The 72089-nt window shown below is 44.2% G+C and overlaps 3 protein-coding genes, 1 long non-coding RNA gene, 2 other non-coding genes and 1 pseudogene across 6 annotated transcripts; 2 read left to right on the top strand and 5 right to left on the bottom strand.

The window, feature by feature from the left end:
• Positions 1-13298: 13298 nt before the first annotated feature.
• LOC123419262 lies at positions 13299-14197 on the top strand. Its single transcript, XR_006618308.1, has 2 exons — positions 13299-13429; positions 13502-14197. It is a non-coding gene; the product is annotated as an uncharacterized LOC123419262 (long non-coding RNA).
• A 541-nt stretch (positions 14198-14738) lies between these two features.
• Positions 14739-18658, bottom strand: LOC123419246 (extensin-like). The gene has a single exon (XM_045107143.1). The coding sequence runs from the start codon at positions 18454-18456 to the stop codon at positions 15322-15324; it is 3135 nt and encodes a 1044-aa protein (XP_044963078.1). The 5' UTR covers positions 18457-18658; the 3' UTR covers positions 14739-15321.
• Positions 18659-20473: 1815 nt separating this feature from the next.
• On the top strand, positions 20474-21441 carry LOC123402080 (annotated as a pseudogene).
• Positions 21442-22748: 1307 nt separating this feature from the next.
• TRNAS-CGA lies at positions 22749-22830 on the bottom strand. Its single transcript has one exon. It is a non-coding gene; the product is annotated as a tRNA-Ser (tRNA).
• Positions 22831-28767: 5937 nt separating this feature from the next.
• Positions 28768-28849, bottom strand: TRNAS-CGA. The gene has a single exon. It is a non-coding gene; the product is annotated as a tRNA-Ser (tRNA).
• A 474-nt stretch (positions 28850-29323) lies between these two features.
• Positions 29324-33466, bottom strand: LOC123450036 (probable beta-1,4-xylosyltransferase GT43E). The gene is made up of 4 exons (XM_045127436.1): positions 33095-33466; positions 31608-32599; positions 30257-30506; positions 29324-29908 (listed from the first exon to the last, which is right to left on the bottom strand). The coding sequence occupies exons 2-4, from the start codon at positions 32495-32497 to the stop codon at positions 29741-29743; spliced, it is 1308 nt and encodes a 435-aa protein (XP_044983371.1). The 5' UTR covers positions 32498-32599; positions 33095-33466; the 3' UTR covers positions 29324-29740.
• A 14756-nt stretch (positions 33467-48222) lies between these two features.
• Positions 48223-50978, bottom strand: LOC123419230 (auxin response factor 4-like). The gene is made up of 8 exons (XM_045107142.1): positions 50936-50978; positions 50732-50838; positions 50505-50600; positions 50274-50376; positions 49652-49734; positions 49149-49230; positions 48785-48872; positions 48223-48484 (listed from the first exon to the last, which is right to left on the bottom strand). Exons 1-7 carry the CDS (start codon positions 50976-50978, stop codon positions 48829-48831), a joined length of 558 nt encoding a protein of 185 aa, XP_044963077.1. The 3' UTR covers positions 48223-48484; positions 48785-48828.
• Positions 50979-72089: the final 21111 nt, after the last annotated feature.

The following is a 72089-nucleotide window of genomic DNA, read 5'->3' as shown; positions in this document are numbered from 1 at the left end:
GCTTTTCTCGAGAAGGAGTTCCTCTCGAGAGAATTGAGTGGGAGGAAGATAGAACTTGATGAGGTTGTCGAACCTCTCATCCCTCTGGATGGTGGCGCGGGGCAAGGGGAAACCTCTGTCGTTGCGACGCCGGTTGAGGAGGAAGTTAATGATGATGATCATGAAACTCCGGTTCAAGTTTCTTTCGAACCACGCAGGTCGATGAGACCACGTGCTGCTCCAGAGTGGTACGGTAATCCCGTCTTGTCAATCATGTTGTTAGACAACAATGAACCTGCAAATTATGAAGAAGCAATGGTGGGCCCAGATTCCAACAAATGGCTAGAAGCCATGAAGTCCGAGATAGGATCCATGTATGAGAACAAAGTGTGGACTTTGGAAGTACTGCCTGAGGGCCGTAAGGCTATTCAGAACAAATGGATCTTTAAGAGGAAGACGGACGCTGACGGCAATGTGACCGTTTATAAAGCTCGACTTGTGGCAAAGGGTTTTTCACAAGTTCAAGGAGTTGACTACGATGAGACATTCTCACCCGTAGCGATGCTTAAGTCCGTCAGAATCATGTTAGCAATAGCTGCATTTATTGATTATGAAATCTGGCAGATGGATGTCAAAACGGCGTTCCTTAACGGTTTCCTTAAGGAAGAGTTGTATATGATGCAACCCGAAGGTTTTGTCGATCCTAAGAATGCTAACAAGGTGTGCAAGCTCCAGCGATCCATTTATGGACTGGTGCAAGCATCTCGGAGTTGGAACAAACGCTTTGATGAGGTGATCAAAGCATTTGGGTTTATACAAGTGGTTGGAGAATCTTGTATTTACAAGAAAGTGAGTGGGAGCTCTGTGGCGTTTCTAATATTATATGTGGATGACATATTTCTGATTGGAAACAACGTAGAGTTTTTGGAGAGCATAAAGGATTACTTGAATAAAAGTTTCTCTATGAAGGACCTAGGAGAAGCTTCTTACATTCTAGGCATTAAGATCTACAGGGATAGATCAAAACGCCTGATAGGACTTTCACAAAGCACATACCTTGATAAAGTTTTGAAGAGGTTCAAAATGGAACAGTCCAAGAAAGGGTTCTTGCCAGTTTTACAAGGTACGAGATTGAGTAAGACTCAGTGCCCAGCAACTGATGAGGATAGAGAGCATATGAGCACCGTCCCCTATGCCTCAGCCATAGGTTCTATCATGTATGCAATGATGTGCACTAGACCGTACATTAGTCTGGCCATAAGTATGGCAGGTAGGTTCCAGAGTAATCCAGGAGTGGATCACTGGACGGCGGTCAAGAATATCCTGAAGTACCTGAAAAGGACTAAGGAGATGTTTCTCGTGTATGGAGGTGACGAAGAGTTCGCCGTAAAGGGTTACGTCGATGCAAGTTTCAACACAGATCCGGACGACTCTAAGTCGCAGACCGGATACGTATTTATTCTTAATGGGGGTGCGGTAAGCTGGTGCAGTTCCAAGCAAAGCGTCATAGCAGATTCTACATGTGAAGCGGAGTACATGGCTGCCTCGGAGGCGGCTAAGGAGGGTGTCTGGATGAAGCAGTTCATGACGGATCTTGGAGTGGTGCCAAGCGCACTGAATCCAATAACCTTGTTCTGTGACAACACGGGTGCCATTGCCCTAGCAAAGGAACCACGGTTTCACAAGAAGTCCAGACACATCAAACGACGCTTCAACCTCATCCGCGACTACGTCGAAGGGGAGGACGTGATTATATGCAAAGTGCACACGGATCTGAATGTAGCAGACCCGCTGACTAAACCTCTTCCACGGGCAAAGCATGATCAACACCAGAACTGTATGGGTGTTAGATTTATTACAATGTAATTCGCATGATGATGTGAGGGCTAGATTATTGACTCTAGTGCAAGTGGGAGACTGTTGGAATTATGCCCTAGAGGCAATAATAAACATAGTTATTATTATAATTCCTGTATCAAGATAATCGTTTATTATCCATGCTATAATTGTATTGAATGAAGACTTAAATACATGTGTGGATACATAGACAAAACACTGTCCCTAGCAAGCCTCTAGTTGGCTAGCCAGTTGATCAAAGATAGTCAGTGTCTTCTAATTATGAACAAGGTGTTGTTGCTTGATAACTGGATCACGTCATTAGGAGAATCACATGATGGACTAGACCCAAACTAATAGACGTAGCATGTTAATCGTGTCATTTTGTTGCTACTGTTTTATGCGTGTCAAGTATTTATTCCTATGACCATGAGATCATATAACTCACTGACACTGGAGGAATACTTTATGTGTATCAAACGTCGCAACGTAACTGGGTGACTATAAAGATGCTCTACAGGTATCTCCGAAGGTGTTCGCTGAGTTAGTATGGATCGAGACTGGGATTTGTCACTCCGTGTGAAGGAGAGGTATCTCGGGGCCCACTCGGTAATACAACATCACACACAAGCCTTGCAAGCAATGTGACTTAGTGTAAGTTGCGGGATCTTGTATTACGGAATGAGTAAAGAGACTTGCCGGTAAACGAGATTGAAATAGGTATACGGATACTGACGATCGAATCTCGGGCAAGTAACATACCGAAGGACAATGGGAATGACATACGGGATTATATGAATCCTTGGCACTGAGGTTCAAACGATAAGATCTTCGTAGAATATGTAGGATCCAATATGGGCATCCAGGTCCCGCTATTGGATATTGACCGAGGAGTCTCTCAGGTCATGTCTACATAGTTCTCGAACCCGCAGGGTCTGCACACTTAAGGTTCGACGTTGTTTTATGCGTATTTGAGTTATATGGTTGGTTACCGAATGTTGTTCGGAGTCCCGAGTGAGATCACGGATGTCACGAGGGTTTTCGGAATGGTCCGGAAACGAAGATTGATATATAGGATGACCTCATTTGATTACCGGAAGGTTTTCGGAGTTACCGGGAATGTACCGGGAATGACGAATGGGTTCCGGGAGTTCACCGGGGGGGGGGGGGCAACCCACCCCGGGGAAGCCCATAGGCCTTGGGGGTGGCACACCAGCCCTTAGTGGGCTGGTGGGCCAGCCAAAGAAGGCCCTATGCGCCATAGGAAGAAAATCAAAGAGAAAAGAAAAAAAAAAGAGGAGGTGGGAAAAGGGGGAAGGACTCCTCCTTCCAAACCTAGTTGGACTCGGTTTGGAAGGGGAGGGCTGCCCCCCTTGGCTCGGCCGAAACCCTTAGGGGTCCTTGGACCCCAAGGCAAGGCTACCCCTCTTCCCCCTATATATACGGAGGTTTTAGGGCTGATTTGAGACGACTTTTCCACGACTGCCCGACCACATACCTCCACGGTTTTTCCTCTAGATCGCGTTTCTGCGGAGCTCGGGCGGAGCCCCGCTGAGATAAGATCACCACCAACCTCTGGAGCACCGTCACGCTGTCGGAGAACTCTTCTACCTCTCCGTCTCTCTTGCTGGATCAAAAAGGTCGAGATCATCGTCGAGTTGTACGTGTGCTGAACGCGGAGGTGCCATCCGTTCGGCACTAGATCGTGGGACTGATCGCGGGACGGTTCGCGGGGCGGATCGAGGGACGTGAGGACGTTCCACTACATCAACCGCGTTCACTAACGCTTCTTCTGTACGGTCTACAAGGGTACGTAGATCACACATCCCCTCTCGTAGATGGACATCACCATGATAGGTCTTCGTGCGCGTAAGAAATTTTTTGTTTCCCATGCGACGTTCCCCAACAATTTCAACCATAGAGTTGCATCTCCTTATCATCCTCAGTCTAGTGGTCAAGTGGAGTTGAGTAATAGGGAGATCAAATTGATCTTACAAAAGACTGTCAATAGATCTCGAAAGAATTGGTCTAGCAAACTTGACGATGCACTATGGGCTTATAGGACTGCTTATAAGAATCCCATGGGCATGTCGCCGTATAAAATGGTTTACGGTAAGGCCTGTCATTTACCTCTTGAGCTAGAACACAAAGCTTATTGGGCAATCAAAGAGCTCAACTTCGATTTCAAACTTGCCGATGAGAAGCGGTTGTTTGATATCAGCTCATTAGATGAATGGAGGGCCCAGGCATATGAGAATGCCAGGTTGTTCAAGGAAAAGGTTAAGAGATGGCACGATAAAAGAATACAAAAACGTGAGTTCAATGTAGGTGATTATGTCCTGCTATACAATTCTCGCTTAAGATTCTTCGCAGGCAAGCTTCTCTCTAAATGGGAAGGTCCCTACGTTGTCTAGGAAGTATATCGTTCCGGTGCCATCAAAATCAATAACACGGAAGGTAATTTTCCGAGAGTGGTAAATGGGCAAAGAATCAAGCATTATATCTCTGGTACTCCCATAAATGTTGAGACCAATATCATCAATATCATAACTCTAGAGGAGTACATAAGCGATGTTTATCAGCCTGTTTCAGACCCTGAAAACGAAGAGGTATGTGTTTCGGTAAGTAATTGTACTCCAAAACTTTTCCACTAGGAAATTTTCTCCGTTTTAGAATTTATGGAAAAATAGAAAAATAAAAAGCAATCCGGAGAGCGCATGAGGCGGCCACAAGCTTGGTAGCCGCGGCCTCCCCCCTGGCCACGGCTACAGGGCTTGTGGGCACCTCGTGTGCCTCCCGAACTCTGTTTTCTTGCGGAGCACTCCTTCTGGTCCAGAAAAAATCATTATATATACGTCCAAGGGTTTTGATTTCCGTATCGCGCAGTTTTCCTCTATTTTCGTTTCGAGCCTGTTTTCTGCTGCAGATCTAGGTCAAGATGTCTTCTCACGATTCATAGAGGGAGAGCTATGTGGTTGATTACCTTGCTAACCCCAAGGTCTATGGGGACTTGGAACCATATGGCTGGACCACTAACGAGGAAGAGGACTATGATCCCAAGGGGAAGGAACAAACGAGTTCCGATGAAGAGGAGGCTCCTCTACCTCAACCTGGACGCACTCATGTGGAGTGCAAGAAGTCGAGCCTCCCTGACTCAAGGAAGAAGCCTAAGAACTTGTTTATCCCTTCTCGTTTCTTGCAGGAGAGTAAGCAGGAACTTTGTCAAAGGGTGTTGAAGCTTGAGGAGGAAAATGATGATCTGAGAGAGCAGAATTTCATGCTCAAGTGGAAATTAGACAAGCTCAAGACCTCTGCAACAACTCCTCCATCACCACCAAAGGAAGACAACTAAGCATTGGTATGGGCAATCCCCTTGGCGTATGCCAAGCTTGGGGGAGTTGCCCTGGTATCGTATCACCTTTATATCTTTTGCTTTTACCTTTGTTTTAGTTCTTTCTTTTTCATTTTTTACTTTCTTCTCTTATTGGGATAAGTATTTAGTGTTTAGTTTGAGTCTTTTGCCTTGTGTACCCCCCGATGTATTCGAGCTTGCGAGCTATATAATAAAGAGTATCTTAGTCAAGGGCTTTTGTTTTGTGCCGTGATAAAAAAGTATGAAAAGAACGATAGCATGAAAGATCATAAGATGATCTTATGGAAAGTGATAGCTTCACATATAACAAGTATGATGATTGAAACTTGTTGAGAATAGACCAACATAGACCCCATTCATTGTTGCAATTAATAAGAAGTAATAAGGAAAGAGAGGTTCACATATAAATATATCATCTTAGACACTTTTTACAATTGTGAGCACTCACCAAACTATTACATGCTTAGAAGTAGATGTTGGACAAGAAAGACAACATAATGAATTGTGTTTGCTTGATTCCAAACAATGTTATATGTCTAGAGATCCCTTAGCATGTGACGATTGCTTCCACCTCATATTAGCCAAAACTCTCGCACCAAGTAGAGATACTACTTGTGCATCCATAAACCTTCAAATCAGTCTTGCCATGGGGGTCCACCATACCTACCTATGGATTGAATAAGATCCCTCAAGTAAGTTGTCATCGGTGCAAGCAATAAAAATTGCTCTCTAATATGTATGATCTATTAGTGTGTGGAAAATAAGCTTTATACGAACCTGTGATGAGGAAGACATAAAAGCGACAGACTGCATAATAAAGTTCTTTATCACAAGAGGCAATATAAAGTGACGTTCCTCCGCACTAAGAGGACACGCATCCAAACCTCAAAAGCACATGACAACCTCTGCTTCCCTCTGCGAAGGGCCTATCTTGTACCTTTACTTTTGTCCTTGTGAAAGTCATGGTGATCAACACCAATTCCCTATTCCGTCTTCATCTTGGTGAACGTCATATGCTTGGGAAAGATCTATATTCATATATCAACTTGGAGATGGGTACTTATGCTTTATTATTGTTGACTTTACCCTTGAGGTAAATGGTTGGGAGGCAAAATTATAAGCCCCTATCTTTCTCTGTGTTCAACTGAAACTTTGATGCCATGAGTACCACGTGAGTTGTAACAATTGTGGAAAACAAAAGAGATGATTGAGTATGTGGATTTGCTTTACAAGCTCTTATTTGACTCTTTCTAATATTATGATAAATTGCAATTGCTTCAATGACTATGGACTGTTATTGGCTACTTCTCGATAAGGTTTTAGTTTCATACTTTGCTTTGTAGAGGAATTGTTACTTTCCCATAAGAATCTTTATGATGTATTGTTGTTCTATGTGTGATCATGATGCCCTCATGTCCGTATTATGTTTTATTGAAACCTTCATCCCTAAACATGTGGACATGTTTATGGATCTTGGTTTTCGCTTGAGGACAAGCGAGGTTTAAGCTTGGGGGAGTTGATACGTCCATTTTGCATCATGCTTCCATGTTGATTTTTATCACTTTATGGACTGTTATTATACTTTGTGGTACCATACTTATGCCTTTTCTCTCTTATTTTGCAAGGTTTATTTGAAGAGGGAGAATACCGACAGCTGGAATTCTGGACTGAAAAAGGAGCAAGTATGAGTCCTCTATTCTGCGCAACTCCAAATGCCCTGAAAATCAACGTGGAATTTTTTGGGAATATATAAAAAATACTGGGCGAAAGAAGTGCCAGAGGGGAGCTGCTAGGGGCCCAAAAGCCTGGTGGCCGTGGCCTACCCCCTGGCCGCGGCTACAGGGCTTGTGGGCACCCTGGTGGCCCACTGCCCCCCCCCCCCTCTTCTTCTATATGAAGGGTTTCGTCCGAAAAAAATCAGGGCGGAGCTTTTTCGAGGAGGCGCCGCCACCACGAGGCGGAACTTGAGCAGAACCAATCTAGAGCTCCGGCAGGACGATCCTGACGGGGAAACTTCCCTCCCGGAGGGGGAAATCGTCGCCATCGTCATCACCAACACTCCTCTCATCGGAGGGGACTCGTCTCCATCAACATCTTCATCAGCACCATCTCATCTCCAAACCTAGTTCATCACTTGTAACCAATCTCCGTCTCGCGACTCCGATTGGTACTTGTAAGGTTGCTAGTAGTGTTGATTACTCTTTGTAGTTGATGCTAGTTGGATTACTTGGTGGAAGAGTTTATGTTCACATCCTTGATGCTACTCATTACACCTCTGATCATGATTATGATTATGCTTTGTGAGTAGTTACTTTGTTCCTGAGGACATGGGATAAGTCATGCTAATAATAGTTATGTGAATTTGGTATTCGTTCGGTATTTTGATATGTTGTATGTTGTTTTTCCTCTAGTGGTGTTATGTGAACGTCGACTACATAACACTTCACCATATTTGGGCCTAGAGGAAGGCATTGGGGAGTAGTAAGTAGATGATGGGTTGCTAGAGTGACATAAGATTAAACCCCAGTCTATGTGTTGCTTCGTAAGGGGCTGATTTGGATCCATCAGTTTAATGCTATGGTTAGATGTTATCTTAATTCTTCTTTCGTAGTTGCGGATGCTTGCGAGAGGGGTAATCATAAGTGGGATGCTTGTCCAAGTAAGGGCAGTACCCAAGCGCCGGTTCACCCACATATCAAACTATCAAAGTAACGAACGTGAATCATATGAACATGATGAAACTAGCATGACAGAAATTCCCGTGTGTCCTCGGGAGCGTTTTTCCTCCTATAAGACTTTGTTCAGGCTTGTCCCTTGCTACAAAAGGGATTGGGCCACTTTGCTGCACCGTTGCTATTACTTGCTACTTGTTACTTTTCACCTGCTACATTTCACCTCACTACACCATCACTTGTTACCGCTACTTTCAGTGCTTGCACTTATTACCTTGCTAAAAACCGTTTATCAGAGCCTTCTGCACCTCGTTGGGTTCGACACTCTTACTTATCTAAAGGACTATGATTGATCCCCTATACTTATGGGTCATCTGGGGTCAACGAATTTATCTTAGTTGCAAATTCACCCTCAATATGCAATTGGGGTCGATCCATTTTTATCCTAGTTGCAAGTTCCTCTTTGACCCGCAACTAGGGGACTAAAGATTTTTGTCCCGGTTGCAACTCCTACCCTTGACATGTAATTGGGGTGTCTGTCTTTTTTTCTTGTCCCAATTGCAAGTCTATCCTCGACACACAACTACTGACTAAACCATTCTTTCGTAGTTGCAAGTCTGACTACGCCCCTGACATGAGAGCTCTGCCTTTTTATTTGCCTCAGCTACAAGTCCACTCTCATTGCACAACTGAGGCCCGGCCTATTTTTTATCTCAATTGAAAGTTCTACAACGCAACTAGGCCCGACCCATTTTTGTTCCCATTACACGTTCATCATTGACACCCAACTGCATGTTCATAGTGAGGCTGCAATTAGGGGCGGGAGGTGGGTTGCTGGCCAATTGCACCTCCACATTTTTAAAAGCATTCATGATTTTATTTTTATTTTTCATCTCTTTTATAAGAAACCGTGAACATTTTCCGTGAATTATGATCTTTGCTAAAAAAACAAGTTTTACCAAATTCGTTTTAATTATTTGTAAAATCATGATCTTTTTAAAATCTGCGGACGTTTGCTAATTTGACGAACCTTTTTATATATATTCGTTAACTTTTTTGAATTCACGAACATTTTTCAAATTAGCTAATTCCTATATGTAATTCTCAAACTTTTCCAAATTTTGCAAACAATTTTTTATTCCACCAAAATAAATCAAAATTAACAGAGAAACATTTTAAGGCGGCTCAAGTTGTGGTGACTGCACGTACAGGGATGGATTGATTCGTACGTAGTGCTCAAATTAATCAAACACTAGATAGAAGCTAGGTAATGCAGCATCCGTCGAGGATATGTACGTACGTACAGTACAAGTCTGCGCTTAAACACGTGCACGTTTTTGCATGTAATAAATGGAATTGCATGTCCGGCTGGTCTCAGGTCTGGTCACGTCTCCATCCGATCGAGAAGCATACGTAGGGTACGAACGATGACACCCGTGGGGAACTTGGTGATGGATTTTGCATGTCGTGGCAGACCGCCGCCTACATCGCCAACAGCCGACGGTTTGCTCGTTGGTGTAGCGAGGGCGCTGCATGTCCAGCCGGCGGCCATGGCCCACCGCGTAACTTCCAAACTTCCTCCCGATCCGTGTTAGGCCCCGCTCGGTTCGTCGTTTTGAGGAATACTCCCTCCGTTCCTAAATATAAGTCTTTTAAGATATTTTATTAGAAGTTTACATACGGAACAAAATGAGTGAATCTACATTCTAAAGTATGTCTATATACATCCGTATGTAATCCACTAGTGAAACCTCTTTAAAGACTTATATTTAGGAACGGAGGGAGTACATCCCTGTAAAATAAAAATGGATGGGCATCACGTTGCCAGGGACGAGTCTAGAAGGGATGAGGGGGGGTTAGACCCCCTAACACATTGATTTTTCTACTATGTTAGTGGTTGTTGCAGTTAATTTTTTTTATTTCATATAAACTTTGCTCCTTCAATGAACAAATTTGCCCCCCTATGCATGCATGCTGGCTCCGTCCCTGCGCGTTGCTGCTTGGCATGTCATTTTTTAACTCGAAATTTTACACCGGTCTTCTCGTTTACATCCGGATTAGACCGGTATTCGATACAAACAATTTTCTATCGTTTTCTTCGTCTCCTTCCGCTCAATCCAGATCTCGCTCCATCCGTCACCCCTCCCCCCCTCCGCCCCTCCTGTCTCGACGCCGTCAAAGGCTTCGACCGACGAAAGCTCGCCCCGATCCGGGGACGGTGGCGATGGGGGCAACTCTCCGTATGGCGGCGGTGCGGTGGTGCGCGACGACGAGGGCCGCAGGCGAGCACGGTGGGCGGCGGCGGACTCGGGTTGGTGGGCCGCAGGCGAGCGCGGTGGGCGGCGACGGACTCGAAGGAGTTCTCAGGTGGTCAGGCCTCCGGCGGCTGATGTCCACGGGACGTCCAGATCCGGCGGCTTCTATCGGCGGAGGTTGGTGGCGGAGGCTGCAGGCCGACAAAGAGATGGCGAGCAACAGGTGTGGCAGGGTTGGTGGTCAGTGCGGCGTGGTGGCTCGGCGGCGAGATCTCCCCGATGAGCTCGCGGCGAGAGGAGCGGCGAGCTAATGCTAGGCTCTAGATGTTGATTTCGGCTAGAAACGAATCCGATTTGGGCTGGAAACAAGTACTTGCAGCAGTGTTTACATTCGGAAAAGAAATACAATTAGATTTTACTAAATGCTGGTAAGATACAAGTGTAAATATTTACAGTCGGAAAAGAAATCCAAATTCCAATCGCAGCCTTAGCATATTGACAAGCCGTTGAGCCTTGACCGCTGCTAACAGATCATAGCGTATGGATGGATAGATTAATATTGCGTTGATTTGTACACGAGCTGCAGTGAACACAATCACACAACACTAGGCTCAGCGCATGACGTTAGTTATAAACTGCCGTGAGCGCTACATAGATTTCAAAAATATAAATACAAACAAACAAAAGTTGAAGAGTAAGGTGACCAACGATAGTTTGTCAACAGCTAGGATCACAATATAGGATGACATCATATTAGATGTGAGATATTATTTCGCATCTAGATGAGATATAGTCAAATTCTATTTTAAAATTATTCATGATTTTCAATAATCAATAATTATTTTAAAAAAGTTTTCAAACCCGACCTTGCAGTGAGTCCTTAGACATTAGCGTTGAGTACTTCTTCCGTCCAAGTTTATAAATATCCCAAGTAATTACTCGAATCAAATTTTATCATAAATCTAAATAATAAAACATTGCCATTGAAAACTTCTTTTGAATATGAATCAGAATATGGTACTCCATCCGATCCGAAATGATTTTGAATCAGAGGGAGTATATGTTTGGGATGGGTCGTACTCCTTCCGTCCGGAATTATTTATCACATAAATGGATGGATAAAAATAAATGTATTTAGAATTAAAATATATCTAGATACATTTATTCGTATGATAAGTATTTCCGGACAGAGGAAGGGAGTATAATATTTGTTAGACAAATTTATGGTCAGTCAAAGTTTTGACCTGAAATACCAAGGAGATTCTGAACCAGGACAGAGGAAATTCGCTGAAAGTCTCGCCTCTCCTCCAGGCTCCACCACGCCAATGTCCCGCCTCCTCCTCCGGCGCCGCCGTCGCCGCTCCTCCGCCTCCTCCCGCTCGTCCACCATCTCACAGCCCTCACCACGCCACCTGCGCCGCCGCCACGGAGCACGCACGCTCCGCTCCGGGACGCTTACCCCGCACGACGCGCACCACCTGTTCGACGAATCGCCGCGGCATGACACTCACACTCCGGTCCAGCTGGAGGCTGGAGCGCCCACGAAACGACCTTCTCCCTGCACTCTCCCGCGCGCCGGCGTCCTGGGCATGCGGCGACGGGCCCATCGCGCACACCCTCGTCAGCTGCTTGTCCCAATGCGCCCGCCTGCCGTCCCGTCGCGCTGCTCCCGGCGGGCTGCAGGTAGAGTCCATCCCAAGAAGAACCCCCTCCTTGGCGGCGCACGTTCTTGCCGGAATTTTGTCTCGGCTGCCTGGGCCGCCATGCCGCCGCCGCACCGCCATCGCAAGTCCTCTCCATGTACTGACCGACAGACTGCACCTTCTAATCTTCTTGGCCATGCTAATTGATGGCATTGTGGTTCAGCGAGAGAAACCGCATATGGAAGGTGAAATTTTGACTTCACGCAATTTGGCCATGCTTTTACATGGGTTCGCTGGATTTGTCACAATCGTCAAGCAGCTGAGTTTGATGAGTGTCGAAAATTGGCATGTCAAGGCCCCGGCAAATAACATACCCCCTCCGATCCATGTTAATTGTCACTGATTTAGTACAAAGTGTATATGGTACGCTCATTTTACCTTGATTTTATTCTTTGTCGACTATTTTGCAATTATCATGTCACTTTTTTTGTTAGATTTATTTCATTCTTGTGTTGGGAAGAATGTGAGTTGAACTTCACCAATAAATTGGTCCCATTGTGCTTTTGAAATGGTCCATCCACGGAAAGTACGCAAACACAGGATGGTCAAAACCTGCTACAATATCTGTATATACAATTAAGGTTGTGTTACAAGCTGCTGGTTGTCCAGTTGTTTGTTGGGGAAAAGTAAGATGTTGAAGTGGGATCTCTAGTTTACTTTTACGGAATACTTGTTCAGTAAGGATTTTAATGAATAGTTAATTTCAGGTCTAAGTGAATATACACTTCTATATGTGCAGGACTTTTATTTTATGTACTCCCTCCGATCCATATTACTCCCTCCGTTCCAAAAAATAAGACCTTTTAGAGATTTTATTAGAAAGCTACATACGGAGCAAAATGAGTGAATCTACACTCTAGAATATGTCTATGTACATCTGTATGTAGTTTATAATGCAATCTCTAAAAGGTCTTATATTTAGGAACGGAGGGAGTACTTGTTACTGGTTTAGTAATATGGATCGGAGGGAGTATCTTTTGTTAGGGTTTAAGTGAATAAGTCTGAAGTTCTTGACCATTTTATTCTGGACATCTGTTTTAAATATCTAGGCTATTGCCCCTTTATATACTTAGCCATTATTTATCATGCCTGTTTAAACATGTTCTCTGCATGATGCAACAATACAGTCATTTAATTCATTTTCTTCCTTTTTGGGGATATAACCTTTTGTTAATAAGTTTTGCAAGCTGGTACTCCCATTGATTTGTTCAGCATTGTTACTTGTTAAGCCTTACTATATTACTGATTGTGGTTGCAGCACCCCACCTATTATTGGCAAGAGATCATCTAGAATATCACTCTACTAAAACCTTCATCAGATCTCACTAAGCAAAAATATGAGGCAATTCTTCATGGGTGAAACCATGCATCTTTCGGTGGTAATGCATCACATCTTCTGCAAGCAAGACATGTACGTTTTCTTGAGACCATCATGGATCCAGTTTTTGATTTGTTATATGATGTCTCATTACAGGTCGGCTCATCTCTCTTGATCTTCTTGGAGTCGTCATGACCAAGTGAAGTATTTAATTTGTACTGGTGTGCCTGGGCCTAGATATGGCTACATGGCCAAATAGAAAATGTTCTCTACAGCTATACTGATAATTCCAGGTATAGTATAAGCATATGTTGTTGCCAATGCTCTTATTCTATCATCTAAAAAAATACGCTTGTTTTATACAGGGTGACATGAGGTGATGCCAGTTCAGAGGTTGTGCATGAATAAGCGTTTCCCCTTGCCTGGAAGGTAGTGTATTTACCATGAGGAGGAATAATATTTTGCATTTGCATCTGCTTACCGATCATCGGAAAACACGATCCTCCTAGCAAGGCCTTGCTCATGCTCAACTTGTTCTCTTGTTTTTAACCCTGTGGAAGTGGCAGAATTTTATTTTGGTGATTTCAGAATTGCTACTTGAAGTGTTCTTTGTAACACCTGCCCTTCGCCATGTTTACTTACAATTGCAAATACAATATATGTCCCTACACCGTAGATCAGCATTGCAGGCCAAAATGGTAGAACTTTGCCATTTAATATGTTTGACAAGAAGGCGGCATGCATAAGGAGCTGCTGCAGATTCTTACTTTTAGAAAGTATCAAATATCCATCGCAAGAGGCAGCTAGGCCATGAGATGGTGTTAGAATCCGCATGTGGTTCATTCTTTTCTTTTGTCAAATGAAAGACGGCTGAGGACTGGAATTGTTTTCTTCTAATACAACCACGCGCGGCAAGACAAAACTGATGATATCATGTTATGTTCTGTTCCCCTAGATCATTTTGTTTGTTCAGGTTGTGTCAAGTTTATGAACACAAAAACTACTCGCGAATATTTTCTAAGATTACTGTTCCAGGATTAAATGTTTGGGTGTGGCACGTATGTGTTCTTTTGGCCAAACATGGTGGGTGCTTACTTCTTCTTTTCGATTGTGTGTCAGGTGTTGTTGCTGAGGTTTTGCCCCGTAGTTCAACTTGACTAAGTTATTTGCGATAGTTTTGTTTTGCCTGATGATAAGGTGTACCTCTATGAGTTCAATTTTGAAGTTGCAATACTCCTTTTTTTGGTCTAATTTTCCTACCGGATGTTTTTATTACATACTATCAAGATTGGCTGCAACCGCCTTTTTTTTACACTGAAAATAATCGCTTCTTAACTATGTAGTCATTCTCCGTGTGCTGCTGGTGATTTACTTATTCAGCTCTCTTTTTTGGTTCTACACTTATGTCTAGGATGGCTAGGCTGATGTAACCGAGTACAAGTTTCAACGCGGCCGAGTTAGGTACTTGCACTTACATTTCTAAAACAAGTCATGGAAATGCAACTTCTTGGCACTTAATTTTGTGCATACACTTGGTCCTGCTTGTGTCAACCTGCCAATAATTATGTTTGTTTTATTGCTGTTATTGAATTCATGTTCTATTACTTAGTGACTAGCCAAATTGACTTTCGCATCTAGCTTACATGCAGCTCATTGTTTGTACAACTAATCACTTACTGATCAGCAAAGACTACTGTCAAATTCTTTTTGACCTGTTACTACCGTCATGTTACTAGCATCTTTCACCTTCTTCTTTGATCTAGATAGCTGCACACACGCAGCTTTACTGCCTAGGATATTTCTTGCCAGCATGCAGGCACTATTAATGTTAAAAACTACTACCTGTAACAAAGATTAGAACTAACAAAATAGTGAACTACAAATAAGCAGGAAAAATCAGCAGGAATTACAGGGCAACCATCAAACAAACGGGGCAGTGAATCATGCTTATGCTTCTAGTTATATGATTACATGTCCAAACATATTTTATAAATTTCAGGCAATTTTGAATAAGAGCACAAGAAAAATTTATCATTGAAATCAGAATCATATATTGGTATATCAAGCCCCTAAATGCTACAAAGATTAACTAATCTACAAACATGCAGGCGCATGTTGACTGCAAAAATTCTTTATGCTTTTTCCCTAAAAATACCACACATGGCCGCTAGCTAGATTCTTATGCTTAGTATCCTACAAATTGAAACGACAATACTTTCCATGGTTGAGCTGTTGACCCAGGCACACCCCATACGAGCACTTGATACCTGCCGACCTTATTATTTTCATCCGCAGCTTTTATCTCAAGAAAGTAGTTGTTGCCAATTCCTGAAGGTTGCATGCTCACATACAACACATCGACAAGGGTCATCTCCTTCTTGTATACCAACTTGTGCATTAACACCGCAAAGCGCGCGATTTGCCAGTACAAGGTGTCACGGAAGTTATGAACTTGCACCCATCCATTAGTACCGGTAGGGGGGCCAGGTGGTGACATTGTTGTTGTGGGACTAGGTGGTGGTGGTGCCGATGGTGGTGGTTGGTTAGATTGGTACGTTGGAGGTGTGACAGGTGGACTTAATGGTGATGATGGCGATGGTGGAGGAGGCTGCTCATTAGTCGGGGACATTGGAGGTGTTGTAGGTGGGCTGGATGGAGGTGGTGGTGAAAGAGATGGAGGATTCAATGGAGGCGGTGGTGGTTGCTCACTAGGTTCATATGTTGGAGGTGTAACAGGGGGACTAGATGGAGGTGTTTGTGGGGTGGCTGGAGCTAATGGTGGCGGGCTAGATGATGATGGCGGTGGAGGGGGTTGATCGCTAGGTTGGTAGGGTGGAGGTGTAGTTGGAGCTATTGGTGGAGGGCTAAATGACGGTGATGATGGAGGAGGTTGTTCATTAGTTGGGGGCATTGAAGGTGTTGCAGGTGGGCTAGATGGAGGTGGTGGGGGAATGGATGGAGGACTCAATGGTGGCGGTGGCGGTTGATCGTTAGGTTCATAGGTTGGAGGTGTAACAGGGGGACTAGATGGAGGTGTTTGTGGGGCAGTTGGAGCTAGAGGTGGGGGGCTAGAGGATGACGGCGGTGGAGGAGATTGATCGCTAGTTTGGTATGGCGGTGGTGTAGTAGGAGGACTAGAATCTAATGGAGGTGGAGCCATGGGTGGAGAATAAGACTGGGGTGGCGGTGGTGATGGCGAACCATTACCTTGGTTTGGGGATGGATCAGGTGGCGGCGGTGATGTCTCTGCTTCATTGCAATCCTTTTCTGGCGGTCCTCGACCATTATTGCTATGACCATCACCGCCATGGGGATTTGGACCACGTCCTGGCTTAGGGCAATGTGGCGGTGGTGGTTGATTGCTAGGCTCGTAGGTTGGAGATGTAGCAGGGGGACTAGATGGAGGAGTTTGTGGGGTGACTGGAGCTAGTGGTGGAGGACTAGATGTTGATGACGGTGGAGGGGATTGATTGCTAGGTTGGTAGGGTGGAGGCGTAGTAGGAGGTATTGGTGGGGGGCTAAATGACGGTGATGGTGGAGGAGGCTCCTCATTATTTGGGGCCATAGGAGGTGTTGTGGATGGGCTAGATGGAGGCGGCGAGGGAATGGATGGAGGACTCGGTGGTGATGGTGGCGGTTGATCATTAGGTTGGTCAGTTGGAGGTGCAACATCGGGACCAGATGGAGGTGTTTGTGGGGTGGTTGGAGCCAGTGGTGGGGGGCTAGATGATAATGGTGGAGGGGGTTGGCTGCTAGGTTGGTCTGGTGGAGGTGTACTAGGATCTGTTGGTGGGGGGCTAGATGACAACAAGGGTGGAGGAGGCACCTCATTAGTCGGGTCTAGTGGAGGTGCCGCGGGTGGGCTAGTTGGAGGTGGTGGGGGAGGGCATGGAGAATTCGGTGGAGATGGTGGCGGTTGATTGTTAGGTTCGTAGGTTGGAGGTGTAACAGGGGGGCTAGATGAAGGTGTTTGTGGGGTGGTTGGAGCTAGCGGTGGAGAGCTAGATGAGGATGGCGGTGGTGGGGACTGATCACTAGGTTCGTAGGGTGGAGGTGTGGTAGGATCTATTGGTGGGGGGCTAAATGATGGTGATGGTGGAGGAGGTTGCTCATTAGTCGGGGGCATTGAAGGTGTTACGGGTGTGGTAACTAGTGGCGGTGGGGGAATGGATGGAGTATTCAATGGTGGCGGTGACGGTTGATCGTTAGGTTCATACCTTGGAGGTGCAATTGGGGGACTATATGGAGGTGTTTGTGGGGTAACTGGAGCTAGCGGTGGGGAGCTAGATGATGATGGTGGCGGAGAGGATTGGTTGCTAGGTTGGTATGGTGGAGATGTACTAGGATTTGTTGGTGGGGGGCTAAATGACGGTGGCGGTGGAGGCTGCTCATTAGTTGGGTCTACCGGAGGTAGTGCTGCGGGTGGGCTAGATGGAGGTGGTTGGTTAATGGATGGAGGATTCAATGGAGGCGGTGGCGATTGATCGTTAGGTTCGTAGGTTGGAGGTGTAACAGGGGGGCTAGATGGAGGTGTTTGTGGAGCTTGTGGTGGGGGGCTAGATGACAATGGCGGTGGAGGGGATTGAGGGCTAGGTTGGTAGGCAGGTGGTGTAGCAGGAGCTACTGGTGGGGGGCTAGATGATGGCAATGGTGGAGGCTGCTCATTAGTCGGGTCCACCGAAGGTGCTGTGGGTGGGCTAGATGATGGCAATGGTGGAGGCTGCTCATTAGTCGGGTCCACCGGAGGTGCTGTGGGTGGGCTAGATGATGGCAATGGTGGAGGCTGCTCATTAGTCGGGTCCACGGGAGGTGCTATGGGTGGGCTAGATGGAGGTGGTGGTGGCGATGGAGGTATTTGTGGGGTGGCGGGAGCTTGTGGTGGGGGGCTAGATGATGATGACGGTGAAGGGGATTGAGTGCTAGGTTGGTAGGGAGGTGGAGGTGACTGAGTATTACTTTGGTCAGATGGAGCCGGTGGAGAATAAGACGGGGTTGACGGTGGCGATGGGGTACCGTTACCTTGGTCTGGGGAAGGACCAGCTCCATCAGGCGATGACGGTGATGTCTCTGCATCATCGCAGTCCTTGTTTGGCGGTCCTCGACCCCTATTGCTTGGACCATCCTTGTCGTGGGGATTCGGACCACGTCCTGGTTTAGGGCAATGTGGATTTTTCACCGGCCCTACACCATTTGATTTGTGATCACCACCACCATAGGAGCCCTTCCCGTTTCCACCCGCAGAACTCTTATCTGCCTGGGATACATGGGCGGCAAGCACAAGAATCAGGATGGGAAGAACTACAGGGAGCAGCGATCTCATCGTAGGATGAGAACGCTGAACCTGAATACCGACCAGAGAGAGCTGTTTGTGTTAGCTTACGGGTTTATGCAGAATGAGCAGCGATGCTAGCCATTTATAGTGGGTGTAACCTCGACCTTGGTAATGGCTACGTTTTGCTGGATCCGAGTCGAAGAAGCTTCTGACACTGCCAGGCACTGCACCGGCCTGCATTTGTTAATTCTCAGGTCAGCTCCTCACCAGCTGTGTTCTGACAGATGAAAGAGGGAGAACGAATCACATAAGTGAAAAAAAAGGCAGTACAATCCACTGTGTTTCTCTGCTAATTTCATTGACATTTTGCAGGTTCCATTGTTCTCCGTGCACAGCATCTTTGCCTAGATCACAGGGCCATGCATGATATTGACAGTTAATGCCACACGGGTGGTAACAGGTTGGCCGGGAGGAGCAGACCTTGGGTGGCGTCGGCAGATTCCAAATGAGCAGTCAAAAATGCCAGGTGTGCCCCAGTTGAGTTGATTAACATGACAGCGCAGCACTGCTGCACACGATCAAGTTGACCTCAGAGATAGTTAGCTAGTGTGTCAGATCTTTAGCAGCACACATCAGATGGATGGAAGATCTATCCAGCTGTGAGCTTCCATGGGCAGCTCAGAAACCCAGGAAGGCCGGCCGATCAAGCCGCATCTCTCCGTGTGGAGCTTCCATCTGTTCATATCTGTAGGTAGAATTAGGATCTAGTTGATCTGACGTTTCCAGCTATGGTAAGTAGATTCGCAGTTGTATCTCAAGTTAAAAAAATTGGAACTGCTCCTGCACCAGATCAGCTCGGTTGCTGTGTCAGCATCCCAAGCAAAACAACTCTCCTTGATTCTCATTCCAATGTCAATCCTTGTGTCTTCTCGTCGGTGCAAAAGCTAGACCTTCTTCCAAAGTCACATTAATTGTTGCCCCAGTGCTAATTGGACAGTGGAACCGCGTAATGTTCAAGAAATCAAGATGCCTTTCTCCAAAAAATATTCGAACATGCCAAACTGAAAGTTACAACAATGCTGGAGCACAACTCTTGTAGGGGGCGTTCATATTCATAGGAGAAGTGGGCAGCGGTATTATTGTTATTGCCTTGTTTATTTTTTTGCATGCATCGTTTGACTCTGAGTAGATGAATTTCCGAACTACAAAATGTAGCCTAGGAACACACACAAAAAAGGATCTTTGACTATTTATAGCCATAGGAGAAGCGGGCAGGACACGTAAGAAGATGTGTTCAAGGCTGGGTATGATTGTCATTGGCTTCTTGTTTGTTGTTTTGCATGCATTGTTTGACTCTGAGTAGATGAATTTCCTAACTGCAAAACGTAGTCTTGGAAGACACAAAGAAGGATCTTTAACTATTTACGGTCAGTGGACAATTAATCATCCATAAAAATCTACTGACAATATTCTAATAAGGGAGTGCCGAAGATCTTAACAAGCTGTTTCTCGACCTATGTTAATTTTTATTCTTACTGGTTATGAAATCTTTTCAGACTCGTCAGATCTGGAGATGGAATTCTTTCATTTGATCAGTTGTCTTCTGAGTCATTGCATGAATAAATGGCGATACCAAACGATCAGGTAATGTGTAGGCTATTGCATTTACAAGCATGTTTTTGTTCTCACTAGTTACGGTGATATATGTATGGTTATTTACGGATATCCATCCATGGAGGGCCCTATCTTTGGTGATTTTTGGCTGAAGTAGATTGTTTCACTCAAGTGTTGTAGTAGTTACATTCAGGTTTCAAGTTTCTCTCCTGTATAAATCACTTATTCCTTGGCTAATGGTGGCACTTGACATCTGGAGTTCATTATTATCTGCAGTCTGTACTGATTAGGTTGTGATCTCTTTGTCACTGGCGGCTAAGAATAATAAACCTGATGCGTGGAAAATAAAATGGATACGGATTTACGTACTCTTTCAAGTCATTTCTAGCCAGAACACTTTGCATTGTATCAACCGATATGTGCATGAAGGAAATTTCTTGCACTGGTAGTCTGGTACAGTGATAGTTCTATTCGATGGTCAGCTATGATATTTTTTGTTTTGTAAAAGAACATTACAATGACTCCTTTTCTTTTCTATTCTGGTTAGCCAATGAAAGGGACCTGTACTAAAGGCGTACCACAGGGACACAAGGAGACAAAATTTAGGCATACATTTTCAGATAACTCTATTACTCCGTACCTAAATAATTGTAGTTGGGAAGAACTAGTCTAGTTTTTCCCAACTATAATTATTTAGGTACAGAGGGAGTAGTTGCAAGTGTGTGTGTTCCTCTTTTTCAGGTCGGTTTACTGTTTTCTAGAATCTATACTGCTTCTTGGCTGCTTTTCTTTGTTCCCTGCCGGGAATCAAGCAGTTCTTCGATGGGGTAAGAGCCTCACAATGCAAGGTAAACCATTGTTTTACGTGGCCATGTGTTTTCTTAATCCCCGGAGATTGTTGGTCAATTCTGACAAGTTAAGAAACAGGTGCGCGACCTGCCCTTTGTGTGTCTTCAGCAACCCTGAGTTGATGCCCATCTTGGCTGCTGCTCTTACCACCGTTTGTTATGGCTGTGATCACAACTGAAGTGTGATAGTTGAAGAAATAAGCTCAGATATGCTCTGTTCTTTTATTGGATCCTGCATAGTGTCTCGACTGGCTACTTGAGATTCCATTGCTGCGGATAGTTCTGGAGCCAATAATTCCAGTGACCGCACACAGGTCTGGCCGGATATCAGAAGCTCACTGTCTGGCATCGCAATATTGTCAATCCGCAACGGCGTGTGGCAAGTTTCAGGAAAAGGCATTTCAGGGGCCATCCGATTAAACAGAAAGGATGATAGAGGAACATGAACTGGTGATGGCTGGGCATCTGAAGCAAAGGGCCGGGGAAGCTTCATCTGTTTCTATGTTGCACTGAAAAATCCCGGCTTTTTTGCTCTGACAAAGCAGAAGAATTCTTGTGCAGCGGCGCATAACAAAAAATTCGAATAGCACAAGCTGACCAGACCTTCAGAAGAAGCTACCGAATTAGGGTGTTTGAGGCGATGGTGCGTCTGACTTAATGTACCATGAGGCAATGACATATTATAGTGGCTATATATTACGGTATATGACCGTAGAGTCCCAGGTTACCCGACCTGTTATTTTCGGTGGGCTAAAGATGTCAGGTCGGTGAGCAGTCATGTAGAGAATATGTTTACGATGCTGTGTTATGGATGCCTCAAATTTGGCTGTTCATACCCCAAAAGAACTGTATATAAGATCCAAACACTAGCGCAAACACAACCACAGATGCATACCACCACACCTATTTGGGGGAGAACTTTCCAGTTCATAGTTTGCTACAAATCACACAAAACTGTCAAAATGCGCGCATATCAAATTTCTCGTGATTGACCGAAGGAAAGGTTAGCGACTGCTCTCCCTACGGAATCTCAAGTAGAGCCATTGCATAGCTGGCAGACACGATGGGCTCAGGGTTTCGACTGCTGTTCATTCCGATCTTAGGTCTCGCTCAGCGAATTCAGAAGGGTTGGGTCCTTTGTCAATGACTTACTTTCCTAGTAGCAGAGATGCAAGAATAACTACTTTCTTCTGCTAGGCTATTCTTTGTTTTTGAATCCAAGATAAGTCATTCCCCAGGGAAAATCTATAATGAGCATGAGGTAACAATTCCATGTTGATCTGAATCAATCCGTATGCTCCCATCTTTCAGAGGATTCCCGCTACCATTCGCCAAAAGTCGATCGATCCATTCAGGTAGCTTCAGAAATCAGAATAAATATGTATTTACAGAGACCAAGAAATTTGGGATACTGCAACTTGGTACATACTCCCTCCGTCCGGAAATACTTGTCCTAGAAATGGATATAATGAATGTATCTATAAATAAAATACTCCCTCCGTCGCGTACATCCAAATTCTCTAGGACCTAGGTGGTTATTGATTGGCTGTGAAATGAGTTAAAAAATAGCATTCACACTAGGCATGCATATAGAAGTAGTACAACAGAGTATTAATTAGCTGCTAGGAGTAAATGCGACGTGCCTTAATCTTTGTCTATTTTGGAAACGCAAGCAAGTCTAACCGTGCCTTAATCTTTGTCTATTTTGGAAACGCACGCAAGTCTAACCGTGCCTTCTAAACCGTGACGGAGGGAGTAAGTCTAGATACATTCATCTGTGGGACAAGTATTTCCGAACGGAGGGAGTAGTAGTTAAGGGACAATGGTAGTCGACATTCAGGAAGCTGATGAGAAAAAAAAAGGAAAAAGGGAATGATCCGTCGACAGCAGGATTCGAACCTGCGCAGGCAAAGCCCAACAGATTTCGAGTCTGTCTCCTTAACCACTCGGACATATCGACTTTGATGACAAGATCTTAAAGCATAGCTACACATTAGTGCAGTTGTACCCTGTCATTCCGTCATGCGGTGGTAAGGCCTTTTCATTCCCGTCCCAGAGCAAAAATTGGTCCTTGCTCTCTTCAATGAAAAGCTCTATTTTTTCCATGAGCAAGGCAAAGAAAAGCTTCAACTATGCATTGCATAAGATGAATTTCGCCTTTTAATTTACGTCGACTGCCGAAAGTCCATGTTGTCGCTCGGATAGGTTTTTTTTAAAATTAATTGCTCCCATCTAATCATCTTTATATTGCCATACTCCTAGACATTGTTCCTCGTCCTATTATTGTCACTCGCCATGTTATGTCATCTGCGTACCATGAGGCATTGGCGGATGCAGTGTATAGGCACGGTGGTCCATCCAGAATTTGAGGAAAAAAATAGCAATACTCCCTCCATTCCTGAATATAAGGTGTATTTTTTTAAAGTTAAACTTCTCTAACTTCAATCAAGTTTATTGATAAAAATATCTATACTTAGAATACCAAATCATTATCACTAGATTGACCGTGAAATATATTTTTATATTTGTTATTTTTAGTATTTTACATGTTTATATATTTTGCTACAAACTTGGTCAAACATAGACATCCTTTGACTTTTTTAAAAACTAACACACCTTATATTAAGGAACGGAGGGAGTAGTACTAGGAGTAGTACTAATTTAGCCCAAAAACTGCTTAAGCCCAGCCGGCTCTCCCCATCTAGGGTTCTCGTCTCTCGCCTCTGCCTCCCGCCTCACGCGGTCCCACCCCATGCCCCCAGCCGCCATGGCTCTGGGCTCCGGCGACTCTCACTGCTCCTCTCCCCTCTCCCCTCTACGTCTCTCCCCTCTACGTCTCTCCCCTCTACGTCTCTCCCCTCTACCGATCTCCACTCTCCTCCTCGCGCTGCTCCCGCTGCTCCCCTCCTCTCACTGCAACATCTCGCTGGTCTGCTGGTCGGTGCTTCCCTTGTCTCGTCGCTCGCCGCTCGCCCCGCTCAGTCGCCGTCACTCCCGCCAGGTGCCAGTGGTCGCCTCCCCTGCTACGGACCTACGGTTTCTAGTTCTCGTTGCCGGATGGCCTCCGGTTGAACAAATCACAAGGTGAAATTCCAAACCCCCCAAAAAATTGATGCTTTCCTGCTTAGTAAATTGATGCCCGGTCTAGGTGTAGAAGTGATTTGGTATGCTGATGCTGGATTGGCAATGATGTTTTAATTTTGATATAATTGCATAGCAGAACATGAAGAGGAATAGTGCCATTCTGGACCTTTTTTGTAAACATGAAGAGAAGCGAGGAAGATTGCTATTGAACATCACATGAAAGATATTGGAAATGCAGGGTGTCCTAATTCCCCACCTCCAATCCATTCAGATACTGACATTGATACTGAGATCGATATTGAAATCGAAGAGACAACGCCAAGTCTTCCACCACCCCAACAGCCAGGTGCACATGTCTTTTCAGGCAATCCAGCAAAAAGAACTCCTATTTCAGAGTATGATTTTAATGATCAAGATAGTGTTCGAAGAAGATATATTGCAAAAACAGCATTTCATCCATATGCACATGCTTTTGAAGTCAGGAAAATCTATGGTAAAAATCGACACTTTAGTTTTGTTTGGTTTGAAAAGTACAGTTGGCTAGAATACAATGTCTCAAAGGAAGCAGCGTATTGCTTTGTGTGTACCCCTCTAATTCATTTGCTTCTTATGATGCACTCAAGGTAATGAAACTTGTTGAATTCTACCCCGAGGACATATCAAGCATAGATTTGCTAAGGCTTGAATTCCAACTTGCTACTTTTATTGATGATATGAGACAAGATGATAGGTTCAGAGCAGTGTGTAATATTGGTGAACTCTCTGTTATGCTTGTTGGTACAAACAAACATGTTCTCTATGATTTGGTCTACATGCTTATCAAATTGGTAGTGATCTTACCGGTGGCCATGACGAGTGTTGAAAGAGAATTTTCAGCAATGAATCTAGTGAAAAATAAGTTAAGAAATAGTATGAGTGATGATCTCATCAACAATTGTTTAGTCACATTCATTGAGCGAGATGTGTTCTTGAAAGTAAGCGAGAAAGACATAGTTGAAGCTTTCATGGCAAACGAACGTCGTAGAGTTACTTAGTGTTGTAGTTTTTACATGTCTACGTATGAGTATCTTTCATATAAGACTATTTGTATTTGCAATGTTGCAAATTTGGAATATTTGAAAACTATAATGTTGTCTGACTTGATTGTGCTATATGTATCATTTTTTTTTGCCAACTATTGTGTGACACTTGGATTAGATAGGAAAAAAGTTAGGTGTGCAAACCCTCCATATTTTGTCTGGCTCCGCCACTCCCATGAGGCAATGCCATATTAGAGCGGCAATTGCGGGATTCGATTGTATAGTTATAGAAAGGAAATGGTTGTCTTCCACCGGTTGATTCCAAGTTACCTAACATGTTACTTTTGGTTAAATTGCTTGGTCTAAAGATGTGATGTCACTAAGTTGTCATGTAGAGAATAAGTTTGTGATGAGGTGTTAAGACATTGCTAGTCTAACCCTCGAAAGTACTTAACTCCTTAAAATATTCCCTTTTGAGGAATTAAGCCACATCTAGCCGAACCCTTGCACGGTTAAAAAATTTGGCGGTATATCGTCGGCGCCTCAAATTCGAGTGACCGAAGCAACTTCTTAGCAAAAAGTCCCTCATCTGTGGCACATCCATAGCGCTCCACGACCTCCACGTCGTTATCGTTTCCATCAATTTTATTTCCCTCGTCGACCACCAGGCACACTCACCGACCTTGTCGACCTCTTGGGCCAAGTTAGATTAGCTCGGCGACGACGGTGTTTTCGAAATTGCTCATATCTTCACGGTCTCGCTCTCGTGGAACAAAAAAAGCCACCGCCGAGCTTGGTTTCATCCAAATCGGAACCAACAAATGACCTAGATATCGTACAACACTAGTATATGAGCTAGGCGGTGGCAGAATCGCGACCACGCCGGCAAAATTCAGAAAATAAAAGTTGGGACGTGGAAAACTTGGTCAGCGATGGACGAGCATGGCTTGGAGGAGAATCATGTTCCTCTGAGCTTGGAGGCCATCCCCCAACATCCATCGTCCACTCATAGTCTCGTCGTCGCCTCAACGCCACCGGTGGTGGCTGTCACCTCCTCTGCCTGCAAAGTGTTCGATGAATTGCCTAGGTACGTTTTTTTTTAGCTTTTCATTGTACCCTACTACTTTTGCAATCAAATTTTACATGAATGTTCCATAGTGTAGATGAAGAGTTTAAGGGATATATTCTTTGATGAATCTTCATCGGAGAAGTAAAGGATGGTGGTGGTTTTGAAATGGTAATCGACGTGATTGTTTACAAAGACTTTCGACAACCAAGACTAGGATCACAGTTCGTCCACTTGTACATTAAGTGCTTGCGTGCTCGGCCGACGCCATTCATGAGCGTGTCCACATTAGGGAAGAATCAATCCTAAAGGCCGTTCGAAGATACACATAAGTCGTCATTGAGATATATGAACTGGAGCGGGGGCGGACCCACGTTCATGGGAGTGGGGGCCTAGGACCCCACTCAAAATATGGAACTCCAGTTATATTTTTTTGAAATTTCAGAATTTTTTGCCAAAACTATGTAAATTCGTACAAAGTGTGCCCCACTCCTATTGTTTGCCCCCACTTAAATTAGTTTCTAGGTCCGCCCCTGAACTGGAGTACTTGAGGGCACCCATATACAACTAGAGACTTTTGGGTTTGTGGAAAGAACGAGGATTGCCAGGGATATTTGGATGAACTGATTGCATGTTCTGGGCAATTTTCACTCGGATGGAAATTTTCTAATTAATCATACTCATCAATCATCAAGGTTGGCAACATCTAGATGAGTAGATGGGTGTCATTAGTTGGAAATTTCTCTCCCAGTGCGTGTAGACTTGTGATGGACACTGTAAATTGAACAATAAAATTCGTTCTTAAAGGGTCAAGTTCTTCTTTTGAATGAGTTCACTCGTCGATGTGGTCCTAAATGTCACGAGGGCTTGACTAGGAAAAGCTCCAGTGTGTCAGGAAGGTTTAGCTTAGGTTTTACATGAAGGAAAGAAGGGGACCCGTTGTGTCCAACCCGCACGTGAGGCACAAACACGTCCCGCCTTAGGGCCAGTGGAGGAGGTAGAGGGTGTCTAGGATGGGCCATGGTCCACTCTGAGATTGAAAAAGTGCTTTTATACTAATAAAGGAAGGCGAAAAAATAACAGAATAAAGAAATGTATGTGTACAATAGTACTTCGCCCATTCTGGTCCAGTGGGCTAGGTCCGCCATTGCTTAGGGCCACCCCAAATGGGCCGGGCCATAATCACGTGGGTACACGTACACCAGTTTTTATTCGTATTTTCATTCTTATTTTTTTTATTTTTAAATAGTATAAATACACATATTCCAATAAAAACTTACTGTATTTCAATTTTTTGAAAATATATTCGCCTCAAATTGATAAATGTTAACACAGTCTAATATGTTTTGCTAATGTATTTTTTAAAATCATGCATTTCAGAAAAATACATCACATTTTAAAATTTTATACAATGTAATTGTAAACAAATGTTCTTTTAATTGAAAGAAATGAATATTACATTTTTAGCATGCATTTCTTAAATATTTTTGATTGTTATACAATGTAACAAATGTCTCAGTGTGTATAATGTTTAACGCATATTAAAAAATTCTCCAAAACATGTGTTTAAAAAATTGTTAATCATGTATTCAAAAAATGTTAAACTGTCATTAACAAATATTTTGTATGTATAAAAAATGTACAGTGTACAGTGTGTAAAAAAAAGACATCAAAACATATATTTTAAAAGACGGTCAATACGGTCAAGGCACAAACGCGTGAGGCCAGTTTCAGGATAAGGCGTTTCAGGGACCAACAGATTAGAAAGAAATAAGAACCAAGCGGATCACGTTGCGTAGAAAAATCCTGGCATTTTTTCTTTGGCAAAGCAGAATAATTCTTGTGCATTTCGCAAAAAAAAAAAGACTTATATTTAAAGCGTAGATTCACTCATTTTGTTTCGTATGTAATTTTTTAGTGAAATCTTTAGAAAGACTTATGTTTAGGAACGGAGGGTAATTAAGCTAGTTTTTTAAAAGGTTTTATATTTAGGAACGGAGGGAGTAGTTTTTTAATAAAATATTTAAAACAAACTTATGTTTAAAAACGAAGGGTAATTAAGCTATCTTCTTCCTCGGTTAAGACGACTAAAGAAGAAGAGTCAGTGTGTCCACTGACTGAAACCATAGCTCCACGAGCCTGCCAGTGAAACCTGTCCTAGAGGAGAGCTCCAGCTTCAGGTTCAGCTGGTGCCCATCCCAATAAATTTGGGAAGCCTCCGCTATGATTTCCAAACATGCAACTAAAATCGCTGAGGCCTCCATTGAATTCGGTGTAAGTTTATACATCCGGATTTAGTTTACAAGTATAAAATACAGGTTGCAGTGTGATTTTCGTCGGAAATAGAAACAACAGCCAGAGGTCTCTATTTTTTCCGAAGGTATTTGGGAAGCATAGTCCTTTGTCCTAAAATAACTGTCTTAACTTTGTACTAGCTCTAGTACAAAATTGTACTAAGCTTAAAACACTTATTCTGGAACGGAGGGAGTACAATCCAAGCGAGGACTGAGGGGCATTGCTACCCAACCCAAACTTCAGGAAGCCAATGACCAGAATCTTACTCCGGTTTCAACACAGCGCATTAACCACCTGTTCATTTCATCAACATATTTTCAAAGATTGTACTGTATCAACAAGATCTTACAGCAGCACATGACAAGATTTCCTCGAAGCGTAGGACAGTCAACAACAAATGTCCTTGCAAAAGAAAAAGAAAAACAAAAAGAATCGTCGACAGCAGGATTCGAACCTGCGCAGGCAAAGCCCAACAGATTTCGAGTCTGTCTCCTTAACCACTCGGACATATCGACTTTGACGGAAACACTCACTTAAAAGGTTATATCTACTGACGCACCTGACGGCCAAGTACACACATACTGGATTTCTACCACCATTTCCAAACTGGTGCCGCAAAATTTCACGATTAAAAAGAGGCAGCGTCGGCACAGGAGCTGTCATCCAGACCATCAGCGAACCGCATATTTACAGGATGGCATGCACCAAACTGGTTGACCACAAATTTCTGCCACAGAGAGCCCAACTACTTGTGCATAGCCAGTAATGTTCGAATCACATGCTATGTTTGCTCATCACTTCCACCGGCATGTTTGATTAAGTGCTTCTTCTTATCATAAAGGTTGTTGGGACGGCTATGACCTCGCCGAGCAATCCAAAGAAATTCTTTACAGGTTTCATGTACAATTTCGTAGCGACGTGTATAATTACAGTTAATGCTGCAAAATGAATTTGGCACAGCTTACAGCCTACATGACTTCATTGCTGGGTTAACAGTTACAAATCTGTGGTATTGCATTCACTGTCAACAGCTGCAATGGCTGCAGGTTTTTACATCTGTAAACGTATCATAAACACAGAAAAGGCCGTGGGAAAAAAATCTACATGGGCAGTATGCACCGGCGAATACGGAGGGGAAACGAAGGGCACAAAAAAAAATACAGAGAGCACGCAAAAAGAAGAAGATGAAAGTTTGGTCAGGTAGTTCTGCTTGGCACTGCTACTAGTATGATTGACACTACGACTTTGCGGGTCCCGTCGCGCAGGCTGTTTCGGAGGGCAATCGGTTAGCAGCGCTGCGGCCACTAGTGGTGGACAGCACAAAGTCGAAACTCAGAACCTCTATGCCACCGCAAAGGTTTATCATGCTTGAGACGGTGCAGAGACGGTTGCAGAGACTTCCTAGGTTACAGTTCTTTGTCGACTTCAAGGTGGTTCCACAATGACCATCCGGTGGGGTAGTTGAGCTGGGGAGGTTCCAGGGCGAAGTTCCAGACCATGACCCGGTTGCAGTTGTCTGGAAGGCCTTCTATTTGACGCTCGTTCTTAACAAGCTTCTCAACAAACCGCGACTCCTGCAATGACACATAGTCAGGTCAGTATAATGATTTGATGTTATGTTACATGACTTCTGTTATCCATGTAAACTTTTACGAGTTATCCGTTGTATGGCTTCATATCAGGTCACAAAAATAGCTATAATGCTGCATTTTCTTCGAGGCATACTAGTGCTATAGTTGCTTAACCAATCTTTTATGATATTTTACTTCATTGCAGTGTTGCCCAAAAAAATTTGATAGGTACTGTGCAGTTTGCTCCATGGAGATCTACAGATAGAAATTCAACTAGGCTGTAGTAGGATTTTGCAGAAAGGAAATTCCATTAAAACATAGTGCTGAAGTTTGCGTTCGGGACAAACTCACCTGCAGACCACCTCTACCACCAGAGTGGACGATAACAGAATCCATAGCTGGGCGGTTCCACCTTTGAGGATCCCAGAGCATTGTACTGTTGAAAGCAAACCCAGAGAAACCAATTGGGAATCGACGAGGTGCACCCTTCTTCTGAATTGTGTTCCATCCAGTGATTCGGTTTCCTTTACACATAGGCCCTTCGATGACCACCCTGTACTTGCTTGCATCATGGTTCGCTACAGGCCATGCACCAACGCGCCTGCATAGAAAAGAACAAACTCATAAGAGAAAGAAAGATTACTACACATTTTTCTGATTTGAAATCTCTGATAGGCAGTTTTAAGGCAACAGAGTCCATGATATTGTTTCACCTCCTAAACTAAATTCCGATTTCACACGCTTTATCTTTGAATTCTACACACAATATGTCTGTTTTCTTAATAAAAGGACTATTTGCAATCAGTTCTTTTTCTCGCAAAATTGCCACCATGCTGCATAACTTCTCAAGTTGAGCGCCCAATTTGGTAATATGATCAGTCATCACTAAGATAAACTGTCACAACAGATGATAGTACCCTGTAATATTCTTATGCCAGTGAAGACCACATTCAGGAACAGAACTGTTTAATAATTGCCAAGGTGCTGGCTGGAATCACCAACATTGTTTGCCATGAACAAAGAATCCATAGAAACTAAGAACCTCCCCAGGGCTGGTTGAGCATCACTCACTGAGCATCGTGTCAGTAGGGAATGTTTTTGTGCCACTGGTACTCACCAGTCACCAGTATAGGACATACTCCTACTTCGTATGTACATTAAATTAAGCTAAATCCAAGTAAAGATGCATGGTTCTTGATCAGACACAATAGTTTTGGCGTGCTAATTGCGTGTTAATCTTTTATCCCGATACTGTTGCAAAAAGAAGAGGGAAATTTACAAGTGTTCAGATATCCTAGCCATGTGTATGAGAGTGAAACGTGCTTCACTGGCTGTTACCAAAATCCAAGTGGCATCCAACTGAAGAAATTAGATATTAATATAGATGGCTGTAGATTCCTTGAGAAGGAACCATCTATGCAGTGCTGTCTCTGCTCACTAATTTCATGCGCAAGGATCATGTAACACTCAACCTAGTACTGACTTGCGTCATAAGCAAGGAAGATGTAACAACTCATTCATCCAATATAATAGTATAGAATAGTAAGACTAAAATGAGCAAATAAACCAGTATCTACAGCTTGTCACCAAGGGTTATTTATACAACAAAAATTTCAATACTACATCAAAATGATTTAACGTGCATTCATAATTCAACAAATATACCAGTAGATCAAATGAAGTTTTGGTAGTGAAGTGTCACCTGATTTTCCGCATTTCTTCAAATACATCACCCATGTATGACCGCTCTTCGTCAGCAAAGTGCACTATACCATCAAGGTGATGCTTCTTAATATGATAGATTGCATTGTTCCTTTGACAGACAGCAATCTTCCGTACACTGGTAAGATTTTTCCTGCAGACAATATGCCTGTACATAACCCCAGAAGACCTGAGGATTTCCGCTGTTTCAAAGGTAGTAACAGGCCATTCCACCACTAGCCATAAGAGAGGAGGTGGTACACCTTTCAGAACATGAGCTAGACGATTCAAGTAATACGCCTGTTGTGGGCGAGCAGAAGTGATTGTCACCACTATCAGAAGCTTCCTCACAGGGATGACCAAATCAGTAATAGCAGGTTTTGCAGCTTCGACGAAATCCACCTCATCATCCAACATTGCAGGAACCGGAGGGCTCTGCGGTTCAACCTCGGGCTCGTCAATCACCTCAACCTCTTTCTGCACTACGATCGCATCCAACTCCTTAACCTTATCATCCACCCCATCGTCGAACGGGAGCCTCGAGACTATCTTCTGAGATACATCGACAGAGAAGAAGGGCGTGAACCCGATGAAGATGCCGACCATGAAACAAACAAACAGCCGGAACGCAACTCTCTTGCAGCCCGGCCCCTTAGACTTGGACCGCTCGGGCGATCGCCATGCAGACTTCATCGTGCTTGACCACAGGGCGAAATCCAGAGAGGCCAGCGATGCCAGCAGCCCCCTCATGACGACATAGGACTGTGAGTAGAGCAGTTTAGGAGACGGCGAGGGGTCGGCAAACTGGGACCAGTCCTTGGCTGGACCATCGCGGTGGAACATCCCTGTGGAATTCCTTCTACTGGACACCATTCCAACATCATTATGCATGTATGCCTCCTAAATTGGTCAGGAGCTGGTGCGCTTTAGTCCAAGATCACTTCTCCTACTGTCTCTTCTGCTCATGCGGACACACAGAGGAAAAAACTGTACCTGCAATACAACGAGTTGAAGAATTGGGTTAGCTCAGCTCAGCTGAAAGTAGAACTCGTTAGGCTCACCCACCCACATAACACGGGGAGATTATAACCACTTGTGCAACTGCAGTTCAGTACAGCAAGATCTGCAAGGGTGGTAAAAAGGATCACGGGGAGGAGACATCTCCCCACCCGCACAACAATCGTCTGAACCGACCACTAACCCCGAGACCTCAAGAAACAGGATCGGCACCCAAAGAGCCGATTTCTGATCCAGATAGCCAGCGCGGCTTCCACCGCATAGGCACAGCAACAACAGCAAAAACAAAAAGCGAGGACAAAAGAAGTACAGAAGGACGAGCATGGACTAGAACCTCCGATCCGAGCATGGCAGAACAATTTCACCAACGACGCCCCCCAAATACGGACACGAACTATCCCCAAATTCGCAAAGCTACAAGCCAACACAAAACGGGGGAGGGGGGGACGGGGACGGGGACGGGCGGGGTACCTCCTAATTGGGCGGGATCTGGGCGCCGGACGGGCCGGCGGCGCGCGGCTGTCGGGATGATCCTCCTGGTCCTCTCTCTCCCCCCGCTTTGCTCGGGCGTGCTTGGCTCAGCTTGGTGCGGTCAGGTTGGTGGCGCAACCAATCGAGGGGGACAGGAGAGAGGAGTTGGTGCGGCGGTGGCTGGAGGTGGTGGATAGGGAGGGGGAGGGGGAGGGGAAGGGGAAAAGGGGGAAGCGGAGCGGAGCGGAGGAGCGAGCGAGTAAACAAATGGCGGCCGTCGCCGTCGGAGGCTGCGTCCCAAGTTGTGACCTTTTTCTCGTTTCCTCGCGGTTTTACGGACGGACGGATGGCAGCGATGGTTGTTTTGCTCCTGCCACCACGGTGTTCTTTCATCCGCTTCTTTTAAACAGCGACTCGATGCAGATTTGGGTACAAGAGCGTGAATCATATAACGACATGATAGGGTTGGAGTTTTGGGACAAGGTCAACAAGTTTACTTGGTGTTTATTTGAAGAGCAGGAAGGTTCTTGACCTACTGTTTGAACGACCCTAAAGGTAAACGCTTATATATGTCGCGTTGATTGAACTGTTGCGTTGGACGTTCGCGAGATGTTCGATGAGTAGGGATCCCACGGCCAAGCGCGCTTGCTCCTTCTTAGGGTCAGTTCATGCATGTTTTCTAACTTAATTCGCCCCCTTCTTTTTCGCACTATCCACCAGCAGATCTTCACGGGCTCCTCGGCGCCAACCTCGCGCGCTCCGGCGTAGCCGGTGAGCCTCTCAGCCATGGACACGGCACCCTCGAGCTTGACTTCTTCCCCTCCTCTATCTCTACCTTCTCACCAGAACCACTGCTTTTGCACGCTCCTCATCACCGCCTGGTGCAACGACCCACCCCCGCTACTACTCCAAGCTTCCTTGTCAAACTTTTGCAGCCCGCGGCAACGCTGCGAACAACGACCTTTTTTTTTGCTTCAATCGAACGGGCGCTGTGAAACGAGATGAGGGCAGTGCTACAACCGGCAACGTCGAAAGCTACAACCGGCTTTGATGAAAGCTACAACCAAAGAGTAAAAAGCTACAACCGACCACAATGCATGGGCAAAAGCTGGAACCAGAGAAAAAAAAGCTTCTTGCAACCATTGACAAAAAAGCTTCAAGCCTATATGAAAAAAGCTTCAATCATCAAAACGGAAGCTTCAACCAGCCATTGTCAAACTGAAAATGCTGCAACCGTTTATGAAAAAAGCTTCAGCCTTAGGTGAAAAAAGATTCAATCAAGAGATATACAAAGTTTCAACAGGGCACTCCATGGCAAAAAAAGTTGCAACCCTTTTTTGAACAAGCTTCAATCGTAGATGAAAAAACTTCAATCGGCACAGTGGAAAGCTTCAATCCTAGGAAGAAAGCTTCAACCGGCATGGGAAAAGTTTCAACCGACGTGCCAATGGTGCGAGCGGCGATGTTGAGAGCTATGATCGGCAATAACTACAGCGCGACGATGAATGTGCTATGACGACAACTGTTAGGTGCTGCAACGATAGAGGGCGTCAACGTGCTTCAAGACGTGGTCATTTTTTGCTACGAGGGCCAATGGCTTCCTTCTGGACATGTGGGATGGATGTTTGCGACGGCGACCGGCGGCGGCGAGGATGGTGAGCGCATCCAGCGGCATGGAGCGGCAAAGTGAGGAGATCCGGGTGAGGGGGTGGGGGCCGACGGCTGGGAGGACGTCCAGGCGACGGGGGATAGCGTCCGCGCTGGCGTGGAAAGGAAGAAGGAGAAGGGGAAGTAAATGCGCACAGATCAAACGGATGGGGCTCGCTGCATCGAGCGGCTGGGGCGCGACCGGACGAACTGTTGGGCCAGCGCGCTGATGCCTAGCATTGCCCTAAAGGTATTTTGTGTGTATTCCCATGAGCACCAAAGACATGACCCTAAAAATCAAGTATATAGTTACATAGTAGTTGTATTAGTTATAAAGGCCGACAATTGATCAATTGTTGCACCATATTTTTTAGAGTGAATACCAAAGCATAAATCCGTGGCTTCATCAACTTCATATCAACAACAATGACAATCAACGCCTTACCACTAACGATCCATATCGCGGTCATGGCGATGGCTTTGGTAGGTGATGTCATGACACCCCAAGCTAACCACTCTCGCATGGTGCGGGTGGGCGTGGGGGGATATTCTGATGTTCTGCTGTTATGCAGTTGTACCAACTACCTACAACAATAAGTTTCAATAAGATCTTATATTGTTGAAGGAACATGATCTTATGAAATATCTATCAAAAATGTCTTGAAGGAATTGTGGTTAGATAGTGGGGATCTCTTCTTGGGGGCATTTCCGCAATTTGACTACCAAGAGTATATGCTCCCACTTAAAAAAATAGATGTGCTCATGTCGCATCTAAATGCTACCTACATTTTTTTATGTGCAAAGCTTTAATGACTTATGCAAACAATAATATGAACACAAAATGTTACACCTAATTTTGGTTTTGGCTATTGATGAAGCACCGATATCCTCTTTCATATAAAAATTGACATGCACGCTTATTACACTAAGAGAAGATCTGCATTTTTTTGGAATTTAAAGTTCATTCCTCAGCATATGCTCTCCAAATTTGAAGTCTCTTTAGTAAATATATTTGAGTCCTTTATAGTATTATTTCAAGATTATTCAATTATTGCATGTGATAAAATAGAAGACACGTTGATGGATGAACCTAAGTTCATCTTAACCAACCAAACCACAAAGAAGTCACACTAGTTAACGAACCACATGCCTACTACCGTCTACTCTTCTGCCCTTGATTTTGGACATAAGGGATTAGCGGTAGTAGGGCGGTAGTAGCAAGCGGTAGTACCACCCCTGAGCGGTAGTGCCGATCGCTACTACCGGCTACTCTTCTGTCCTCCAGAACCTCCTCGCTTACCTGAGCGGCAGTACGAGGTACTATCGTTACCCAGCGGTAGTACTGCTCCTACAAACGGTAGTACCGCTCCGGCAGTACTATCACTCCTCGTTCCTTCGCTTTGGCTAGATGCCTCAGCCGCCCCAGCGGTAGTACCGCTGAAAGGATCGATATGGTTGGCTAGAGGGGGGGTGAATAGACAACGACCACTTTTTAAATAATCTTAGCAAGTTAAGGTAAACAACATACGGGTTCACAAATAATACGACAATGAGGTGAACCCTAAAGAAGCTAACAACGAGGGCTATTAAGACAAGTAAGATATAGTCACAAGCATAAGCAAATACAAAGTAAAGGATAGAGATAACCACAAGTGGAACCGATGGAGACGAGGATGTGTTACCGAAGTTCCTTCCCTTTGACAGGAAGTACGTCTCCGTTGGAGCGGTGTGGAGGCACAATGCTCCCCAAAAAGCCACTAAGGCCACCGTATTCTCCTCACGCCCTCGCACGATGCAAGGTACCGTGATTCCACTATAGGTGCCCTTGAAGGCGGCGACCGAACCTTTACAAACAAGGTTGGGGCAACTCCACACAAAGCTTGGAGGCTCCCAACTAGACCACGAAGCTTCACCACAATGGAATATGGCTTCGAGGTGATCTCAACCATCTAGGATGCTCAAACACCCAAGAGTAACAAGATCCGCAAGGGATTGGTGGGGGAATCAACTTTTCTCTTGGTGGAAGTGTGGATCTAGGCCTTCTCAACCAATCCCTAAAGGATCAACAAGTTTGATTGGCTAAGGAGAGAGATCGGGCACTTTTGAGCTTGGGGCGCAACAATGGAGCTTAAAGAGGTAAGAGATAGAGTTCTTAGCTAGAAGAACCCTTTATATAGTGGGGGAAAAAATCAGACCGTTTTCCCACTCTCTGCCCGAGCTCCAGCGGTACTACCGCTGTCTGCAGCGGTAGTACCGCTACCGCCGCCTGGTGGTACTACCGCTGGATGCAGCGGTACTACCGCTGGGACTCCAGCGGTACTACCGCCAACACCATCGGTACTACCGTTGGCCCCTTGGTAGTGCAAAAGCACTACTACCGCCAAGAAAGTCTTCGCAAAAAGGTCCGTCCACGAACTACCGCTAGGCAGGTAGAACAAAGCTCCTGGAGCGGTACTACCACTGACCAGGAGCGGTACTACTGCCAGCTAGCGGTACTACCGCTGGCTGCAGCGGTACTACCGCTAGCAATCCAGCGGTACTACCGCTGGAGACCATTTTGCAAAGATGCGAGAAACAAAGTGGCGGGGGCCACTCCAAAGATGAAGGAAAGGGAGAATGTGAAGTGTGCGCGTGCAAAGATAGATTCCACCCAAACCTTTCCACTACGGATCCCCTCTTAATAGTACGGTTTTCCTATGACTCAAATAAAGAGAATCGTAGAGAGCGTCGTGCTTCCGTTTCATGTATGAGGAGACGTGTCGTCTTGTGCCGTTGACGTGTGTTATCTGAAACCTTAACACACACGGTTAGTCCTGTACGGTACTGTCATCAATCACCAAAATTACTTAGGCATAAACTATGCCCCAACAATCTCCCCCTTTTTGGTGGATTGATGACAATACCGGATTTGCACAAAGAATAATATGAGAACAAAAAGATAGAGATATATGACAATACGGGGCATATGACTCACAACATATGATGGAAATAAATCACACATAAGTTCATGTCTCACAAAAGTTAGCAAACTAGAAGCAAACCAAGTTCGAAGCAACCCACACGAAATAAAGCAAAGCAACGCAAAGTTCGAATATGAAAGCAAATCCAGCTCCTAGACTCTCTCCCCCTTTGGCACAAGACACTAAAAAAGGGGCACACCTAATGCCACAGGTAGCTACTCCTCATCCTCAGCATCGCCAGACTCATCGGTCCCCTCCTGATCGGCCTGCTCCTCCTCTTCCGCCTCATCGCCAGACCACTGGTATCCTTGAGCCTGCATCCAAGTAGCCTCTGGAGTGATGTCGTCCTCTGAGCCACTGGAGATGTCCACATCAAGAGTCCTGAGAACACGCTTATGCCTCTGGCGGCTCTCCTTCTGAGCCACGTGCGTCTGATACTGACCCTTAGCCTGCATACAGAATAGAGTCTTCATCTTGTCCTGCAGTTTGATGGCCCAAGATGGCATGGCAGAGGAGCGGGACTGAGAGGCGGTTCCTCTGTCAGCAGCAGTTTCAGTGTCAGTATCCATGTGCTGAGAGGAAGTGGATGGGTTGACCCATTTGTCCTTGACGCGAAGCTTGATCGGGTCGTGCACAATGTAGTCTGACTAAGCGTAGAGCACCTCCTCCGGAAAAGCCTCTTGCCACTTATGGCGAATATATGCGAACATATAGGGCCCGTAGATGGGAACCTTACGCATGATGATGCAGTTCCATAGCTCCGTGAACATCACATCAGAAATATCCAGAGGGGCAGACTCCTGAGACATAGCCTCCTCACAAAGCAGCAGCATCTCAGCCAAGGAACCATGAACCTCATCGAAGTTACCAATGCGAGGGAAGAGGGTGTTACGAAGGATCCGGTGCATGATGTCCAGATGCTTGGGGAGCACACCCTTTCTCACATAGAGCTTTTGCAATCTGTCCTTTGCGGGGGCCCTATCGGTGGGGGCTGCAGCATGAGGACGCAGCCCAAGTGGAGTATCAGCTCCCTGGAAGTCAATGTTGAGGAATTGCATGAACTCACGCCAGGTACCGGTCATCTTCTGAGTCCCAGTCATCCACACCATAGAGCGCTCAGCATCAGGAGAGAAGTGGACCGTGACATAAAACTGAGCAACAACAGTGGGATCGAAATCTGTCTTGTAAGTGATGATGTCCTTGATGCCCAGTTTGTCAATCAGAGAGAGGGTATCATCGAAATAGTCCAGGTTCCGCTGAAGATGAGCTAGGTCAATCCACTGAACGGAGACATAGTTTTTCTTGAAATGCGCGACAATATCACGGTAGATCCTGCACTGATCCCTTGCCCAGACATGGTCAACATCCTTGATCACAGCCCTCTCATTGAGATAGTGGTTCTGAGTGCGAAACTGCAGAAAGTCCTTGGGGGACATTGTTCGGACATTGACCCTCTTCTCCTTGTGCGCGACCTTCTTGAAGGACTGCTTTTTGGGTTGCAGACCTGAGGTGGCAGACCCCTCGGGAGCCTCTTGGTTGCGATACTGCTTGGACTGCGTGTCACGTGGGGGGCTCGAACGGCGAGAGCCACCGGGATTCATGGCTCTTGGAGGAGGAAGGAGAGGTGGAGCAACCCTTCCAAACCAACGGGGAGAAGGAGCTCCACGAAACGAGATCCAAACAGGGAGTTTTCGGGCTAGGGGAGGGAGGAGCCGCGAGGAAGAAGAAACAGGTTGAGAAAAACGGGCTCCCCCTCCTTTATATAGCCCAAGGGGTACGGTCCAGCGGTAGTACCGCTGAGGACCTAGCGGTAGTACCGCTACCTGGCGGTAGTACCGCCAGATGCAGCGGTAGTACCGCTGGGGTCCTGGCGGTAGTACCGCTCCCCCTTGAGGCAGCCCTAAAATTTTTTTAGCCGATCGTGTTGGATGGGAATCCTGGCGGTAGTACCGCTACCCCTGGCGGTAGTACCGCTGGGGTCCTGGCGGTAGTACCGCTGTAAATGTCGCAACGCGGCTAAGGAAAAGAGATGAACTTGGGCACATGACACGTGAGTAAAAATAGATAGCATCTAGGAAAATGTACTGACTTGTCATTGTATATCCTTTCTTCTATACGCAAGAAAGGATGGAGGGGCGGTGGCTGAGGCCACCTATGTTTGAGACAATGGTATGACACCGCGAAGAATTATCCTTGGGTTCATGACCAATGCTCGTCTTTGAAGCACAAGTACCATTTGACAATGGCTAAAGTGAAAGACTAGATTGATTTATGCATAATGGGGGGACGGAAAGTTCATTGAGAGAACAACACTCCCCCTATGTCCATGCCTACATCTAGACCAAGATGGAATGCAAAGTGAGGTGCAATATGCCTAGTTTCAATCCACGTTACTTGAATCAATGATATTTAGCTCATGCCTTAACTCTCGGAACCTTGCTTCATCTAGAGGCTTAGTGAAAATATCTGCAAGTTGCTCTTTAGTGTTGATGAAGTGAACCTCAATATCACCTAGCTTGATATGTTCACGAATGAAGTGATGACGAATATCAATATGTTTGGTTTTGCTATGTTGCACTGGGTTGAGGGAAATCTTGATAGCGCTTTGATTGTCACATAGAAGAGGCACTTTGTCACAAGTGACACCATAATCCTTTAAAGTCTGCCTCATCCATAGCAATTGTGCACAACAACTTGCAGCTGCCACATACTCAGCTTCAGTGGATGATAAGGAGACGCAATTCTGCTTCTTTGAAGACCACTTACCAAAGAGCGACCAAGGAATTGGCATTCTCCAGACGTTGACTTCCTCTCCACACAATCTCCTGCCCAATCTGAGTCAGAATAGCCAACTAGATTGAAGTTTGCTCCTTTGGGATACCAGAGGCCAAAGTTTGGGGTATGAGCCAAATATCGAAAGATTCGCTTAACAGCCATGTAATGACTTTCTTTTGGTGCGGATTGAAACCGTGCACATATCCCTACACTCAACATAATATCCGGTCTAGATGCACAAAGGTAAAGGAGGGATCCAATCATAGAGCGGTATACCTTTTGATCCACTGCTTTACCATTGGGATCACTGTCAAGCTTGCATCTTGTTGGCATGGGGAACTTGACCGGTTTGACATCTTCGAGCTCAAACCGTTTGAGCATGTCTTGAGTGTACTTGGCTTGTTTGATGAATGTCCCTTCTAGACCTTGTCTAATCTCGAACCCGAGGAAGAAATTCAACTCTCCCATCATGGACATCTCAAACTTCTCAGTCATTAGTGCAGCAAATTCTTCATTGAATGAAATGTTAGGAGAGCCAAAGATAATATCATCAACATATAGTTGGCATATGAACAAATCCCCTTTAACCCTCTTAGTAAAAAGAGTGGGATCTATCTTCCCAATTTCAAACCCACGATCTTGTAACAACTCAGTAAGATACTCATACCACGCGCGTGGGGCTTGTTTAAGGCCATAGAGTGCCTTATTAAGTTTGTACACATGATTGGGGAGCTTGGGATGTTCGAATCCCGGGGGTTGTTTGACATAGACCAACTCATTCAAAGGACCATTAAGAAAAGCACTTTTCACATCCATTTGCTGTAATTTGAAGTTATGATGAGAAGCAAATGCAAGTAACATGCGAATAGATTCTAGACGAGCAACGGGGGCAAAGGTTTCACCGTAGTCGATACCCTCGACTTGGGAGTAGCCTTGAGCCACCAATCTTGCCTTGTTTCGAATCACAATTCCATTGGCATCTTGCTTGTTCTTGAATATCCATTTGGTCCCGATGACATTATGTTCCTCCGTTGGCCGAGGCACTAAATCCCAGACTTGGTTGCGCTCGAAGTTGTTAAGTTCTTCGTGCATGGCCATAAGCCAATCCTCATCATCGAGCGCTTCCTGTACCTGTTGAGGTTCACAATACGATACAAACGCGTGATGCTCACAATAATTCCAAAGCTGTTGACGGGTGGATACTCCCCTTTTTAAACTGCCAAGTACATTCTTCATAAGATGTGACTTGACTCTCAGCTTGTTCGCATTCTTGGCTGCTCGACGCTCCAAGAGTTCTTCATTAGATAATGGGGGAGCATCGACTTGTTTCTTTTGCTTGCCCTTGCGTCTTGAGCCGGTTGTTGGAGCTCCAGACGGGAATTGTGAGACAGTCTCCTGATCATCTTGTTCTTGTATTAGTGGTTGCTCTTGATCTTGATCTTGTGCTTCTACTTGGTCTGAATCTCGGGGTTGCACTTGATCTTGATCATGAGCCGGTTTGGAGTCTTGGGGTAGTGCTTGAATATCATGGGACACATCACCATTGTTGGGCAATTGATCTTGACCTTGAGCTTGTTCAACTTGTTGAGAGTCTTCTCTTTGTTCATCGGAAGCGTGTGGGGCTTGTGGGGGTGATGGCTCCACTTGAGTAGAGCATTGTCCTTCTCCTTCGGCCACAAGGGGTTCCTCAATGGGGAGTATTTGACCAATCCCCATTCTTCTTATGGCTTGGGGAGGAATTTCATCACCTACATCACAAAGACCACTTTGCTCCACTTGGGAGCCATTATTTTCATCAAACTCTACGTTACACGTCTCCTCAATTAGTCCGGTGGACTTTATGAGGACACGGTAAGCATGAGAGTTTGTAGCATAACCAACAAAGATACCCTCATGTGCTCTAGAATCAAATTTAGCTAGCCGTGCTCCTTTCTTGAGAATGAAATACTTACAACCGAATACCCGGAAGTAATTGAGATTGGGTTTGTTTCCAGTTAAAATCTCATACGGAGTCTTGTTCAAGCCTTTGCGGATGTAGAGCCGATTGGATGCATGACATGCTGTGTTGATGGCCTCTGCCCAGAAGTTATATGGAGATTTGAATTCTGCCATCATTGTCCTTGCAGCGTCTATCAAGGTCCAGTTCTTCCTTTCTGCCACGCCGTTTTGCTGAGGGGTATATGGTGCAGAATATTGGTGCTTTATTCCCTCATCACCTAGAAACTCATCTAAGGTGTAGTTCTTGAACTCTGTGTCGTTGTCACTCCTAATCATCAAGATCTTTGCTTCATGTTGACGTTGCGCTTCATTAGCAAAGTTGATGACCGTTGGCTGAGTCTCACTCTTCTTTTTAAAGAAGTATACCCAGGTATATCTTGAGTAGTCGTCAACAATCACTAGGCAATACTTTCTGCCTCCAAGACTATCAAATGATGGAGGACCAAACAGATCCATATGGAGAAGTTCCAATGGCCTCTTAGTGTAGATAAGAGTCATTGGACGATGAGCAGTTTCATGAATCTTTCCTTCAATGCAGGCACTGCAGATACGATCTTTAGCAAAGCTCACATTTGTTAGTCCTCGAACATGGTCCCCTGTCAGGAGACTTTGCAAAGATCTCATATTGACATGAGCTAAACGGCGATGCCAAAGCCAGCCCACGTCAACTTTAGCCATTAAACATGTCGCAGTCTTAGTGGGTCGCTTTGAGAAGTTCACCACATAAAGACCATTCTCGACATGTCCAACATAGGCTACTTTAAGAGTCTTGCTCCTTAGGAGGACCACAGTGTCAATATTAAAGAATGTGGAAAAACCCATAATTGCAAGTTGACGAACCGAAAGTAAATTGTAGGCAAGTGACTCGACAAGCATGACCTTCTCAATAGATAAATCTTGAGAGACAACCACCTTACCAAATCCCAATAACTTTGAAGAGGATGCATCGGCGAATTGGACATGGGTGGGCATAGATGGAGAAGGACGCACATCCACCACTAAGTCCTTGCTTCCGGTCATATGATTTGTTGCTCCACTATCAAGCAACCATGACACCCCACCGGAAGCAAACTCCTGCAATAGATCAAGGTTTGGTTTTAGGTACCCATTTTTTAATGGGTCCTTTCATGTTAGAGACAAGGGTCTTAGGAACCCAGATAGCCCATTCAATATCCTCATCGTAGGAACCAACAAATCTGGCATAAACATGCCCATCACTAGCACAACACAAAACATAAGAAGAATTGAGTTTGTCGGTTGTGTTAGTAGGAACGGTTTTGCCCTTCTTGGGGTTCCCATAGTCCACCTTGTTCCTGTTCACCTTCTGAGTCCCCTCACCCTCTTTGACAAAGATGTCCATGAGGGTGAGAGATCGTTTGTTCTTGTTCTTCCTTTTACCTTTTGACTTGGAGGTAAGTCCAAGTCCTTCCTTTCCTACAACACCCTTTTGAGTGCTCAAGAGATCGTTCAGACTCTTCTCACCTTGTATGCATGCCACAAGACCCTTCTCAAGTTTCTCCTTTAACTTGGCATTTTCCTCCACAAGATGTACATGCTCACAACAGGGGTTAGTTGCACAAGCATTATCAATTAACACAAAGGGAGGACAAGTAGAGATCTCCTTGGTAAGCTTTGCTTGGAGTTGATCATGAGACTCTTTTAGAGAGAAATGAGCACCTTTCAAGGCTTTGTGGGCCTTGTCAAGTATGTCAAACTCCTTTTTGAGTCTGTCATGGCCAACCTCAAGAGCATACTTTTCAGATTTAAGCATACGAGTAAGAACAACATCATGATCTAGTTTCTTTTGCATTTTAGCGCAGTCATCGTTATATGACTCCTCAAGAGCCAAACGAAGAGTGCGCTCCTCTTCTAGAGCACTAGATAATTCGGCAATTTCATCGGCATAGTCACGACTATGTCCCTGAAGCTCAGAGATGGTCTCCTCATGAGACTCAATGAGATCTATGGCCTCACCCAGTTGTTCCAAGAGAGCAACAAAGTGCTTCTTGGGTTCTCCCTTAATAGTGCACAGAAACTTATCAAGATCATGCTCATTAAGTTCCCCAACATCACTATCGTCAACACAATTTAAAATGAAGGAGGAGAAGCAATGTTGGTCTTAATGATGGGAGTTACCTGATTGATACCTTTTGCCATGAGGCACTTGGTGATGTGGTTCTAGTTGGGGGCGTTGAAGAGAGACACCTTCTGGGGAGAGGTAGTGGCAATAGCAACAGTTGCCGTTGCCACTGTATCATCATCATCATCATCTGAAGGATAATCTTCAAGGGCCACCATCCCTTTTGGGTGAGGTTTCTTCACAAAGTTGTTCTTGATTGGAAATGATTTGGTTTTGTCTTTGCGAATGAGCTTGCCTCCGTTGTCTTCCCTTTTCTCATAGGGACATTCGGCCACGAAGTGACTCACGTTACCACAGTTATAGCATGTCCTTACTCGTTGTTTGGGTTTGAATCCACTTGAGTTGTTCTTGGTGAAAGTGGGTCTTGAGTTCCTCTTGTTGCCCCAGAACTGCCTTGATGCAAGAGCCATGTGCTCATGATAGGCATACTTTGTGTCCTCAGGGCAGCCCTCCTCTTCCTCATCTTCTTCTTCTTCTTCTTCAAGCATTGCTTTTGCTTTCAACGCATGGTTGGGTGAAGTTGTCTTTGATCGAACACGAGCAAGTGCATTGTCGGCTGTTTCGTTCATGATTGACATTGCAATAAATTCATCCAACACCTCACTGGAAGACAAGGAGTGAAAGTCTGGCCGCTGACGAATGACTGATGACATAGCTTTGTTGAAAGGCATGATGGCTTTAAGGAACTTGCGTTTGACCCATGTGTCATCCACATCCTTGCTCCCATGATCCTTGAGTGCCACAACAATAGCAGTCACCCTCCGATAGAGATCACGAGGGTCCTCGTCTTCCTTCATCACAAACTCATCGGCCTTATCAAGTATCACTTCATAGTTGGATCGTTGAATGCTTGAGCTTCCCTTGTACAACACCATAATATGCTCCCAACAATCCTTGGCCAAAGTGAAGGGACGCAAGTGAGGAAGATCTTCAGGTGGCACTGCAGATTGGAGAATAAACAAAGCAGAGTGATTGTATTGATTGTCTGCATCTTGTCTCGGAGTGAGGTTGCTTGGATCATGGGGATAATATCCTTGCTCAATGATTCTCCACAAATTTGTTGAGCTGTGATTCAAATGAGACTTAATAGAAAATACCCAGTTAGCAAAGTCACCTTTCACAAGCTTAGGAGGAGGACCAACAGGATTAAGACGTGGTGCGGGAACGGATCCTCCATAGACCATGGGGTGTGGAACTGAGGCATATGTTCCAGTCCCATCCTTCTCGTGAGACGAGGGAGGTTGCATACCTTTACCCGCTTCCTTAGAGGAGTTGGCCTCCGAATCGGAAACGGTGGGTTTAACCACTATAGCCGGTTCGGGTGAACTTTTAAATCCCTCAATTAACTCTTTAGGCATGGTCTTGACCTCGTTCGTCAAGGACGTCTTGAGAGCGGCCATAGCCATATTCAAGTCGTCCCTTGTAACCGAAGTCAAGTCCATGGCCTCGGGTTGCCCATGATTAATTCCCTCTTCGCCTTCCATACTCTTCGGGTGGTTAAACCCTTAATAAAGAGACGTGGCTTTGATACCAATTGAAAGGATCGATATGGTTGGCTAGAGGGGGGTGAATAGACAACGACCACTTTTTAAATAATCTTAGCAAGTTAAGGTAAACAACATACGGGTTCACAAATAATACGACAATGAGGTGAACCCTAAAGAAGCTAACAACGAGGGCTATTAAGACAAGTAAGATATAGTCACAAGCATAAGCAAATACAAAGTAAAGGATAGAGATAACCACAAGTGGAACCGATGGAGACGAGGATGTGTTACCGAAGTTCCTTCCCTTTGACAGGAAGTACGTCTCCGTTGGAGCGGTGTGGAGGCACAATGCTCCCCAAAAAGCCACTAAGGCCACCGTATTCTCCTCACGCCCTCGCACGATGCAAGGTACCGTGATTCCACTATAGGTGCCCTTGAAGGCGGCGACCGAACCTTTACAAACAAGGTTGGGGCAACTCCACACAAAGCTTGGAGGCTCCCAACTAGACCACGAAGCTTCACCACAATGGAATATGGCTTCGAGGTGACCTCAACCGTCTAGGATGCTCAAACACCCAAGAGTAACAAGATCCGCAAGGATTGGTGGGGGAATCAACTTTTCTCTTGGTGGAAGTGTGGATCTAGGCCTTCTCAACCAATCCCTAAAGAATCAACAAGTTTGATTGGCTAGGGAGAGAGATCGGGCACTTTTGAGCTTGGGGCGCAACAATGGAGCTTAGAGAGGTAAGAGATAGAATTCCTCAGCTAGAAGAACCCTTTATATAGTGGGGGGGAAAATCACACCGTTTTCCCACTCTCTGCCCGAGCTCCAGCGGTACTATCGCTGTCTGCAGTGGTACTACCGCTGGCATTCCAGCGGTACTACCGCTGAACAGGGGCGGTACTACCGCTGGATGCAGCGGTACTACCGCTGGGACTCCAGCGGTACTACCGCCGACACCAGCGGTACTACCGCTCGCCCCTTGGTAGTGCAAAAGCACTACTACCACCAAGAAAGTCTTCGCAAAAAGATCCGTCCACGAACTACCGTTAGGCAGGTGGAACAAAGCTCCTGGAGCGGTACTACCGCTGACCAGGGGCGGTACTACCGCCAGCTAGCGGTACTACCGCTGGCTGCAGCGGTACTATCGCTAGCAATCCAGCGGTACTACCGCTGGGGACCATTTGCAGAGATGCGAGAAACAAAGTGGCGGGGGCCGCTCCAAAGATGAAGGAAAGGGAGAATGTGAAGTGTGCGCGTGCAAAGATAGATTCCACCCAAACCTTTCCACTACGGATCCCCTCTTAATAGTACGGCTTTCCTATGACTCAAATAAAGAGAATCGTAGAGAGCGTCGTGCTTCCGTTCCATGTATGAGGAGACGTGTCGTCTTGTGCCGTTGACGTGTGTTATCTGAAACCTTAACACACACGGTTAGTCCTGTACGGTACTGTCATCAATCACCAAAATTACTTAGGCATAAACTATGCCCCAACAACCGCTCATGTGCGGGCTGAGGGGATAATGGTTGGATCTTTCCCTTCCTATAAAAGGGGTTCTTCCCCATTGAACCCCACACTACTAGGAAAAGGCTTGCTAATGGCGCACCTATTTTCGCTACTAATGGCGCACTATAGGTGCGCGACTAGCATCACGCCATTAGATTTTTTTACTAATGGCGCACCACAGGTGCGCCATTAGTATCTGGTATACTAATGGCGCACCAGGCAGTGCGCCATTAGTATAGCTCATGGTGCGCCATTAGTATGCCTCCCAGGTGCGCCATTAGTGTGCCTCCCAGGTGCGCCATTAGTATGCCTCTCAGGTGCGCCATTAGTATGCCTCCCAGGTGCGCCATTAGTATGCCTCCCAGGTGTGCCATTAGTGTAGCCCATGGTGCTCCATTAGTATCTGGTATTCTAGCATATATATGTTTTGTTTCAAAACCACAAATTCAACATCACATAACATATATATCAAATATATAATACATAATATGTGCCCAATAGTTTTACTGATCTACAACACATAACATATATGCAAAGTTGCATAACAAATTTCATGATCCATATATCAAAACTCCATAGCATCCATACATCCAAAATTCCATAGCATCCATATATACATATAGTTCCATAGCATCCATACATACATAGCTCCATAACAAATATAGTTCCATAGCATCCATTCATTATTCACATACAATTTTTTGAGCTAGAATATTATTTTGTTTGTATTAATATGTTACCATTATTATTTTAGATGACAAAAAAGACAACTATGGCTCCAAAGGTTTGCTTTATGTCTTCACGCCACATAAGTAAACGAAGTAGAAGGGGCGCACGTTTAGGAGCTCCAGCGCGCGGTCCTTTTGAACTTCCCCTGGCAAAAGAAGCATGAATCAAAAGCGTTAGGGAAAGAAAACAGATGATTCAAAATTACAAATTTTGATACATATTGGCTTCTAACAAAACAACACCAGCAATGTTTGTTACAAAATTTACGAGGTATCAAGATAAGGACTTCGCTCTGAACACCAAACAATGATTATAAAACACGCATGCGAGCAAGGAGATCGACATACCCAGGGTAGTATGGTGACGGAACAAGAAATGCATTTCCTAGATCAGCAATACAAAAGCTCAGTATTTCCATTGCAGGCGTCGTACCAGATGTTATCACCATTTGAGATGGATCAAAGGATATTGACCCTTGCATGATTTGCCTCAAGACTTGAAGATTTCTTTGTACCAACTTAATGACCATCTAGCTAATACAGGACAAGCAACAACATATTAATGCGGAAAACAGGGTGGCATCTTAGCATAATTTCTGCATGACTTGTGCCCAAAGGGGCTCATCATTAAATTTATTTTCTGATATATCAGCATGACAACACGTCTTAAAGTACGCTATATTTATCATATGATTGAAGCCTAGTGAAAGTGTGAAACAACAAAACAAAGTGCAGACAACTGGTCTCTATCTAGCCCAGGAACAAATTCTAGAGCCAAACCAACAAGCAGATTACCAAGTCCTTACTCACCACAAAGGTCATTGATCCTCTTGGCCAACTCCTTGATCTCCTTCTCGGCCGTCTTGATGCTCGTGGAGCATGGCCCAAGCCCCTGTCAAGTGTCAACGGCAGCCAGAATCAGCAAACTTGAGCAGAAACCCTAGAAAGAGCACTCCACATCTCGCCTAAGCACGCCGATTTCCACCACAGAAAAGAGGCAAGCAACACAAAATAAACAGCACCCCGTCTCTCGCATCAAAGCCCTAGCAGAATCACTAGCCCTCCCACATAGAAGCTCCTGTAGTTGGAACCAAGGATAGCAATGGGAAACGGGTGACAACAAGTGGAAATACTTTTCAACTAGTACTAATATTAGTCACTGACACGAAACCAGATCCAGTTTTGCCATTTGACTAAGAAAGAAGTATTGAGTATCTCAGATCTAAATGCCTTCAATATTCAAATCTTATCATTTAGAAAACAATTGGGATATGTAAATCAACACAAGGGGTTCATACTGGGGTAAAACTTACCTCAAAACCTGTAACGTCACAGTATCTCTTTGGTGGATAAATGGATGGGGGCGACTGAATATTTAAATCTGCATAAAAACATTCTGTGAACATTATATACGCCACAACAACTTGCTCTAAATACTACAGGTGTAGACTACCTAAACAACACAAATAACTTGTTTCGCTAATGTCAAGTTTTTATTTCTATTATCCAGCTTTATACTCTAACTGAGAAACACAAGTTCATATAAGAGCTATCTAATCGCCTTAGCAGTGGAAGCTACTGATTCAGAAGCTATGAATATTAGACATAAAGCCAAGAACCTATTGATTGATTCTATTAGCATGGGATTCTGGGAAGCACGAGCTCGGAACCAACTTCCCGAAAATTACTCACTGTAAATTGAACGAAAAAAACAATGAACTGAAAGTTTGTATTTTGTAACATAAGAAGAAGCAATTCGCAATTCAAATGCTGCTACTGTTAGCACACACCAGAAACAGAAAAAAAATAGTATAATACAGTCCCAATTAGAATGAATTTCTGGCCACCACAAGTTTCTAGGCCTAGATCGAGCGGATAATCAATTTGGTCCTGATGAAACACATCAATGAACTACAATCGCAGGAGTCCACCAACCGAGAAACACATCAATGAACCCGGTGAAATTCACGCTAGAGCTTACCTCCAGCTCCAGCATGAGTATGACCTGCGCGTATACCTTGTCGATGTCCGCCTCCGCCTGCCAAAATCTCCCCATAAAAAATTAGCTGACCGACTTGAATTTCGGAGCACACAAAAGGCCGAGGAAATTGTACGAAGGCGGGAGGGAAATTGAGCAAGGGGAGTGGGTGGGGGGTAAGCGGGCACCTTGAGCTCGATGTTGATGACCCGGCAGAGCACCTTGGGCAGCAGATCGTAGAGGCGCATCTGGTTGCCGGCGACCTGGTTCATGGAGGCCTCCACCTAGAAAACCAAAGAAACAGCGCGAGAGCAAGGAAATTCAGCGCGCAACCGAAGCAGAAGGACCTCCCCGCGCCAAATCGCGAGGCGGGGGTGGAATTAAGCGAGGAGGAAGGGAGGCGGGCTTGATCGACCTGCTTGATGTGCCCCTGCGGGAAGTAGAAGACGAGGTCCCCGACGCGCGGGGCGGTGATGAGCGGGCCGGCGCAGGCGTGCCAGAGCTCGTCGTAGAGCGGATCCCCTGCTCGGAAAACCAGCACCGCTAAGCGTCAGGAACCAACGAGGAGGAGTGGGAGGAGGATTACGGGCGCGCTGGCCAGATCCGGAAGCTCACGTACCTACGGAGGGTGCCTGCGGCATCGCCATGGCGGGCGGCGGCATCTCCTGCTTCTGCTGGCCGGCGGCGCGGCGCGAGGAACCCTAGATGCGGCTGCGCGAGGAGGCTGCGGGGAGGGAGCGAGGGGTGGGAGATGGAGGAAAGGGGAAGCGAGAGGAGGGGCAGAGAGATTTTTTTTTGCAAAACTACTAATGACGCACCACCTACATATGCGCCATTAGTAACCCTGGTTACTAATGGCGCACCTCCTCTGGTGCGCCATTAGTAGTTCCGCAAAAAAAAAAGTAGTGGCGCACCACCAACAGATGCGCCATTAGTAACACTGGTTACTAATGGCGCACTAGGTGTGGTGCGCCATTAGTAGGTTGAAAAAAAAACCAAAAAAAAATATAGTAGTGGCGCACTACTAACAGATGCGCCATTAGTAACCCTGGTTACTAATGGCACACCAGCTGCTGGGGCGCCATTAGTAGTTTTGCAAATATATATATATATATATATATATATATATATATATGTATACATATATAGTAGTGGCGCACCGAGTGTGTGGTGCGTCATTAGTGTCCATCACACTAGTGGCACAGCTCACATGGTGCGCCACTACTATATAGTAGTGGCGCACTGCTTGTGTGGTGCGCCATTAATATCTATATCATCTATAGCTCTTTTCCTAGTAGTGCCATCCTTTGAGCTTGTGTTTTTCCCCATTATTGATCTTCTTCGAGCTTGCTATCTCTCAATCCCTCCAATGATTCTTGCTAGTTTTTGAGGAAGAAGAGAGAGAAGATCTAGATCCACATTTCCACCAATCACTTTCTCCTATGTGTGACGGGAACCCCTTGGATCTATATTTTGGAATTCTTTGTGTTCTTCTTCGTTCTTCCTCTCATTTTTCTTCATAGCATTAGTTGTTGTGGTGGTATTTGGAAGAGAAGGACTTGGGCACTTCGTGTGCCCTTGCCATTGCATTTGGTGCATAGGTTTGAGTTCTCCACGGTGATACGTGGAAGTGAAGTTTGAGAAGCTTATTACTCTTGGGTGCTTGATACCTTAGAGATTGTTCTTCTTAGGTGCTTTGGCGTCTTAGAAGCTTGGTGATGCCTCGGAGCTCAATCATTATGGTGTAAAGCTCCGGGCAAGCGTCGGGGCCTCCAATTAGGTTGTGGAGATCGCCCAGAGCAATTTGTGCGAGTACCAGTGACCGTTCCCAAGGGTTGCCAAAGTGTACGGGTTCGGTGACCGTCCCCAAGGGTTGCCAAAGTGTACGGGTTCGGTGACCGCCCCAAGGGTTGCCATTTGTACAGGTTCGGTGACTGTCCTCAAGGGTCCCTTAGTGGAATCACGGCATTTTGCATTGTGCGAGGGCATTAGGAGATTACGGTGGCCCTAGTGGCTTCTTGGGGAGCATTGTGCCTCCACACCGCTCCGAACGGAGATTGGCATCTGCAAGGATGTGAACTTCGGGATACATCGTCGTCTCCGCGTGCCTCGGTTATCTCTTACCTGAGCCCTTTACTTATGCACTCTACTTTGTGATAGCCATATTATTTCTTGTGATATATCTTGCTATCACTTAGTTGTTTATCTTGCTTAGCATAAGTTGTTGTTGCACATAGGTAAGCCTAGTTGTTTTAGGTTTCGTGCTTGACTAATTAAATATAAGTTCTCCGCATTTGTTCAAGCCTAAACCGTAATTATTTTAAAGCGTCTATTCACCCCCCCTCCCCCTCTAGGTGACATCCACGTCTTTCACATGGCGTCATGTGAGATCGTTGGGCCAAGCGCATGGGCTAGCTCTTGCTGGCGCCCGTCGACAGTCTGAGAATCGTGTCCTCGCCAGTGCATCGGGCATTGGCTTGGGGCACATGTGTGGGTGCCTCCTATGGTGAAGGCGCCTACCCGGTCTCGAGGACTCTTGTCAGGGTAAGAGTAGATGGAGTGTCCCCACTCTTCCTACCATGGCTAAGTGTGTTGTGATGTGAGCGACACACGGTATCTCGCGAGAGGGATGCCGAGGCGGCGACCCCGGATGTTGGACCGCATGGTTGCTCTTCAACGGGCATCATTGCGGCGACGGGTGGCACTCCTCCCGAGTTGCGTGGGCATCAGGATGTGTTGCAAGGGGTAGCTCAGGGTGTGCCCTCTCTTGAAGGGGCGATGCTTCAATCCGGATCTAGGGATGTGATATTGTTGCGTTCCTCCTGGCGGCCTCGTGGTGGCATGATTTTCCGAGCGAAAGCTTCGTGCCTTAGCGCCAATGACGGCGACAGATGTCGGTGCCGCGCTTTTCCTGAAGAGTTGTTATTATTCTTGTCTCCGTGTCAGGGATTCGGGTGATGACCTTTGTTCGGTCTGGACTCGGCAACGGCGACACTGTGCGCCGTTCTCGCTCTTAGGGGCGTTGGCGTGGAGCTTAGGTGTGCTAGATCGTAGCGTGGGGGTGTTTAGGTCTTCCGGTGCTCGTTGTTGGTAGGGTAGCCGCGTGTGTTATGCGTGTGCCGGTTATCTCGGGATCGGCTTTGTAAAAGGGCTACCTCATCATTTTGTATCGTTCGCATTTTTTCAGATGTTATTTCATATACATAGAAGGGGGCGAAAGGCCGTTTCGACAGAGTTAAAACCATTGCTTAGTGTGTTTTTTTTCTATTTACAAAGAGGGCACATGCGATTCTACATTTTTAGCAATACTGAACCTGTGATTCTACTACTAACATGCATATGAATAATAACCCAAAATAAAAGTCCGCTAGTGTTGTCACACCAGAGACTAATTTTATATGACCGGGTCTTGACACGCCACTGTCAGTCGACTATACAATGAGAAGGCAAAACTCTCTAGACTTTCTCCCAAAAATATCCCATCTCATGAAAGGCTACGTGTAGTGAATAACCTTCGTCGTCCAGGACAGCGCACGGTGATATGATCGCTGAACTAATCGTGCAGTAGGACGATGGCATTAACTGCAACCCATGCTCGATCGTGTCCGTCTCACCAGTCACCAGAAGCCGATGCTCGTGTCCGTATACGTAAACCTCCATCCTTTTTCAGAACACAAGCGGCCTGGTGCTACGCGCAAACGGTCTCCGGCTCTACACCATGGGAGTAGGACCTGGCATGCATGCATGGCGGCCTGGCCGGAGACGGACGAGCCGTTGGAGTGGTTGCGACGGCGGCGCGCGTGCTCTCCGGCCGAGGCTCCGACGACGGCGGATCATGCACGGTCGTGCGCTCCGCGGCCACCCTCACCATCACCGGCTGTTCATGTGTGTGGCGTGGTGAACGAACGGTGTCGGTGTGGATGTCGCTAGTGCTAGCTTTTAGTACGATCACGGATCACCACGTGGCGTGGCCGGTGGAAGGAAGCAGTGGTCACCGACGTATGACAGGCTTGCCCCACGTGCAACGACTAACCATTTTATGTTTCTTGGACAATGTAATGCAATGCAATTATTTTTTTCAAGCACACTAGAATTGAACACGTTCATATACATAGGAATGCACTCATATGTATAAATGCACGCACACGTTACTTTTATAAGCACTTTCGAAAGGTTTGACGGATATATCATCTTGAGATTGACGAATTTGTTACGGACACATTCATATTCGATAAGAATGTCTCTTTCACCGAACACACTAGAATTGAAGACGTTCATATACATAGGAATACACTCATCTGTATAAATGCACATCACCTTCAAAAAGTTGGGCGGATATATCATCTTAAGATTGACAAATTTGTCACAGACACATTCATATTCGACGAGAACGTCACTCTCACCGAACGCACATCATCAAAAGACCTGAAACAAATTCAATAAAATATAATAATCATCAATATATTAGTTTATGCAATATAAAATATTAAGATTGACAAATTTGTCACAGACACATTCATATCCAAAGGACAGGATATACCATGTCCATCTAATCATCAAACCATATACTCCCTCCGTCCTAAAATAACTGTCTCAAGCTTAGTATAAATTTGTACTAGAGCTAGTACAAAGTTAAGACACTTATTTTGGAATGGAGGGAGTATTAGTTTATGCAATACAACGACCGTATCAGGCTCTTTCAGCTACAACTGGTTTTTAGTGGATCGATTCTTTGTTGTTGGATTTCAGTAAAATCAAAGCAATCGTTAAACTGTTAGGTACGACATGAGCAGATTTTTGCTCTCGAGCTCCATGGAGTCCTTTATTTTCAAACATTCAAAAGTTCAGAATGAAAGTTTCGCTCTTAGCCTTCACGGAGGCCTTTTTCTGAAGAAGAAAAAAATAAAAATAAAAACTTTTCAGTTTTAAAGAAATCTAAAAAAAAAACAAGTAAACAAAGATGTTATGTGTATGTGTTAAAAATTTAGGATGAACAACATTGAAAGGCAATCTGTATAAGAAATAATAAATTCATGGTCTAGAAGGATCAATAGTATCATGTGTTAACAAGCCTAGTGTTTTTTTTGCACAACACTTATTTCAACGTATTTTGCCTTAAAAATTATAAACATGTGTTTTGGGCTCGTCGTAATGGAAGTATTATAGGTAGTATCATGTATGCCAACTAGATAATTTTGATGAGGTGGCATAAAATTAAATAAAGAAAAAAAGGATTGAGTGTCATATCATGATATCGTGTCATATTAAATGGTGTGCTCCTATGTATTATGCACGACAATAAATAAAATATCATATGATACTAACATATGATATTATGCATTATGGATGTAGTATCATATACAAGTATCATATGCATGATACTACTATATGATAATCCTCATTACGACCAGCCTTATGTCTTCTCGTATATCTATGTTTTTTTAGGTTTTTTTAAATATAAAAATACGAAATTTCATGTTTGAATTTTTTTAAACCCTTATTGATTCGTCCATACATTCACACTCCTCACTTTCTACTTATATACTTGCACTTTATTAGGGGAGATGAAGAAAAAGAAAGAAAAGAATAAATAAACAAAAAGACAAGGGGTCGCGTCCTACGTGTCGGACCGATCGAACGCGTCTGTGAGTCCTCATATCTTCTTTACATTTGTTCTCGATGCGAGGGTTCGCGTATAGGCCAGGCGTATAGAGATTTAGATGGATTATTTTCTCTCTCTTTCCTGTTTGGTTACTCATCGAACTCGTCACAGTTGTTTGAGGAAGATCTGACTATCTGAGGATGCTGGATGTAGATTCTCAACAGTTCTCACCACCTCGATCTACTTGTGACATGTACATATGCGACAGAGCAACGTTATTGACATTAATTGTGAAGAATCTTAGTACAAGCGCACCACAGCACCTCATACTACATACATGTTACACTGTCCAACATCTATTGGACAGATTTTTTTGTTGGGTGAGTACAAAACCGAGAGTCACTACAAGAATCGTCATTATTGCCGAGTTTGAAAGAAACTTGGCAGAGCACATATTAAATCCGGTGAAATATTCACCAAGTTCCAAACTCGACGAAAAACACTCGGCTGGACGGCCTCAGGCAATCATTACTACTGTTGAGTGCTTTGTATTACGAACTCAGTGAATATATATATATATAAATGTTTGCCGAGTTCCAGCCAAAAAAAAAAACTCGATGAACCATACCGCCAGACTCGACATGCCATCAACGAAATCACCACGTGGCGCAGTTCTTTGCCGAGTGTTGCGTGCACAAACTTGGCAAACCTTGATCAATAAGAATAATTAATCCACGTGGCAACATACATTGCGCAGTGCAATATATCTATGCAGTTGATCATTAAGCTGAACTGGGCAAAATGTTTGCCGAGTTGCACAACCGGTAGTACACTGTCCAATAGGGATAGGGCGCGTTGCACGTCGTCTTTACCCAGTGTCATAATCCGTCGATTTTGTCACTATTAGAAACTATGCACACATCTTTAAGTGTACCGAGTTTTTTGTCAAAATAAACTCGGCGAATATTTGACAACTGATTGGCAATTTATATGTTTCCCGAGTTCCACACTCAGGGACGGCCCGGTAAAACAAGAGTGACCAAGACGAGTAGTATGGACCGATGAAGCTTAATGCATTAATTCAAAAAAGGACCGAACACCACTGAGCTTAATGAAATGATCTGACCGATAAAACAAGAGCGACCGAGAGTGGCAGTATGGACCGATGGAGCTTAATGAAATGAGTCAAAAAAGAGGGACGGCGTCACAAGTTGGCAGTTAACTTGACCGGTTACGCCTAATTTCGTATGTAACTGATATCCTAGTTGTGAGCTAAGTGTTGATATGCGCGTTGCATGTAGTTGAGATCCAAGTGGGTACCACAACCCCTCCCGAACCATCAGATGGACGACCCAATAAAACAAGAGTAGGGAACCGAGGAGCTTAGTGAAATGATCCGACCGATAAAATAAGAGTGACCGAATCGGACAGTATGGATCGAAGCAGTCCGGTAAAACAAGGGCGACCAAGACGGGTAGTATAGCCCGATGAAGCTTAATGCAATGATTCAAAAAAGAGCCGAGCACCACAAAGCTTAATGAAATGATCCAGCCGACAAAACAAGAGCGACCGAGACGGGCAATATGGATCGAAGCTTAATGCAATGATTCAAAAAAGAGTCGGGCAATCAACAATGCACTTAATGATGGATACAATCTCTAACTAAGAAACTCATCTGCTAATCAACAACATATGATTAGAAGAGAAGATTCACAGTGACAGTCATATCCATCACAAAATACAGTGATGACTGTAGCTTACTAAACGTGGATGAAGCGGCTATTTATCCTGATCCGGTCCCTCCTTAACTAGTGAGGTGGGACTAAACCACCATCTATGTTTATCGAGTTCTTTCTGTTGGGCACTCGGCATATACGGAGCTAAATGAAATGATTAAAAAAGAGCCGGCGATCATCAGTGCTCACTTTGTGAGGATAGAAAGTGTCATATGAAAATTATCAACCCATCATAAGCAACTCTACTCTACTTATGTTAAACAAAGAAGCTTCATAATGGCAGTCATATCTTCCACAAAGGATGCGATGATGAACCTAGCTTGCTGCTTCTGGACGAGGCGACAATTTGACGTGGTTACTTCGCTCCTCGAGTAGCAAGGTGGGACTAAATAAAAATCGAGGGTCATAACTTTGCCGAGTTCTTTTTATCGGGAACTCAGAAAATATATGACCCCTCGAATTACAATTTTTAAAACTAAATATTTGACATGTTTATCGAGTTTCCGTTAGTAGGAACTCGGCAAACTAAGGCCACCACCACGGCTCCGCCCGTTGCTGCCAAGCATGGCCCACATGTCAGTCTTTGCCGAGTTGTTTCGGTCGGGAACTCATACGTCTCAAACGTATATACTTTTTCAAACAATTTTGCTTTCGTTTTGGACTCTAATTTGCATGATTTGAATAAAACTAAAACAAGATTAACATTGTTTTCAACAAAATTGCCATGATGTTATTTTTGTGTAAAAATAAATTTCTCAGAATTGGACGAAACATTTTTGTTTTTTGTTCTCTGGAAAATATGAAGATTTATGGAGCAAAGACCGTCAGTGTCAAAACCGATGGATCTCGGGTAGGGGTACCGAACTGTGGATCTTGATCGATGGGTTGCAGGAGGGGGGCCACCTGTTGGTGCCAAGCCAACAGGACGCGACCACCCCCGTGGGTGCTCTCTGATGGCTGGGGGCCACATCGTGGCTACTCCGACCCTAATTCGTGTCCTATATATTCACAATTACGGATAAAAAAAATAAGAGATAAGTTTTTATCGCGTTTTACGAGATAGAGCCGCCGCCACCTCTTGTTCGTCTTGAGGAAGGCTGATCTCGAGTCCGTTTGGGGCTCCGGAGAGGGGGATTCATGGTCATCGTCATCACCAACCCTTCTCCATCGACAATTCGAGGATGCTCACCACGAGGAGTGAATAATTCCTTTGTAGGCTTGCTGAACGATGATGAGGTTTGATGAGATTGATCATGTAATCAATTTATTTCTATAGGGCTTGATCCCTAGTATCCACTATGTTCTTAGATTGATGTTGATATGACTTTGCTATTAATGCTTGTCGCTAGGGTCCGAGTGCCATGATTTCAGATCTGAACCTATTATATTTTCTCTGAATATATAAGTGTTTAGATCCTATCCTACAAGTTGTATGCACCTATTATGTATCATAATCCGCATACCCCAAGGTGACACTAATTGGGATTTTTTCTGGTGGTTGTCGTAGTTTGAGGAGTTCGTGTATTCACCATGTGTTAATGTTTTGTTCTGTTTCTCTATTAAAAGAAGACCTTAATATCCCGTAGTTTTCTTATGGACCCCGCTACCATGGTATGGTAGGACAAAAGATGTCATGCAAGTTCTTATCGCAAGCACGTATGACTATATACGAAATACATGCCTACATTACATTGATGAATTGGAGCTAGTTTTGTGTCGCTCTAGCGTGGAAGTGTTACATGATTAACGTAATCTAAATCATTATCCATCATCGGTCCACGTGCCTACGCTTTTCATATACTGAATCTTGCTAAGTTACTATGTTGTTGTTGCTCTTACAATCGCTACAAAACCGATGTTGTTACCAATACTATTACTATTTTGATGTGCTACTAAGATCTTTGCTACTAAAATGAAACCTACGTACTACGTAAGACCTATCTACTCCTTGTCGGAAATGTCGACGATCTCCGTGCCCTCAGGCGGATAAATGGTCGTCTGCCGCAGCTCTGCCCCCTTCGGCTGCTTCGATGCGGCCTCCTCCGCCTCAATCTTCGCGTCCAGGTCGTAGAAGAGGGCGTCGGCCTCCGTCTGCCTCTGCCAAATGAGCCGGCAGTTGGCCTCCACCTCGACCTCATCCCAGATAGAATCCATGATGGCATGTTGCTCCGTCATCTCCTTCGATTGGGCGACGACGAACTACGCATGTGCCTTCACCATGCTCAAGCCGGGAGCCTCCTCCTCCATGGCCTCCGGCTGCTCCTCCTCCTGCTGCTACTACTGCTGCTCGTCCTCCTCGTCCTCTGTCTCCAACGAGTCCGGATGGAGACCCACAACGATGCGGGCAGCGTGATAAGCATGGATCTCTGCCTTGATTTGACGGCGCCGCTCCGGAGTGAGCTGCGCGTAGGTGGTGATGAGCCGCTGGACCATCCTGACGGAGACGGAACTACGAAATGAGGCGGACAAGCTCGGGTGACGGCGAAGTGGAGGAGGCAGATGTGCCATAGTTAGGGGGCGCTGGACGACTTAAATAGCTGGCCCCGACCTCAGGCGGGGAGCCGGAGTGGTCGAGGCGACCGTCGGACCGTCGGGTTTCCCGACGAGTCCGCGTGGGGCCAATCTGTCAGTCCGACTAGACGGGCATGCCCGGTCTTGGCTCGCCCATATTCGCCCCATATTTAGGCTGGAAATGGAAGGTGCCGGTCAACCGAGTCATTTGAAGTCGGTTTAAGAGGTCTGTTTGAAACGGTTTTTTGTGATCGGACGGCCTGACCGGACGTTTGAAGTGGGTTTGAGGGTCCAGACGTAGATGCTCTTACGGATTTCTTTTACAGGGCATCACGTGGCAGTCCGCTGGTCCATGACGTGCGGGCCCGAGCTAGGCCCGCGTTCGCTTGGTTGAGGTGGCCGCCACGCCAACCGCGTGTTCGTCCACGAGGACGCATCCTGGCCATCCTTTCACCGGGCCAACGTATCCAACCGCCAAAAGAGTGCGGGGCCTGGCTTGCAGTAAACGTGTACGCGTGGAGTGACCGGTGGAAGGAAGGAAGGAATAGTGACCGACATGCCCCACGTGCCCTAATGCTCTTTCCATGTGTGCAACCAATAGAAAATGTAACAAACTTAGCTAATCGTGCTGTTTTCAGGTAACTTGTTTTATTTAGAGTAGCCAACTTGTTTTTTTTCAGTGGACTGATCCGACCGTGTTTGGCAGCAAAATAGAATTGCTGGTCATTAAATTATGAGTACGTATTTGTGTAACCATAACCAGCTGGGTGGGTAGCTGCCTAACACCAACTTAACATTTCTCATCACCTCTACCAACATCACCAAGATAGATTATACAATGGTTATAACAAACACTGCTGGCATTATGAAGAATCTTAGTACATGTGCAGTTGGGCACCACTGCACTATGCACTATGTATACATGGTACACCGCCTAACACCAACCAACGGTTGCTAGATGAGTGTACAGAAACCGTACCCAAAATATATACATTGGAGCTAGCTTCATCCACTGATTTTGATTGATATGAACGAACATAGATATTCTTCCATGCTCTCCCTTTTTCTTCTTCCAATAGACAACCCGTATCCGAGTTGTTGGAACTACCACCACTGAGAGCCGACAACGTCGTTGGCTTCAATCAACACCCAAGGGAGGTTTTGTGCTCTAACTAATCAACACTCAGTGAAAGCTTAGTGCTCTAACTAATCCGGCCCGGCCGTTGTTGCCTTGTTGGGGGTGACATGACTTTCACCCACTACCTTTGAAAGGCACCAGTTTCCATGTCAAGAGGTTGACGACCTGCTGCTTCGTGTCGATGCAATGACAATCAACATCTCACCGTCAGCAATCCCTTTTGTGGCCCTGTCAAAGGCTTCATCGATCCCGGGTATGCTACGATGAACACTCCGTTATGACATGATCACACCATGATAGATGGTTGGGTGTGTTCGTGGGGTGGGGGGTGGGGGTTGTATGTTGTTGTATAACCGTTGATGCAACGATGAGTCTCAATAGAAGCTTTCTGTTATTGAAAGTGGCAGAACATGATCCTATGAAATGTCCTTAACTATTGAAGGAATGGTAGTTAGGTTAGTGGATATATTTTCTTTAATGTATCAAAATATCATTTGAAGTCTCTTTCATGAATGACTTTGAAGCTTTTATAGTACTATTTCAAGATCACTCAACGTACTATCGTGTGATCAAAAAGTCACTCTCACCCGTAGAAAAGAATCGTACTCATGGACAAGACAACATCCATCTTGAATCGTCAAAACATTGGTATGTTACTTCCATGGCAAGTTGAAACCATTGCTTAATTCTACAATTTTGACAAAACTTAGTAGATTGAGATCTCAATCGATTTCTACAAGCATTGATATAAGGCTCTCTCCCATTACATCTTGGTCGACTGACATAAAGCTCTCAGCTCTCTGAGTCAAACAGCGATAGGCCCCTCAAAAAAACAGCGATAAATCTCAAACATTGATATAAAGCTCTCTTGGCCGACAAAGACGTAGACATACCTTAATCATGTTCTGTCCTGTCATCATGGCACCAATTCTATAACATCATGTATATATTTTCTCTCAAAAAGAACAAGGCAGATGAAGTTCAAACATCGTAGACGGCCTCATACAAAAAGTTTCCAAGTGACATCATATGTACACCCACGGAATTACTTGCCGATACCAGAATGCTACCCCATATCGTGGCTAATTTTATATGACCGGGTCTTGACGCGCCATTTGGAGTTGACTCCGAACGCGAACGCAAATCTCTAAGCAAATATTCCTTCCGTCCTAAAGTCGAATTACTTATTTTGGAACGAAGAGAGTACTTTTTTCAGGAAGTATTAGAAAACAGCGGCGGATCTTTTTACCTTTGCCTAGGGCAGCACACGGTGATGGCTAGGCTAATCATGCAGTGCACGGTTTGGCGTGCTAATTAATGACGACCCAAGCCAACGTTCAACCTAAGAATTGTTTCACCGAGTGCCGTACTATTAAATCACGGTACTTGATGGTTCTATTTGCACATAATCTCCAACTCTAAAAAACCGGTGGCCAGTCTATCTGCCAGCGTCGCCCGACGGTAGGTGGTCACTGGTCCATGACTAGTGGGCCCGAGCTACGCGTGCCCCCCGTGGCCGATCTTTGTAGGCGACGGCGTTGCCAGATGCTCTCCGACGAGGACGCATCCCAGCCGTCCGTTACACATCCGGCGGCCGTTGTGTGCGGGCCCGGTGCACTGTGACGTGTACGCGTGTGTGGTTTGCTGCTGGTAGCTTTCACGAGAGCACGTGGAGTGACCGATGGATGGAAGGAAGGAACAGTGAGTAGTGAGTAGTGTGACCGACGGCCGTTGGACAGGCTTGCATTGCATGCCCACACGTGCTCCACTGCTCTCTCCATGTGTGTGTAACTATAGAAAAATGTAACGGCCTAACCTAATCATGTCGTGTCAGCTAACCTGTTCTTTTAGTGGACTGATCTCGGCGGCAAAATAGAGTTGCTATTCATTACTGTTTAGATAAACAACTAGCTAGCTAGCTGTGTGGGTAGAGGCAGAGCTGCCCCTGACACACCAGCAACTAGCACATCACCAAGGTCCAAGGTGAATTATACTTACAACATTTATAACAAACAATATTTGACATTACTTGTGGAGAATCTTTATACATGCATGTGGAGAATGCTTGCTGAGTGTACAAAAACCCGGCACTCAAAATGCCCTGCAGCTTCATCAATCGATTGATTGGTTCTTGATATATATGGACGGACAAATATATTCTTCCAAAAACATAGGTATCTGACTTGTTGGAGCTACCACACCATTGAGTGGCGACAATGACGTTGGCTTCAATCCACACCGGCGCAGTGAAAGCTAAGTGTTGTCCGTTTTGATTCGAAAAAAAAAAAAAAAAAAGTGTTCTCCGTTTTGATAAAAAAAGCCAAGTGCTCTAACTAATCGACACACAGTGAAATGTTAGTGCTCTAACTAATCCGGTCCGGCCGTTGTTGGGGGGGGGGGGGGGGCGGTGACGTGACTTTCACCCACTACCTACGTTTGAAAGGCACCTGTTTTTAATTAATTTTGACATGTTTGTCCGTACCCTCTTTCTTCGCAGCTGATTCATGTCGCGGTTTCCTTTTCATTTCTTGTCGTCCTCGCGGGTCATGCGTTAAGTCGGCATTGACATTATTTATGCCTTTTGTGTGGAAAATGCTGTCACTTTTGGAGCTGTGAGTCGTCGGTGTGAAAATAAGCCACCACGTGCACAGCGCCGCTGTGTACAAAAATATAGTAGTATGATGTTTTAAACATGCATGGGTCTGAGCAACATGTATAAACTTTATGCACAAATATGAGCCAACCCTGTCTGCCTCTGGCATTTGACCAATCAACATGTTTTTGGTTTGGCCTAAGACCGGTTAACATAATCACACTTGCATGTGCACGCAGCAAAGCAGGGCAGAAAAGAATGTTGTCATGTGCCAACAACGCATGAGATGGGATCAGTTCAGTTCAGTGCCGTGCCACCAACCAAGCCAGGGCGAGCATCAGGGAGCATGATTGTCACCTCTCAAGATTCCTTCAAGTTACCCTAGTTTGGCTCATACTTACTCCGTTCTTAAATATAAGATTTTTATAGGTTTCATTAAAACACAATATATATATATATACGTACATTAAAATGTAGATTCACTTATTTTATTTTGTATGTAGTCATCTAGTAAAATATCTAAAGAGATTTATATTTAAGGACCGGGGGAGTAGATGTTAGCTTGTTTACCAATCCAGTGCGTCGTGACATTTACTCCCTCCGTCTTTAAATATAAGTCTTTTAAAAGGTTTCACTACGGACTACATACAAATGTATATAGACTATACCTGGCCATTGCTCGGGCCGGGCCGGGCTTCGGGCCGAGCCAGAGCAAGCCCGTTGTAGAAAACCTAGGCCCGATCCCGGCCCGGCCCGGTCGTCGGACCTAGATTTCAGGCCCAGGCCCGGCCCATCACTGCTTCGGGCCTCGGGTCGGGCCCCTTCCCTAAAACACTAAGCCCAGGCCCGGCCCGACATACTCTTCGGGCTCAATATTCAGGCATGTGCCCGGCCCATGGGCAAGGTCGGGCGGGGCCGGGTCAGGATTTTTCGTACCGGGCTGCCCATGGCCAGATATAATATAGACATACTATTATAGAGTTCAAATTCATTTATTTTGCTCCGTATGTAGTATCCAAAAAGATTTATATTTAAAAGTAGAGGAAGTATGAATCGTCATGAATAGTACTCCCTTTGTTTCATATTAATCGACACTCAAACAAATGTATCTAGACATAAAGGTCAATGCATATTTAGATGAGTATATACTCACGACACAGAAGCAGCCGCCACCCCCCACCTTGCCGTCGTCGGTGAAAACCGGCAGGCAAAGCCTGCATGGCTAGTGGTGACGACAACCCTCATGGCTGGAGCGTTGCATACGACCTGGGTGACCACCATTTTCGAAATAGGCTTTCGCCCCGTCTTATCGATAAAACAACGAACCATAGAACCCGCACACAAGTTCATCCACACATAAAATCCGGGTCGACGGCACAATCTAGCCCAAAAGAAGTGAAAGAAATAAGAAAAAAGACACCTAATGGCGATAGAGCCTTGGTTCTACATGAAAGCCACACGCCGCGCTGTAGCCAAAAGAGCATCTAGCATGCCATCCAAACGCGTAAAGTCGCGTTGCCTAGAGAGGGGATGCTAGTGCTGCATAAAAGTCGAAAATTTTAAAAAGGAGTGACACGACTGTCTTAAATATATCCGCTCTATCGTCATCTTATTATGAGTCGTTCAAAGGGTCTAAGTCATGACAACAAAGATCAACCAAAATAAATGACGACAACGCCTAGTATGGTTGGACCTGAATTGTAGGAACTCCGCAAGGTGCAAATTGTCTGTCACAGAGATCGGTAATGTTGGGACGGATCCAAGGGGAGGCGAACATTTAAAACTACCTAGTAAATTTCCAGTTAGTCTAATTGTGTAAGGAATCTACTAGGGCGCACGCTATGGTGTGCAGGCGTTTTTGCCAATTTCTTGCTGGCAATGTGTTGTCTTAATCACGCATGCACCTCCTTGCTGACCAAAATCAGATGACGCAAATTCAGTCCTGCTAGATGGATATTGCCCGAACGTCCGTTTGATATATGCCTGATTTTATTCTTCAAGACACCAGGAGGAAGATGACTAAATCAATTCTCAATTTTTTAAGCCAATTGGTTCAAGCTCATAGCGATGTGAACATGATACTAATGCAAACCAAATGCAACGTAACACCGACAAAAATTAATATATATGCATTTTTATTTTTATTTGAAATGGATAGATAGATGTTTTTATTATTATATAGATATAGAATAGCAGACATATACTTACTATCTACTCCCTCCGTCCCATAATGTAAGAACGTTCTTCGTCCTATAATATAAAAATGTTAGTGTAAAAAACGTTTTTATATTATAAAACGAAGGGAGTAGAGCATTCAGTATTTACTACGTCATATGACCATTTATCCTACTATGATTTTGGTGCTTCTAGTTCTTGCCCCCCCCCCCCCCCCCCTATATTCAATTTTGGCTCCGTCCCTGGCTTTAATCAACACCAAGTGAAAGGCTACTTGCTTGAACTAATCTGATCCGTTGGGGTGACGTGACTTTCACCCACTTCGTTTCGAAAAGACGCTGTTTTAATTTGAACACTTTGTCTGTTCCGCTTAATTTGTTCGTCCATTTCCCGACTTTTTTCATTTCACGTCGTCCTCGATTAGTCGTTGTTGAGATTATATTTATGTCTTTGTGTAGAAAAGTTGCACCTTTGGAGACGAATCGTCGTCGGTGCTAAAAGGCACTACCCACTGATGCTATGCATTTTTTTAGCACTTTCTTTATCTATAAAAGTATGGTGATTTAAACATGGGTTTAAGAAAAAAAAATGTAACTACACTATTTCATTGCCTCCTTTTGAAGATCTTGAGACGAATCGATCAACTGCCCCTGCCATTTGTCCTACTAACCTTTTTTTGGGGGGGGGGGGGGCAAAGAGGTAAAGACTAACAAATCAGTTAATATAATCATGTATGCATGTGCACATAGCGAAGCAGGCACAAAAGAATGGTTGTCTTTGCGAACAAACGTAAGGTTAGTTCAGTGCCAAACAACCAAGGGCAGGTGAGGTGATGCTTATCTACTCCCTCCGTTCCTAAATATAAGTCTTTTAGAGATTTCACTAGTGGACCACATACGGATGTATATAGACATATTTTAGAGTGTACATTCAATCATTTTGCTCCGTATGTAGACACATAATAAAATCGCTTAAAAGACTTATATTTAGGAACGGAGGGAGTAGCATGCATGGTTGACATAGTTGCCAGCTCTCACCAAATCCAGGCGCAAACTTTATTGTCGATGGATGTGGGAAACACGGGCCACCATCAAGTTATCCTCATTTGGCCCATAGTTGATGGCTAATTCACATGAGCACATACAAAGAATAGAAAATTAGGAAGAAGAATGGGGGCGCACGCAGGGATTTGATCCCCTGTTGCATTCCTGGATATAGAGGAGGCGCGGACTGCTTGAGGTAAAAGACCTGAGTTTTTCTATTCCTCTTTTTTTTTTTTCGTTTCTATCTCCGTTCGTGGTGCAATTGGAGCACGGACTACTTGAAAGGTAGTCAACATTTCTTATATTTTTTTTGTTTCTTTTCTTTCTTCTTCTCCATTTTCTCATTCTCTTTTTGCATTTTTATTCGTTCTTTCATTTTCTTCTTTTGTTTTTTAATGTTTTTTGTTGTTATTCCACATCTTTTCTGTATACGTTAACAACATTATTCTAATACACGTTTAACATTTTTCAATACAAATTAACTATTTTTATAATAAATGGTCAACATTTTTCCATATGCATTTTTAGCTAACAGTTTTTAAATAAAAATATGAGCATTTTCAGAATACTCGGTCCACATACTTATATACACATTTAACATTTTCCAAATGCTTGATTCACATTTTTCAAATATTTGTTTAATATTTTTAATAATGGTTGATAAATATTTTTATATGCATGATCAACAAAATTTCATCATTTTTTAACATATGGTCTACATTTGTTTTATATACATATAAAATTTTACAAATACTTGATTATCATTTGCAAATACTTTTTCAATATTTTTTCAAATGCTTGATTAACATTTTTATATACATGATCTAATTATTAATCATTTTTAATAAATGGTCAATATTTTTCTATACGCATTTAACATATCCCAGATACTTAATTAACATGTTTCAAATACTTGTTCAAAATTATTTTTCATATTTCTTGATTATTTTTTTATATGCAACATAAAATATTTCATCATTTTTGAATACATGGTCAGCCATTTCCTATCTACGTTCAACATTTTTTGAATTCTTGATGAACATTTTTCATGTACTTGTTCAACATGTTTTGAGATACTTAACATTTTTCAAAATACTTGTTCAAAAATTTTCAAATGTTTTTTAAATTCGTTTTAATATATAATATATTTTGAAGTATAAATAAAAGTACAAAAATAATGAAAAACATAAACAGAAAATAGAGAAATTGTAGGAAAAAGGGCCTGGGCCTTCCACACGAGTGGATTTGCCACCTCGCCCCCCCCCCCCTCCTACGAATCCAAAGGTGCGCTCGCTGAAAGCGAGACATAGGGACACCCCTTATAGCGATATAACTAGGAAGACCTTTCAAATACCACACAAGAGGCACGGAACATATGAGTTTGATGTATCCCATTCGATATCTTCGTATCCAAGATTCCAAAAATTCTGCCCCGTCTTTCGTCTTCGTTTTCAGCTCCGCTCGCTCGAGAATTGCCACAACCCAAATCCCGCTTTTTATGGGTCCAAAGATTCTTTCACAAAATTATATATCTTTTTCTGGTTTATCAGTTTTATAATGAAGAGTAGAGGGCGGGAGGTAGGGCAGGCTAGCCTGAAGCAAGCACTGTACTTGGCTAGCCAAGCGTGCAGGCGGTAGGTCACAACCTCATTTTTTTTGTTTCTTTCAAGTTTTAGGTTTTCAGTTTTTATTTTTATTATACTTTTTTTATACTTCTAAAAAAGAAATATAGTTATTACTAAAACAATTTGCATAAAATATTTCAAAAATAATAAACAAAGAGTGGAAATAATATTAATGTGTACATGCAAATTATTTCTCATTTATACAAAAAATTATACAATATGTATAAAAACACTTGATCATATATTTCAAACATTAATAACAAATCTAAAAATCGTTAAATAAGTATTTATTGTTTTCTAAATATGTATAGGCAAAATATTTCCCATGTATAGGAGAAATTGATACAACAAATATACAATGTGTATGCAAAGAATGTTGATCATGTACTGTTTAATTGTGTGTAGAAAATTTAATCAAGTACTTAATAATATTAAACATGTAATGTTTATTAATCATGACCATTTTGAATGGCAATAAATATTTTTCACATATGGTGTACATTTTTTGTATACATGGTGAATATTTTTATATACATGCTTAACACTTTGAGAAACAAGAATTACTTTTCATAAATATTTTCTCCCATATATAGCTTTAATTAACGTACAATCTAGAGTTCTTGTATACATGATCAAGATTTTGGTATACACTTTTAACATTTTAAAATACATGCTATTTTTTATATAAGCAAAAGAAAGTCAACGTAAATCAAAAAAGAAACAAACGACATCAGAAGGAAAAGGACAAAAGAAGAACAAAACCGATGCAAGAAAGGAAAACATATGGAGACCGAGAAAGAAACAAAGAAAACACAAAAATGAAAAATAAGAAAGATTCAAAATGAAAAGCAAAGAAAATAAAGAAGAGGAAAAAGAAAAAAAACAGTATCAAATCAAAGAAAACAAATAAAAGAAAAAGGAAAGAAACAGCTAATGAAAAACTGATAGAGAAGCAAAGAAAGCTGAAGAAAAATGAAGGAAAACATAAAACGGAGAAAAGAAGGAAGAAGCGTGAACAAAGAAATTGAAAGCGAAAAAAGAAGAATAACATATTCGTATGAGGGAAACAATCGCTCAGTTGCAAGGGTCGCAAGCCGGCAAGCAAAGAAAAAGATAAAAGGGCCACCCAATTGCTATGCGAGGGGAAAAGTCTTACATGCGAGAGAAGCTGTCGACTCACTCTATGCGAATTACTTCCTCCGTTTCGAAATATAAAACTTTTTAGAGATTTGACTATAGACTACATATGGAATAAAATGAGTGAATCTACACTCTAAAATATGACTACATACATCCGTATGTAGTATATAGTGGAATCTCTAAAAGGTCTTATATTTAGGAAGGGAGGGAGTATTCCCTGACAGCGCCCACACCCGTCTACGTGGGCTCAGGCCAATAGCACCAGTGCGCTCCCTCACTACTACGCCATATTGTTTTTGGGAGCAAGTAACCAACAGTTATCCTTTGGGACCTCCAGTAACAGTCATTTTTCAGGCCTGGGAGCACGTCAAGTGATGCGTGCAACCATCGTCATCTCTCGCTTGTTGGGCACTCTATCTTTATTTTTTTGTACGCGATTTGCGTTTTAGATGGTTTTTTCATGGGTTTTTTTCGTCTTTTTGGTTTTCGCTTGGTTTTCACTACATTTCGAAGGATTTCTTTTACGAACAATCGTTCTGCTTCTTGAAAAAAAATCTATGCTTCCACGAGAAGCACAATTGTGTTTCATGGAAGGACACCATGCATGTGAATTAGTTAGAAACACAGATTTACTTTCATTAGAAGCACAACTCATGCTTCCATGACAAGCACATGGCACAATTGTGCTTCTACGAGAAGAACAACCTTGCTTCTACCCATTTTTGTGTGTGCAAAAAGTTTGTCGAAACATATTAATATGAGATCTAGTTTCAAATTTGATGCGAAAAATCCAATGTTTGAAACGGTTTGGTATTTGGATGCACGGTTCTAGAAATAAAACATTTTGAATAAACGGATCTATGAAGGGGGTGACTCATAGGTTGCGACAAGTAGTGCACATGTAGTGCGTCCATTATTCAGCACCTAGAAGGTGGGGAGTGACCTTTGTAACGGGTGACCTTAATTAGTGATATGGGTTCTATTTTTCCTGGCGGTTTGACAAAAAGGCAGTCGGTTTTTCTCGTATGAAGTGATGAAGTCAAAAATAATTGGAACTTTTCAAAATATTCATGATTTTCTAAGATGAACATTCACAATTTTGAAAATATGTACATATTTTAAAAGAAAATAAAGTAACAAATTTTGTAAAATGATCTTGAAGTTTAAAAATATTCATAAATTAATAAAAGGAAAACACTTCCTTCCGTCCGGCTGATAATACGCAAGTGTCCGCCTCCTCCGCAGCCAACCACGTGTCATGTGACGTCCACTATTTGTTCGCCGCCCTGCCTTCATGTGTCCTGGCGCACGAATTGCACTGTCCGTTGGTCCACCCCCCTCGAGGTACGCTGTACAGTTTCTGCAACATTATCTTTGTTACATAAATTCTCTGCAACCAGGCCTTTGTTGCAAAAAGATACACACATTTCTGTAACATGATTTCTACTGTAATTTTTTTTACATACATTTCTGTAACATGATCTTTGTTGCAGAAAATATTCTATAACAAACTTTATTGCGAAAAAGAATTCTACAGATGTTTCCGCAACATAATCCTTGTTTCAAAAGATATTAATATAACAAACTCTGTTGCAAAAAATATTCTACTTGTGTTTCCACAATACAATCTTTGTTGCAAAAATATATTTTACACGTGTTTCTCCTGCAGATCTTTGCACGACGCGGATCTATAGAGACTCGGATGAAGCAGTGGTTTCTGCAACAAAGTCGTCGTTGCGGAAATTAATGAGTATGGGAAAGGACAAGCGAGGAGTGGCAAGAAATTGATCGGATGGCTGCCCGCGATAGATCCAACGGTCATCAAGGTGATGGACGTATAACACACGTCCGCCGGTTGACGCGTAGCAGTTCCCTTAATAAAATGTTCATAAAATATGAAAATTATGGATAGTTTTAGAAAAATAAAAAATAGACATGAACATGAAAAGTACATAAGCAAACAAAAATGGAAAGGCCCGAAAAAAGGATAACCCGGAGAGAAACACAAAAAGAGAAAATAAAAAATAGACGAAACCAATATTGGTGGAAAGGGAGCCTCTACATGGACCGACCTTTTACCAAACACGCTACACAGGGTGCATGTTGTGTACCAACTGCACTCTATTTCCGGCTCGATGTCTTCATCCTCTTAATCTTTTCTTGATCCTTTGAGGTAAATATTTTATTTAGTATCAAACTTTCGATCTATT

Source organism: Hordeum vulgare, chromosome 1H (genome assembly GCF_904849725.1).
Source record: "Hordeum vulgare subsp. vulgare chromosome 1H, MorexV3_pseudomolecules_assembly, whole genome shotgun sequence".
In the NCBI taxonomy this organism is placed as follows: Eukaryota; Viridiplantae; Streptophyta; class Magnoliopsida; order Poales; family Poaceae; genus Hordeum; species Hordeum vulgare.
This window is presented reverse-complemented; position numbering and strand designations above follow the sequence as displayed.

Bases quoted from the DNA above. Each gene is read 5' to 3' on its own strand.
- LOC123419230 (XM_045107142.1), bottom strand. From the start codon at position 50,978: ATGCCGCCGCCCGCCATGGCGATGCCGCAGGCACCCTCCGTAG. The intron at 50,601-50,731 runs GTCGATCAAGCC...TTGGTTTTCTAG, and splicing joins CGCAGGGGCACATCAAGCAG to GTGGAGGCCTCCATGAACCA. The intron at 50,377-50,504 runs GTGCCCGCTTAC...AGATTTTGGCAG, and splicing joins TCATCAACATCGAGCTCAAG to GCGGAGGCGGACATCGACAA.
- LOC123450036 (XM_045127436.1), bottom strand. From the start codon at position 32,497: ATGCATAATGATGTTGGAATGGTGTCCAGTAGAAGGAATTCCACAGGG. The intron at 30,507-31,607 runs GTGACACTTCAC...TTTTCTATGCAG, and splicing joins GAAGAAATGCGGAAAATCAG to GCGCGTTGGTGCATGGCCTG. The intron at 29,909-30,256 runs GTGAGTTTGTCC...GTGTCATTGCAG, and splicing joins GTGGTAGAGGTGGTCTGCAG to GAGTCGCGGTTTGTTGAGAA.
- LOC123419246 (XM_045107143.1), bottom strand. From the start codon at position 18,456: ATGAGATCGCTGCTCCCTGTAGTTCTTCCCATCCTGATTCTTGTGCTT.